Here is a 60948-nt window from a genome sequence, read left to right as displayed (position 1 = left end):
AATTAAAGGCGTGCGCCACCAATGCCCAGCTCAGAACAGGATTCTTAATGGGCATACAACCCCTCACCTCCAGGAGGGCAGGGTGGGGTCACATGGAGGCAGAGAGGTTCTGATGCAGGCCGAGTTTGGCTGCATGGGACCCAGGTGATCATGTTGCTGGGTGGCACTGGCTGCTGTTTTGTGGCCACGGTTTGAGTAGCAAAGCTACAGAAAGGGCCTCCTGTGTCCCGTTATCATCCCGGGCCTCAGGTACCTCACTTTGTGTGACTCGGGCTCTGTGTTCTGTCTCGGTAAAGTTGGAAGTGCAGATGCCACAGTTTAGCCAGATCTGTGGGCTAAACCTGCGTGTGGGGTTCAGCTTGTGTGGCAGAAGGATCTGGGGCTGTGGTTACAGAGGTCACTGTCAGCAAGCATGGGGAGCCCGAGTAACGGCTTTTATTTTACACAGATGTGGGGGGCAGGAAGGAGAGAAGGCCTGGCTTGGTTTCTCAGAGGGGCGACTTCGGCTGCCCAGGCTCCACTGCCCCCTGGTGGTCAGAAGTGGTCTGCCCCCTGGTGGTCAGAAGTGGTCTGCAAGAAAGGGTGAGCCCTGAGCGAGCGGCAGAGGATGCTGTGCCCAGCGACTTCCTCCCTCCAGCCTCCCAGTCAGTCCCCTTGGGGCCGCAGTACCAAAACACAGGACTCCAGACAGTAGGAACTGGGGATGGTCTGCGCTCCGATGGGATGCCGGGGCGCAGGACGCCAATGGGTGATGTGCCACAACCAACTCTGTCCCTGGGAGTTCTGGCTCCACCGGGGTTGATGGAGCCGCCAGGGGCCCTCGATGGCAGGCCCAAGAGGTCATCTGAGCCACTCACCACCTCCCAGTAGGTCCGGTTCCAGGCTGAAGGGCCCTGGGGGTAGATTCGAAGCCAGTTCCTCCAGCAGGCCCAGCAGACCGGTCACTTCTGCCTCCAGGTGCTCCACCGTCTTCTCCACCGTCTGGAGCAGGAGGGCAGGGCAAAGTCAAGCACAGGAAGTTGGGCCGGCTTTAGCTTAGTGATATCCTAAAGAAAATCCACTGCGTCCCAGGTCCCATCGTAACCGGGTGCTGTGGAACCCTGGCCCTCACACCGTCTCTGCTCGGTTTCCCCAGGTAACACCATCACAGGCTGCTCCCTGCAGCCGTTTAGGATCCTCCTGTCTGGCACTCAAAAGTGCCAAGCTTGGCACGGACCGCCCAAGCTAACCTTTTCTGTTTGGGACTTGGCAGTAATAGTGCACATTCCTTTTGTTGTGCCGCCCCCTGGTGGCACCTTTATTATACAACAAGTTTGGGATTTTTAAAGTTTTGTTCCTAGAGGATGGGTGTGTGCTGCTACAGATCCTGCTGGCAACCTAATAAAGTTCTTCTATTTTTTTTTCAAGATAGGGTTTCTTTGCGTAGCCTTGTGTGTCCTGGAACTCACTCTGTAGACCAGGCTGGCCTCGAACTCACAGAGCTGGGATTAAAGGCCAGCACCACCACCACCCAGCTGCAGAACAGTTCTTTAATGCGTGAAACATATCAACCATATTACAATAGCATTCAAATGTAAAAACTATATTATGGCGTGGTGGTGGTAGTGGTGGTGCATGCCTTTAATTGCAGCACTCAGGAGGCAGAGGTAGGTGGATCTCTGAGTTCAAGGCCAGCCTGGTCTACAAAGTGAGTTCCAGGACAGCCAGCACTATTACACAGAGAAACTCTGCCTGGAAAAACCAAATAATAATTTTTAAAAACCCTATATATTATTTTTGTTGTTGATGTCTGTAAGCTCAAAAGTCAGTAGACTGAGACAGGAGGATTACCACAAATTGCAGGCCACCTTGGAATGATTTTTCTTTCCCATAATTATTTTTCTGTTATAGGAGTGAGGGGGTGGAAAGGCCAATGTCAGTCTTAGGAGAGGTCTGTCTGTCTGTCTGCGTGCGTGCGTGCGTGCGTGCGTGCGTGTGTGTGTGTGTGTGTGTGTAGGAACACACTCATACCGTAGTAGTGTGTAAAGGTCAGTTTTTTTCCTTCCACTCTGTAAGTTCTGGGGATTAGGCCAGGCAGTGGTGGCAGGTAGATCTCTGAGTTCGAGGCCAATCTGTTCTGCAGATTGAGTTCCAGGAAAGCCAGGGCTACACAGAGAAACCAAAAAGGAGAAAAAAAGAAAGAAAAAGAAAGACCTAAGACTCAGGTCATCAGGCTCAATGGCTGCCACCTGGTGAGTCATCGCACAACCCTAGCCTCGCCTTTGAGGCAGGATCTCTTATTGGCAATGTTAGGTTAGGTTGACTGACTAGCAAGCCCCGGAGACCCTCCTGCCTCTTCCTCTCTGGTGCTGGCTGCCACTACACCTAGGGTTTTGTTTTGTTTTGTTTGTGGGTCCTGGGGATGGAACATGGGTCCTTGTGCTTGCATGACGAATGCTTTACAGACTGAGCTACTCCCCCATTAGCATTTTGTTGTACTAGTCCATGTACTTATCAACTCACTAAGTAGCATCATCTAACACCAGGCCCCGAGATTGCTGCCGTCCTGACAAAATAAGAGGACATGCTGAAGCGGGGTGTGTGGGTCCATGCCTGTTGTCCTAGCACTCAAGAGGCAGAGACAGGAGGATTGCCATGAGTTTCAGGCCAGACTGGTTTAGCAGTGAGTTCTAAACCAGCCATGGCTACATAGTAGACCCTGTGTCACCAAAAATAAAAATAAAAAATAATAGTAATAAATTAAAAAAACGAGGCTGGCAAGGTGATTCAGCAGGTTAAGGCGCCTGCCACAAACTCCTGACAACCCGAGTGAAATCCCTGGGACACACATGGCGCCTACCATAAACTCTGACTACCTGAGTTAAGTTCCTGGGACACACATGGCGCCTACCATAAACTCTGACTACCTGAGTTAAGTTCCTGGGACACACATGGCGCCTACCATAAACTCTGACTACCTGAGTTAAGTTCCTGGGACACACATGGCGCCTACCATAAACTCTGACTACCTGAGTTAAGTCCCTGGGACACACATGGCGCCTACCATAAACTCTGACTACCTGAGTTAAGTCCCTGGGACACACATGGCGCCTACCATAAACTCTGACTACCTGAGTTAAGTTCCTGGGACACACATGGCGCCTACCATAAACTCTGACTACCTGAGTGAAGTCCCTGGGACACACATGGCGCCTACCATAAACTCTGACTACCTGAGTTAAGTTCCTGGGACACACATGGCGCCTACCATAAACTCTGACTACCTGAGTTAAGTTCCTGGGACACACATGGCGCCTACCATAAACTCTGACTACCTGAGTTAAGTTCCTGGGACACACATGGCGCCTACCATAAACTCTGACTACCTGAGTTAAGTTCCTGGGACACACATGGCGCCTACCATAAACTCTGACTACCTGAGTTAAGTTCCTGGGACACACATGGCGCCTACCATAAACTCTGACTACCTGAGTTAAGTTCCTGGGACACACATGGCGCCTACCATAAACTCTGACTACCTGAGTTAAGTTCCTGGGACACACATGGCGCCTACCATAAACTCTGACTACCTGAGTTAAGTTCCTGGGACACACATGGCGCCTACCATAAACTCTGACTACCTGAGTGAAATCCCTGGGACACACATGGCGCCTACCATAAACTCTGACTACCTGAGTTAAGTTCCTGGGACACACATGGCGCCTACCATAAACTCTGACTACCTGAGTTAAGTTCCTGGGACACACATGGCGCCTACCATAAACTCTGACTACCTGAGTTAAGTTCCTGGGACACACATGGCGCCTACCATAAACTCTGACTACCTGAGTTAAGTTCCTGGGACACACATGGCGCCTACCATAAACTCTGACTACCTGAGTGAAATCCCTGGGACACACATGGTGCCTACCATAAACTCTGACTACCTGAGTGAAATCCCTGGGACACACATGGCGCCTACCATAAACTCTGACTACCTGAGTTAAGTTCCTGGGACACACATGGCGCCTACCATAAACTCTGACTACCTGAGTTAAGTTCCTGGGACACACATGGCGCCTACCATAAACTCTGACTACCTGAGTTAAGTTCCTGGGACACACATGGCGCCTACCATAAACTCTGACTACCTGAGTTAAGTTCCTGGGACACACATGGCGCCTACCATAAACTCTGACTACCTGAGTGAAGTCCCTGGGACACACATGGCGCCTACCATAAACTCTGACTACCTGAGTTAAGTTCCTGGGACACACATGGCGCCTACCATAAACTCTGACTACCTGAGTTAAGTTCCTGGGACACACATGGCGCCTACCATAAACTCTGACTACCTGAGTTAAGTTCCTGGGACACACATGGCGCCTACCATAAACTCTGACTACCTGAGTTAAGTTCCTGGGACACACATGGCGCCTACCATAAACTCTGACTACCTGAGTTAAGTTCCTGGGACACACATGGCGCCTACCATAAACTCTGACTACCTGAGTTAAGTTCCTGGGACACACATGGCACCTACCATAAACTCTGACTACCTGAGTTAAGTTCCTGGGACACACATGGCGCCTACCATAAACTCTGACTACCTGAGTTAAGTTCCTGGGACACACATGGCGCCTACCATAAACTCTGACTACCTGAGTGAAATCCCTGGGACACACATGGCGCCTACCATAAACTCTGACTACCTGAGTTAAGTTCCTGGGACACACATGGCGCCTACCATAAACTCTGACTACCTGAGTGAAATCCCTGGGACACACATGGCGCCTACCATAAACTCTGACTACCTGAGTGAAATCCCTGGGACACACATGGCGCCTACCATAAACTCTGACTACCTGAGTTAAGTTCCTGGGACACACATGGCGCCTACCATAAACTCTGACTACCTGAGTGAAATCCCTGGGACACACATGGTGCCTACCATAAACTCTGACTACCTGAGTGAAATCCCTGGGACACACATGGCGCCTACCATAAACTCTGACTACCTGAGTTAAGTTCCTGGGACACACATGGCGCCTACCATAAACTCTGACTACCTGAGTTAAGTTCCTGGGACACACATGGCGCCTACCATAAACTCTGACTACCTGAGTTAAGTTCCTGGGACACACATGGCGCCTACCATAAACTCTGACTACCTGAGTTAAGTTCCTGGGACACACATGGCGCCTACCATAAACTCTGACTACCTGAGTTAAGTTCCTGGGACACACATGGCGCCTACCATAAACTCTGACTACCTGAGTTAAGTTCCTGGGACACACATGGCGCCTACCATAAACTCTGACTACCTGAGTTAAGTTCCTGGGACACACATGGTACTTGCCACAAACTGATAACCAGAGTTAAAGCCCCATGACACACATGACAGGAGGAAAGAATTTAAAAGTATTCAGCAATCGCTGGGTGTTGGTGCATGCCTTTAATCCCAGCACTTGGGAGGCAGGGGCAAGTGGATCTCTCTGAGTTCGAGGCCAACCTGGTCTACAAAGAGAGTTCCAGGAGAGCCAAGACTGTTACACAAAGAAACTCTGTCTGGAAAAACCAACGAAACAAACAAACAAAAAATTATCCAGCAATGAAGGTAAAACGTTTCCCCAGCCTGGTGGTGGTGGCGGCAGTGGTGGCACACACTTTTAATCACAGCACTCGGGAGGCAGAGGCAGCTAGATCTCTGAGTTCAAAGCCAGCCTGATCTACAGATCAAGTTTCAGGAAAAGTTCCAAAGCAACACAGAGAAACCCTTGAAACAACAAAACAAAGCAAAAAAAAATGACTCCCACATAAATTTATGATTCATGGCTGTTTCACAAAATTTGATGATTGAATTTCCACCTTCCCCAACTTGGGAAAAATCTCGGGCTGGGTATTAGCAATGCCTCCTGGGAGGTAGGGTGTGTCAGACACCGCTCAGCTTGAATGCTCCAGTTAGAGCAGGCAGTATTTAACTTGGTGGCTGGGGAACACCATTGGACCAGGTTTGCTGACAATTGAACTCCGCAAAGCCTCCAACCTGGCAGAGGGCCATCGAGCTTTACGATCCCTCCCTCTCGTGCCCCCCAGTTACCTCTTCCATGATGTCTAAACGGCCTTGGACAGCCACATGTCTATCACAGCCTGGGCTCCAAGCTGTCTCTTCTCTGGAGGAGCTGGGGGACTCAGTAGCTGTAGGGAAAACAAGTCTCGTCACTGTGGGGCCATGGGTTTCCTTGTGGCTAGAGCATCCTGTACCAGCACCAGGCTTGAAGTGGACGATGAAATGGGACACAGGGGCGTAGAGGAAGATGAGCCACCGCCCTAGCCACGCCTGTCTCCAGACCCAGGAGGGCTTCATCTAGGAGGTGGTGTCTGTGCTGGGTAGGTTTGGCATGGAGAGAGGCACATGTCCTTGGGCAAACCACCCAGGGAGCTGGATGCCTGTAAAGAACCAGGTGGGTGGGAGATTTGACCAGAGAGGGGTCTTGGGATCAAAGCCAAGGGTAGCACTTTTTGATCCAAGGCCTCCGTGAAATCTCCATGAATATTTGGAGGGAGTGTTTTGAATTTCAGGTCTAGGTGTGGAGGGATGTGACTTGGGGGTCGGGGGACGGGGACGACAACAGTAATCCATGTTGAGACATGAGCAGGCAGAATCCAGGGAGGAAAGTGAGCAGTCTCAGCACTGGGAACCAGTTAGTCTGAGCTGCTGTGTGTGCACTGTGTAGCAAGCTGAGGACATCCTGTAGCAGCTCCAGGAAACTAAGGCCACGGGTGTGTGTGTGTGTGTGTGTGTGTGTGTGTGTGTGTGTGTGTGTGTGTGTGTGTGTGAGATGTCATGTCCAAAGCCACTGCTAGTGAGAGGAGCAGAGGGTTAACCAACTGTGATGGCTGTTCTTGGTTGTCTGGTAATCCTACCCGGTATAATAAGACCACTATCACAGTTTTTTGAGCCAAATTTGAAGCAAGCTTTTATGGACATTGGCCAGGTCCATACTAGGGATCCCTGGGTACGGCACCAAATTGTGTTAGGTGCTTATAAAGGCAGAACCCACAAGGCTACATACTCCAAGCCTTTGTAAAGTTGGGGGCAAGCATACATCCTGACATACTTCTGCCTGCACACCTCCTGCCTACGTGTGGTCAAGCGCAGCCTGTGTAGTCGGGGCAACCAGCCTTGTTTACAGAAGCAAAAACACGTGGCTTGTTATCTTACAGGAACGACCAGTCCCCAGAATTCCAGGAAGCTATCTGTCCTTGGGCAAGTGCGGCTCACAGTTAAGAGGCATTTTTGCTTTATTGCTCCCTGGACATCTTGGAACTCGCTCTGTAGACCAGGCTGACCTTAGACTCACGAAGATCCTCATGCCTCTGCCTCCTGAGTGCTGGGATTAAAGGCGTGCGCCACCATGCCAGGTTTTTATAGGTCTTTTAAGCATGGTAATTTAAACTTAAAACATAACTTTAGCCCTCACATTCCACTTGACCACATCTGAAATTATCTAACCCCCCCAAGCAGCTGGCCATACCTATGAGGGATTTTTCTTAACTGTTTGAATTAATTACTTTGGGGGGGGGGGTTGTGACAGGGCTTCTCTGTGTAGTTCTGGCTGTCCTGGCACTTGCTCTGCTGACCAGGCTGGCCTTGAACTGAGAGATCTGACTGCCTCTGGCACCCAGATGCTGGGATTAAAGGCATTCACTGCCAGCCACCACCACCCGGCTTAGTTTATTATTAATCAGAATCTTTTGGGGTGGGAAGATCCACCATCTGGGCCCCACCCACCTTCTGCTGGCAGCCTAGGACATGGGAGATGGATGCTTGCTGGTGTCTTTGCCTTCCTGCTCTTACTAGCAAGTCCATTCCTTCATTGGCATTAGAGATCAAGTCTTCAGGATTCCAGCCTATACTGAAGACCAGCCGAAATATTCAGCCTCACAGACCAAACTCCTTCTGTATTTCTGGACCTTCTGCTGTTAGTCAGCCATTGTTGAACTAGCTGGACTATAGCCTATAAGCCAGTTGAATAAATCCACTTCCTATATATCTGTAGATTGGTTTTTAGTCGGGGTCCTCTAGAGGGCCAGTCATTTGGTTAGTTCTGTCCCTCTAGAGACAGAACCCTGACTAATATACCTACTCAATCTATCTTGACTCATCACTCTCCCTAACTGAGGTTGCTCCTGGTGTCCCCAGCAAGACATCAGCGCCTGGTTCTGAGCTGGGGCTACAGTGGCTCTGAGGCACTCATTACACTTGGCTGAGCCTTTGGAAAATTCCTGTCCCCAGGAAGCGGGTGCCTTCCAGGAGTGTAGAGAGGGGATGAGCCTAAAGTGGCAGGAAGGGCAAGCAGGGCCTAAAAAGAGAGGCGGGAATGTCCCTGTCCTGTCATCCCATTCCTCCTGTGGGATGTGCATAGTGTTGAAACGTAATAGGAGGGGGAGGCAAGGTTAGAGATGGGGAATTTGGGTTCTGGGAAAATTTTTCAGGAAGACTGGCCTGAAAGGAAGGAAAGGAAAGAGGGAGGAAGGGAGGGAGGGAGGGAGGGAGGGAGGGAGGGAGGGAGGGAGGGAGGGAGGGAGGGAGGGAGGGAGGGAGGAAGACCAGCTGGCCATGGCCAGAGAATGGTGTACTATTGTCCTGGGTGTTTTCTTGGGCTTTGGAGAAACACAGCCCCGCTTAGAGGGACAGGAAGGGAACAGAACTGAAGACACAGGGAGCCCTAGAACCCAGGATCAGAGGACTCGGGAAGGAGAGAGAGATGCGGTGCGTGAGCCAGCAGTGATACCCATGGCTGCAATTCAGGACCTCCTACTGGCAGCCAGACACTGTTGGACTAGCAGGGCCTGTAAGCTAATCTCATGAATCCACTTTCTTCTTTTAGTCAGGGTTCTCTCGAGGGACATTGAATCAATCAGTTCTATCTTTAGACAGAACTCTGGGGACTTAAAGGCTTAGTACCTGGAGCAGGGCATGGGAGATCGGAGAGGGGGGGGGGTCTGTGACTAGAGATGATGTGGGCTGTTGGGAGGTGGGGCCTAGGGGGAGGTTTTTAAGTGGTTGGGGTGTGCCCTCTGAGGGCATTGTAGAACCCATTCTCTTACTCCTTGTTTGTTTGTTTCCTGTCTGATGAGGTGAGTGATTGCAGCCTAGAGCCATGGGGCCAGCTGAGCATGGACGGAAATTTCTGCCAGCAGCCAAAGCAAACCTTCTCTCTTTTAAGTAGATTGCTTCAGATATTTCCTCACAGCTGTGGCAAGCTAACTGATAAGAGAACCTTCTGAGGAGGACACCATGATTTCCCCGTACTGAACTTAGAAACCCCAATGCTGCCAATACAGATTTGGAGCAGGGAAAAAAAAGAAGGTTGTAGCGGTGTTGTGATTTGAATGTGAAGTGTCCCCTATGGGTTTATGAATTTGAATAGTTGGAGTTCCTGCTAGTGGTGCTATTTCAGAAGGTTATGGAGCCTTTAGGAGGTAGAAGTTTGCTGGAGAAAGTATGGCACTAGGGGAGTATGTATGTATATATATACATACATACACACACACACACACACACACACACACACACACACACACACATATATATATCCTGTTCCCCTCTCTGCTTCTGGGCTGCCCATGTGATAGGATGGGATGGCCTCATGCTCCCACCACCAACACGCCCTTTCCACCTTGGTGGACTGTAACCCTCTGGAATTGTGAGCCAAAGTAGACCTTTTCTCAAAAGTTGTTTTGTCAGAATATTTTTATCAAAGCAACAGGAAAGCAACCAGGACAAGTGGTGTGCTGGCTATGTTTGCTCAAGTGGGTCTAAAATGTCAGTCTTGGATTTACTTCAGAATCACCCAGGCCTGGTGGAGGGACAGCAAGAAGCATGAGTGGGCAAAGATCCTGGGAGTTTGTTTTGTTTTATTTTATGTTTTTTTTTTTCCAGACAGGGTTTATCTATGGCTTTGGAGCCTGTCCTGGAACTCGCTCTGTAGACCAGGCTGGTCTCGAACTCACAGAGATCCACCTGCCTCTGCCTCCCGAGTGCTGGGATTGAAGGCGCGTGCCACCACCGCCTGGCAGTATCCCCTCTACTTTTGTGTATATAGTTTTACCTGTTTATTTAATTCATTTTTATTTTATGCAAGTGTTTTTGCCTGCATGTATGTAAGTGCATGAGACAGGGCATCAAATCCTCTGGAACTGGAGTTACAGAAAAGGCAGTCGTGGGCTTCCTGGAGGGAGCTAGGAATTGCACCCAGGTCATCTATCTGTAAGAGCAGCCAGTGCTTTTAACTGCTGAACCATCTCTCAGACCCAGACACCTATTTTAAATTACGCGTCTGTGTGCTGGGTATGCGCATGTGAGTGCAAGTGCCTACAGAAGCCAGAAGAGGGCATCAGCTTCCCTGGAGCTGTGGCCGCAGACAGTAGTCAGCCACCTAATACGGGTGCTGGGCACTGAACTAAGGTCCTCCACGAGAGTGGTACACTCAGCTGCGAAGCCGTGTGCCCTGCCCCTTAAGTTTCTTGTTGTTGTTGTTGTTGTTTTTGTTTTGTTTTGTTTGTTTATTCAAGACAGGGTTCCTCTACGTTAACAGCCCTTGACTGCCCTGGAACTAGCTTTGTAGACCAGGCTGGCCACGAACTCACTAAGATCTGCCTGCCTCTGCCTCCCGAGTGCTGAAGTTTTGTTTTGTTTTTGTTTTTTATAATGTAACTCAGCTGCCTGGTGGGAATTGTTAGCTAGAAGCAGAAGCCATGATGGGCTGAACGGGCAGACACAAAACAGTGAGGACGAGGAAGAGATCTTCAGTCCGGACCTCCCTGCGGGAAGGCTTTGCTCCGTGATCTGAGCCGGCCTCTGAGAGACAGGAGAAGAGGTTCAGAGTAGCCTTAGCAAAGGGACTCCATGGAGCGGTGGTGGGGAGTGGGGTGGAGGGTTGAGGGGTTGGGGTTGGGGTTGGGGTGGGGCTCAGCCTGGAGAGGGTTAGGAAAGACAGGAAGTGGTGGGCTGTTCTGGGAAGGTGGGCCTGCCTGCATACACGCCCTGTCTGTATGCTCTCTCTGCCCAGGGGCCTTCCGCTAGCTTACTCTGGGCTCACTTGCTGGAAGGTGGCAGCCTTGGGTATCTTGAGCGGCAACGTATCTGCTCCTCCCCACTGGCCTCAGACCCTGTGCTCCAGAGTCTGTGATGAGGTCTGACTTGGCTCCAAGAGTCCCTCTGGGGAAGAGGCTGGGGTGAGGTCGATCCCTCAGTACTAATCCCTCACATCTGGATGGGGTTGTGCTCTGAGCTCATCCAGGCCTCCCGGGGACTCATCCGACAGAAAGCTTGGAGCACGGCCCTAACAACTGCGCAGCCTGATGTGCTCCCTCCCTGCAGAGAACCTCGGCGCAGCTCTTTGGAAACACGCTGAAGACCCTTCTCAGCCTACACCCTCAGCCGTTTAACTTTCTGGCCTCCACAGCCTCCTCTATCACGCTGGGTGGGGTTGGCCTGAGGCTCTGCGTCCCAGACATAGCTCTAGTGGGAGTTTGTCTGTCTTTCAGAATTTGCCGGAGTCCTCAGAGGACAGAGCTAGGCTGAGTAAGGGGGGGAATCTTCTTTGATTAAAAAAAAACAAAAACCCTTAGGCAAGTAAAAAACTGAGCTTTCCTCCTCTCCTCCCCTCCCCTCCCCCTCCTCCTCTCTTCTCTTCTCCCCTCCCCTTTCCTCTCCTCTCCTCCTCCTGCCTCCCTCTCTTCCTCTCTCTTCCCCCTCTCTCTCCTCTCCTCCCCCTCTCCCTCCCTCTCCCCCACTCCTCTCTCTCCTCATCCACTCTGGGTAGCAAAGCCAGAGGACTGCTGTGTTATCTCACTGGACCATGAGCCAAGGCCATGGACCCTCCTCCCTCTGCCTTCCCTATTCTGCCAGTTGGAAATGGATTTCCTAGGGTATGGGGTTGTTTCCTTTGGCCCGGCTCCTGCTTGGAGTCTTGTTTGTACCCTGGATGGTGGCCATGGGTGAAGCAGCATCCTGTGATGAGGGGAGCCCAGAGACCAGGAGAGGGGCTGGGCCGCCTGACCTAACTAAAGAGGCGGGGCCGCCAGTCTTGTCCACTGTACGGCCCCGCCCAGTCACAGCCCTTCCAAGGCAAACTGATGTGCCCAGGACTCACACAGTGAGAAAGTACCCACACTTGTCATCAAAACCATATGCTATTTTTACCAGCAACGCCAGCCACTTGGGGTTAATGATATTTGACCACATTCCGTACAATAGAATAATAAACTTTTACCACATCCAGTGCTTGTATAAATACTTGTGATGCATTCAAAACAGTCAGCCAATTTTGCTTCTTCTTAGAAGCAGGGTGGTATTTTTTAAAGGGTTGCACGAGGAGCTCTGCATGGAGCTGCTCTGACTGAAACGGCCAAGGATCCTGGAGCCCTTTGAGAGAGGGCTAGATTCCAAGAAACTTTGGTTTGGTTTGCTTTTGTTTAGGGAGAGGCAGGTGCCCTACCTCCCTCTTTTGTTCTGAATCTGCTTCTAGAAGATCCTGAGCCACTGGGGAACTTATCCATATCCTTCCCCGGCTTTCCCTCTGGGGCTGAGTTAGTGTTTTCCTTAGGATGCTAGGTAAGCTGCTGTCATTAAGAGCCCATTGCCCCCGCCTGTATCCATTCAAAGCTGACCATCAGGCATGAAGGCAGCTCCTCTCCTGAGGCTAGACACGATCCCAGACTCTGCCCTGCTACCCCTTATTTTTTTAACCCACTAATTATAATAAACTAACCCTCCCCAAACCCCAGCATGCCGAGGCCTCAACCCACCCGAGATAAACCTCTCCCATACTACGGGGAGTCAGAGGCACAGACAGACCTGGGGATGGGCTTTGTGTCTCACTCAACTTCCTCATGTTGTCTGTCTGTCCTGCCCTGTCTCCTTTGCCATACCCGAAGATGAGCCACAGGGCAGATGCCACAGATGGGCTAGTGGGGTTAGTCTTTGTCACCCTGATATGAACTGCAGTTACCCGGGGAGGAGGATCCTCAGTTGAGAAAGTGACCCTTTCAGATCAGCCTGTGGGCAAGTCTGATCGCCATTTTTTCTTGGTTGATAGCGACACGGGAGGGCTTGGTCCTCTGTGGGCAGTGCCATCCCCCCTCCCCCAGCAGGTAGGCGGTCATGGGTTGTGTAAGAAAGCAGGGGGAGCAAGCCACGGAGAGCAAGCCAGTAAGCAGCGCTCCTCCGTGGTCTCTGCTTCAGCTCCTGTCTCTGGGTTCCTGCCCTGGCTTCCCTTATCGGACTGTAAAATGAAACAAACCTTTGCCCTCCCCAAAATTGCTTTTCGGTCACAGCGTTTATCACAGCAACAGAAAGCAAACTAGGCTGGGGCATTGGCCAGACTAGCAAACACGGGCTCAGAACGATGGAGCAGGTATGTCAGGACGGAGCCCTGCTCTGCCTCTCACGAGGAGTTGAGAGCTCAATCTAGATCGTTTGGATCAGATCTCAGGATAGAGGCTGTCTCTCTAGGGATAAATCTATACAGGAAATCAGAGCGTACCGTGTTCCGTAGGGGCTTCTCCAGCAAGGATGCAGGGGCAGCCCTGACCTGACTGGATTATCTACTGCGAGCGGGTTCTAGTCACAGGATCCTGGCTTTTGCTACTTTTAGAACCGGCATAGCCATGCTCTGTCTTCTAGGTCCCTATCGCGTTGTGGTCGTCCTTTATCATGCCAGGTTTTTGCTGAATGTATATGTGGATCTGTATCAATCATTTAATTCTAGCTTTCTTTTTTTTTTTTTAGTTTTTGGATTATAATATAACATTTCTCCCTCCCCCTTCCTCCCTCCAGATCCTCTCAGATACCCCTCTTTGACCTCTTTCAAATTCATCGCCTTTTTTTCCCCATTCATTTTTATTATATGCACGCATGCATATACTTATGTATTCCTAAATATAACCTGCTCAATCTGTTTGACGTTACTTTTATGTATGTTGTCAGGGCTGACTATTTGGTATTAAATAAAGACACTCCTTATCATTTGTTTCTTAATCCTCTGGTACCTCACCCTTCCCTGTGCTGGATTATATACTCATCCACCTTTAAAAATGTTTTTTGTTTTGTTTTATTTTTCTACACAGAGTATGGGGGCATGCCTGTAATCCCAGCACCTGAGAGACAGGAGACTTGCAAGTGTGAGGCCAGCCTGAGCTACACAGCCGGAATTTGTATCAAAAAACAAAACAAAACCCCAAATTATTATTATTATTTTACAAAATCAAAAGTTTAAGTGACACATGAAAGATTACAACACAGCTCGAAAGAAGATGGTGGCAGCAGCATTAGAATCCAATCTCCTAGCCGGGCGTTGGTGGCACACATCTTTAATCCCAGCACGTGGGAGGCAGAGGCAGGCGGATCTCTGTGAGTTCGAGGCCAGCCTGGTCTACAAAGTGAGTTCCAGGACAGCCTCCAAAGCCACAGAGAAACCCTGTCTCGAAAAACCAAAAAAAAAAAAAAAAAAAAAAAAAATCCAACCTCCTGACATTGTCTGTCCCTGTTGGTGGTGTGACTATGTAAAGTAAGTTATTCTATTTTGGAGCTCCCCACCGTCTCCCCTTATAAGAAATAAATAATTATGTTTCATTTTCAGGGCTTTTAGAATTCATTCCCAGCACTCAGCACTCATGCGGATCTCTATGAGTTCAAGGCCAGCCTAGTCCACATAGTGGGTTCCGGACTAGCCAGGGCTACACAGTGAGTATCTCTCTCCCTGTCGCTGTCTCTCTCTTACATGTAGACAGCACGCAGGCACAGACGCAAGCACGCAGCAGACATGGATGCACAGGCCCCTGTCTTCCCTAGCTAGCAGCCGCTGCCTGCTTCCTGGGAGCTTTTTAGTTTATCTTGGACTTGAAAGGTTACAGAGAGTAGGCTACGTGACTTGAGCCCCCGTATCAGAAAAGGAGTGCATCTTGAACACCCCAGGTTCATCTGTGAACATCAGATAAGGCTTTGCATCCTGAACAGATAGACTGGGATCTGGAGAGGTGTCGAAGACACTAAACACCAAGAAGATTGTACTTCCCTAAAGAACTTAGCCGATGAGGAATCCATGGGGCAGTGAAATGTAATTAGGAGTATAAGAAACACAACTTTGCGCCAAATTGGCGTGCCAGCCAGTTTTGTTTTTTCCTGTAAACTGATACCTGATTTTTCAAGGTCAAAAACTAACCTGGGTAGACGTTGCTGCTCTGAGTCCCCGCTGCTCATTTATTTGTTTTTGTCTGTTTTTAATGTGTACGGGTGTTTGCTTGTGTGTTAGTCTGTGCATCACGTGCATGTCTGGTGCCCTTGGAGGTGAGAAGAAGGCATCAGATGCACCGGAGCTGGAGTTACAGGTGGTTGTCACCACTACATGGGTCATGGGGATTGGACCCGGGGCTTCATGAATGTCAGGCAAGCACTCTACCAACTGAGCTATAATGAGGATCATTTTTTTTCTTATACTATCTGTAAAACGTGTGTGTGGGGGAGGGGATGGGACTACAAAGGTATGAGACCCAGAAAACCTGTCTGCCTCTGTCCTCCCAGGTGGGTTTGGGTGAGGGCGGTGGTTATACTTGCTTACAAGAGGAGATACAGGGGGCTGGAGAGATGGCTCAGAAGTTAAGAGTGCTGGCTGCTCTTCCAGAGGTCCTGAGTTCAATTCCCAGCACCTACATGGCGGCTCACAACCATCTGTAACTCCAGTTCTAGAGTATCCTCTTTGGGCCTCTGTGAGTCCCAGGCATGTGTGTGCGCAGACACATGTTCAGGTAAAACACCCATATACATCAAAATAAAATAAAAAAGAGGAGACACAGGGCCGAAGAGAAGGGTCAGCAGTTTATTACTCTTCTGGAGGACTCAGCAATGGCCTGAAACTCCTGTGCTAGGACATGCTATGCCCTCTGGAGTCCGAGCCTGAACATGGTGCACATGAACTCACACAGGCATACATACATGCATGCATACATATACTTTTTTAATTATAAAAAGTAAAAGAGCTTGCTAGTGGTGGTGCACATCTTTGATCCCAGCACTCGGGAGGCAGAAGCAGGCAGATCTCTGTGAGTTCGATGTCAGCCTGGTCTCCAGAGTGAGTTCCAGGACAGCCAAGGCTACACAGAGAAACCCTGTCTTGAAAAACCCAAACAAACAAACAAATGAGAAGACACTGAGGATTCTTCTGACACTGCAAACTCAGCTGAGGTCGGCCTCTGAAAAGGTCTCCATATGGGAGCTGGTAAGATAACTCACTGGATAACAATTACACAACAGCACAATCCCAGAGACCTGAACTCTACCCCAGAACCCACATAAAGGTGGAAAGAGAGAACCAACTCCTCAAAGTTGTCTTCTGACATCCTCACTTGCACTGTGGCATGCAACCCCACATGTGCAATAATAAACAGATTACTTAATTAAATGTCTCTACGATAACACAAACCATTTTGTAAAGATATTTTATAGAATCATATGAGAAAATCCCAACACAACAATGGAGAAAGTCTTAAATAGTTATTAGAATCATAAATGACCACCATGAATTTGAAGAAGAAAAGTCTATCCTTAGCAGGAATCAAAAGACATTCAATTAAAATAATAAATATGGGCTAGGGATGTAGCTCAGTTGGTAGGATGCATGCCTTGCATCCTCAGCACAGTATAAAAAACGGAAGCAGCGGTATACATCTGGAGGCAGGAGCACCAGAAGTTCAAAGTCATCCTGTCTACACTGTAAGTTCAACACCAGCTTGAGCTACAAGAGACCCTGTCTCTTAAAAATATTTATTAAGACTGGAGAGATGGCTCAGAGATTAAGAGCACTGGCTGCTTTTCCCAGAGGTCCTGAGTTCAATGCCCAGCAACCACATGGTGGCTCATAGCCACCTATGATGAGGTCTGGTGCCCTCTTCTGGCCTGCATGCATACATGCAGGAAGAAAACTACAATAATAAATAAATCTTTAAAAAATAAATTAAAACTAGCTGGGCGCCAGGCGGTGGTAACGCATGCCATTAATCCCAGCACGTGGGAGGCAGAGGCAGGCGGATCTCTGTGAGTTCAAGGCCAGCCTGGTCTACAAGAGCGAGTTCCAGAACAGCCTCCAAAGCCACAGAGAAACCCTGTCTCAAAAAACCAATAAATAAATAAATAAATAAATAAAAATAAGCAAACAAATAAATAAAAATAGCTGGGTGTGGTGATGCTGATGCACACTTTTAGTGCTGGTATTTGGGAAGCAGAGAAAGGCAGATCTCTGTGAGTTCGAGGCCAGCCTGGTTTATAGAGCCAGTTCCTGGATAGCCAGGGTTACACAGAGAAACCCTGTCTCCATAAACATATATATTATGTAGAAAGTATTTTTTGCAAAGAAAAATCTAACTGGAATTAGATCAAGCTTCTATCTATAGCCATTAATCTTATAGTAGAGAAACACTGAGTCAGGGAATTCTATCAGCAAAATCTAAACAAGCCAAACATTTCTCAACAACTGATTTCAAGAAAAGAAAATGAATGGCAGGATGGAGAAAGAGAGAGACATTACACAGTTAAAGAGACAACAGACAAGTCAACCAAATTCAACCAGCCATGTAGCCCTTGGCTTGGATCAAACAAATTAAATGTAAAAACAAAACAAACAAAAAGCAAGTTACAGTCAAGACTCTTGAACTTGATGAATGTTTTGTAACACAGAATTATTATTATTATTTATTATAGCATTGCACTTCTGTTTATTGATAAAATGTAAGATGCTGGGCCCCACACTCTGATGACAGGGCGGAGAGATGCTTCAGAAGTGAAGAGTGCTGACTGTTCTTGCAGAGGACCCGAGTTCAGTTCCCAGCACCCACATGGTGGCTCACAGCCACCTGTAACTTGAGTTCCAGGGGACCCAACACGGGTTCCAGCATGAATGTGGTGCACATACATAATCTTAGAAATGCACACATAAAATAAGGTTAATGGGGGGGGGGGGGCTGGAGAGATGACTCAGCTGTTGGGAGGGCTGACTTCTCTTTCAGAGGACCTGAGTTCAATTCCCAGCACCCACATGGCAGCTCACAACTGTCTGTAACTCCAGGATCTGACACCCTTACACAAACATACATGCAGACGAAACACCGATGCACATTAAATAAAAATAAAATTAAACTTTAAAAAAGTAAACGTTTTACAAGTAGGAGCTACCTAAACTCATACAAAAAGAAAACATCCAAGTGGGGGAGGGGCTTGCTCAGAAGAAAGCTTCAGTGAGTATAGGGAGTAAGAGAGGGGGGTTGGGGGAGGGGTGTGAGAAGATGACAAATTTCATCATATGTATAAAATTGCAAAACAGTAAAAGCTTGAAAAATAAACACAGTGCTTGGAATTTCCTTTAAAACAAGCCAGAGATCCTGGTAACACACCTTTAATCCCGGCACTTAGGAGGCAGAGGCAGGTGGATCTCTGTGAGTTTGAGGCCAGCCTGGTCTACAAGAGCAAGTTACAGGTCAGGCTCCAGATCTACAGAGAAACCCTGTCTCGAAAAACCAAAATAAAATAAGATAACCCAGGGATGACAGCAGCGGTAAGATTATAAATGAAATGAGGTTACTTAATTAATAATTATAGTATAATTACATTATAGCAATCTATTTATTTATGATGTCATTCGGAATTCTATTTTTTTTGTATCAAGACATTTTCATAGTCAAAAGTCGTGGAAAAACTGTGCCCCACAGTATGTACAAGGCAGAAAGTTAAGTGATGGCGTTGTGTCTGAAGTCTGAAAGATGAGGAGTGAAAACTGGGGAAACTACATTGGTACATCTACGATATCCTCAAAACCTGCTGGAAAGAACACACATATCAGAAAGGAAAGCAATGTTTAAGACGGGTTGTGGCTCAAAGCGGCAGGGAAAGTGATTTCCTAGCAGGGGACAGTTCCTTCCTTTGGGAGGCACCAGCTGAGACCTGGTCCCCACCTCTGCCACCCAAGCAGAGCTGACAGGAAGGTGTAAGAGAAAAGCGATGTCGTGACTTGTGAGCTGACTTTGAGCTACACAGAATGCCAGTCACTCCTTAGCAGATGGGGAAACTGAGGCTAGAGGGGTTGATGGTCTGAGGAAACTAGTGTTGTGTGCTCACTGGAACTAATGTTGTATGCTCACTGGAGGGCACGCCCTTTCTTACACTCCCTGAAGCCAGCCCTGTGAGATGTAAAGCGGTTCCCCCCTAGAAACTCCCCTTTAACCATCCGAGTTAGTCTCCCTTCTCTCTGTGGGTCTCGGAAAAAAAACCCCAGAGTCACAGTCTTGGTGCCAGGCCTTTCTGCTTGGCTGGAGCAAGAACCCAGGGGCCTGGGGTTTGTTGCTAGGTCTGCCTTGGCGCTGTAAGGCTGGAGCTCACTGCTCAGCTAGACATGGAGGGTGTAGCCATAGCTCTTGGACCATACTGAGAAAGAAGACGCCTCCTCACCTCACTACAGACCCCTCCGGCATCCGGGCAGGTGAGACGGTACCTTTTTTCCGTCTGCCTCCTCAATGGTGGTGCTGGCCCTGCCCGGACCATTGACCCTTTCAGACTCTTCATCCGTCACCGTGCCCTTTGCCGTCCTCCCCTGGATGCTCTGGCCCCAGGGCGGCCACACCCTGCAACTGGGACCTCCGCCCAGGCCGCCCGCGCTCTCCTAGGCATCCGGTTGCCACATTCCTTTCCCCCAAATCTTTCTTTCCCTGTTTCTTCCTGCATTCCCATGTCTCTCCTTCTTGTTTGTGCTTTTCTCAAACTCCCTTCTCTAGCTCTCCTGGTCCACACGCGTTTATCTTCAAAGCCTCTTCCGCTCTCAACCTCCCCTCGTCTTATTCATCCCTTCCCTTTTCCATCCCGGTGTTTCTATTTTCTGTCACCATCACCTTTCCCACCCTCCACCTCTCCCGGTATCTCTGCCTCCGGTTCCTCTTTCATTCCTACCTCGCCGTTCCGGGGTGTCCCTGGGTCCCCGGCCCCACTCGCCCGCCCCGACGCCGCCGAGCAGGGCGAGCCCGGCAAGTGCGCAGAGCAGCGGCTGCATGGTTCGGAGCCACCAGGAGCGAGCGCAGCTGTCTGTCCGTAGCCGCCTCCCCGGGATCGCGCCCGCCCGGCCCGAGGAAATGCAGTCCGAGCCAAAATTCCTGGGCGTCTCCGGGCTTCTAGCTCCAGAGAACCCGCCCCCCTACAGAATCCCCACCATAGCCTGTGAGAAGGCGCAGCCCAGGATCCCATCCATCCCCAAGGCCACCGGGCATCCTGTCCAGCTCCCCGACCCCACCCCTGAACCTGGGACCCTGGCAGAGAAGTCGGGAACGCTGCTTCTGGGGTCACTACTCTTTTTGAGCCCACTTCACAGTCAGCCAGACTGAGCTCAAGAATGAGGACTTTCCTCTGTGTCCCTCCCAGGATGTTGCAGGGTCTAAAGCCAGGATTCCTAGGACCTGGAAGTGTTCACTGCCTACTTCTGAGTCAGACAGACATGAAGGCTCATGGCTTCAGACAGGGACTGAAGGCCTAGTGCTGCGGTCCGCAGAAACTCACTGGTAAAGACCATTTAACTCCTTACTAAGGAGTGAAGGCATGAGATGCTACAAGGCGTCCAAACGACTTTGCAGATCCCGGCTGGGTATTGGCCAGTCAGTCTGTGCCCTTGAGGGCGTCTGGCCTTTCACAGGGTGAGCAAAGAATCCAGCAGTAAGTGAGCTCATCACGGTCAGAATTCACAAGTCTAGAAAGGCGTTGTCTCACACCTTTATCAGTTACTTACAAGTTACAATCTGCGAAGTAGCTTAAAAAAAAAAAAAAAGCAAGGGATGTCCCAGAGGCACAATAGAATTGAAATCACAGCAGTTAGCAAATGTGTTAGCCCTGTACTAGGTAGGGGTTTAGTGCATGGAAAATATATAAATAAAAAAGGAAGGACATGACTGCTCCCGGGTGTGGTGGAGGAGAACGTTTATGGTAGATAAAAGGGAGAGCATAGCCAGAAACATCTGGGAGAGTCCAGAGTAGACATGAGCCTGGCCATATGAGGAGGTGGGGTGTGGGGTGTGGGGTACCAGGGGCAGTAGCCAGGAGGGCAAAAAGTGAAAGAGAGGCGGGTAATCAAAACGGCTGGCATGGTGACATATACATATCTGTAATCCAGAACTTAGAAGGCTTAGGCAGGGGGTAACAACAGGTCAAGGTCAGACTGAATTACATAGTGAGATCCTGACCCTAAATAAATAAATAAATGAGTAGCATATGAAATAGGTAATACATCACTGTTAAATCACAATGTATGGGCCCATGTAACAACTCAGTGGGTAAAGATGTCTGCTAACCTGGGTTCGAATCCTCATTGGGAAAGACCCTGACCTTCACAAACACCATGTGGTATTGCACACACACACACACACACACACACACACACACAGATACACATACATACATTCACACACAGAGAGGAATAAAAGTAATTAAAAAATAAATTAACTGGTGAGTGTGATGCACACACCCTTTAATGCCAGAGGCAGGTGGGATTTCTGTGAGTTTGATTCGACCCTAGTCTACATAACAAGTTCCAAGCCACAATGAAACCTAGTCCCCAAAAAACCTATTTAAAAAACAAAATAATAAAGTATAGGATGTAAAACATGAACACTCTGTTGCTAGCTGCTCCTACTCAATAGCCTTAGTCCAGTCCCCTCAGCTTGGTGGCTTCTTCCTCTTCGTCTACAAATTCTGTATCTTTTCAATATACATTAAGCTATGGGATGAATAAAAAACACCATAGAAATTAGTACAACCACACCCATTTAGTTTTTTCTAAGAGTGGCAAAAGGAGAGATGGATTGTTGGCTAAGCACTTGTGTTGCTCTTCCAGAGGCCATGAACTTCCAGCATACATGGTAGTTCACAACAGTCTGTAACTCCAGCTCTAGGGGATGCCCCCTTCTGGCTTCCAGGGGGTATTGTGCACACGGTGCACACGGTGCACACACACACACACACACACAGGCAAAACACCCATACACAGAAAATGACATTAGAGTAATTAAAAATTAATAAGTGAAACAAAAAAGAAGGCATCACAAAAGATCCCAGGAATGCATGTATAACTATGTATCTAGTATTTTTAACTAATAGACACGTAGTCATTGGTTTTCCACACTATAAAATACTATTTTTAAAAATGTAGCCAGGCGCTGATGGTGCAAGCCTTTAATTCTAGCACTTGGGAGGCAAAGGCAGGTGGATCCCTGTAAGTTCGAAGCCAGACTGGGCAGATAGGACCAAAGAAAGAAACCCTGTCTTGAGGACTGGAGAGATGGCTCAGAGGTTAAGAGCACTGACTGCTCTTCTGGGGGTCCTGAGTTCAATTCCCAGTAACCACATGGTGGCTCACAACCATCTGTAATGACATCTGTTGCCTTCTTCTGATATGCAGGCAGAACACTGAATATGCAATAAATAAAATAAATCTTTAAAAAACCCTGTCTTGAAAAAAAAAAAACACATGCTTGATTAATACCCAGTTTCTAGTGCCAGATGCTAAAGGGCAATTTATTGTTTATTTACCACTGTACCAGGCCAGCAACGAAGTTTTTCTGCCATCCACTAGAGGGCACTCTCTTTCCAGCTCTTTTATTTGTTTGTTCTTGTTTTTGTTTTTTGTTTCTCTGTAACTTTGGAGACTGCCCTGGGGCTTGCTCTGTAGACCAGGCTGGCCTCAAATTCTCAAAGATCCGCCTGCCTCTGCCTCCCTAGTGCTGGAATGAAAGGCGTGTGCCGCCACCGCAGGGCTCTTAAAATTATTTTTAATGATGTGTGGTGGGTACAGGTACCTGAGTGCAGGTTCCATGGGAGGCAGACCTGTCAGATCCCCCTGGAGCTGGAGTTACAGGTGATTGTGAGCCACCTGATATGGTGCAGGGAATGAAACCTGACTTCTCCAGACGAGAAGCTCTTAACTTCGGAGCCATCTCTCCAGCCCCTATTTAAAAAAAAAAAAGTATTTATGTGTGTCCGCAGTGACCATGGAGGCCAGAAGGTGGTAGACTTGCTTGTTCTCTTACAAAGTCCAGCAGCGCCAGAATGACACGGGTCCACACACACACTGGCAGCAGCGCAGTGTTTGGAGAGCCGCTTACTTCCTCACCCACAGAAGCCAACCTAAAGACGCAGAGGGGCCCTAACAAGACCGGACGTAGTACACACTACTAAGGCTCACCTTCAGCATTTTCCAGAAATAAGCCCTGACATTGAAAACGGAGGTGGGAGGTTGGGGGGGCTGGAGAAATTGCTCAGTGGTTTAAGAGCACTGACTGCTCTTCCAGGGAACCAGGGGTTCAAATCCCGGCACCCACACGGCGGCTCCCAACTGTCCGCAACTCCAGGATCCGACAGCCTCACACAGACATACATATAGGCAAAACACCAATGCAAATAATAAATTAAAAAAAGATGAAAAAATATACAACACGCCGGGCGTTGGTGGCGCACGCCTTTAATCCCAGCACTCGGGAGGCAGAGGCAGGCGGATCTCTGTGAGTTCGAGGCCAGCCTGGTCTACAAAGCGAGTTCCAGGACAGCTTCCAAGATAATACAGAGAAACCCTGTCTCGAAAAAGCAAAAAAAAAAAAAAAAAAAAAACCAAACAAACAAAAAATATATATATATATCACATCCGCTGTAGTTATTGGAAAACGGAGGTGGGCGTCAACGGATGGAACCAGTGGGACACACCAGGCAGCGGCTTGGGCGGCAAGGCAGAGCGCGTGGGCAAGCTGACTGGGTGGCTGTCGTTAAGTTCCTGGTTACTCTTGTTATTTTCTCACTGCCTTCTCTGAACGCCGTGCTCAGCGAAGGCTGCACAGCTCTTAGCACCACTTGAGGCAATCAGCAGTTACGGATTAAGTGGTCCCGTGTCCGGAGCGGGGCGCCTACCTGTGCCTACCTGCGCAGCTCGCTTCATTGTGTGAACTCTTGGGCCCTGGGAACATCACCAGTTCAGTGAGGGGATGAGTAGGGTTGGGACTAGCAAGTGGGGTTGCTTGGCGGCTGGCCGTGGTGGACCTGTGTGCAGTTTGGGTACTCATGGCCTGTCTCAGAGGGAAGTACTCTTTCTAGAAGAGCTACTCCCCCCCAATCCTGGAAAACGCCTATTTCCCTGCCAGGTAGCACAGAAATCCACCTATAGTGGCGTGCGGGGCTCAGAGAACCTAGGATGTGGCCATTCTAGGGACCCAAGCAGCCGGCTCCAATGTAGCCTCAGGCCACGGCATGCTGTAGCCTATTTTTGGAACTCCTAGGCCTGGGCTGCTGGGGGACACATGTTGGGAAATCTGGCAGGGGCTTCTTCTCCTTGCTCATGGCCAAAGGCAGGGAGCCAAGGGAAAGCAGGAAATAGAGGCTGGCTGGACTTCTGGGTACAGTGCTTGGGCGAGGGGGTCTGTCCAACCAGAAGAGCCTCAGTGGCTGGCTGGGGGGTTTGGAATGAACAAAGCCGTCTTGTCCTCTGCTTTTGGCACCAAACAAGGATTTCCAAAGCCACAGAGAGGCCTGGGCTAAGGAAACCCTCCTCGATGCAAGGAACAAGGCCAGCTTCTCTATGGAGGACAGTTGCTGGTCCAGGGCTCACCGAATTAACAGTCAGAGAAAAGGTGTTACTGGGTTGGCCCGGACATCTCTGGTGGGTTGAGGAGAGGAAGCAGAAGACTCGAGATATTGAAATTTGACACTTTTAAAAATAATAATAATTATTATTATTATTGAGACAGGGTCTCATGTAGCCCCAGGCTAGCCTTGAACTCACCATGTGGCCAGGAAGGACCTCAAACTTCTGATCCTCCTGCCTTCAGTTCTGGGATTACAGACGTGCTCTACCATGTCTATGAGGTGCTGGGGGTTGAATCCAGGACTTTGAAAATGCTAAGTGAGCGCTCTGCTTACTGTGCTACAGCCCCAGGTGTTCCTGGGTCCCAAACACTCCCAGGAGGGAGGAGGTATGGGAAGATGAGGCAATCTCTTCAGTGCAGGGAGATGAGAAACATAGAGGGTGAGGGGAAAGGTGATTGCTAACAGTGGTGTGGTACCTGCCAGCTCAGCTCTAGGGTGCTCACACTCGCAGCGCTGAATTCAGCTAATCATCGCAAACATGGCCTTTCCCAGAGGTTTTAGGATCCCCTGTAGAGATTGGAGGCAGCTGGCACCGCCCCAGGCCCAGCCCCTAGAGAATGTTCTCTGGAGCACTCTCCGGAGGGATGATCTCATTTATGTCACCATAAGGAAGCGTTAGTGTCTGCAGACAATGTGTGGGTGACCGCTCGAAGAATCTGAGTTAGTTTCTGTGAGTAATGGAGGCGACCTTCTTTTCTGGCTTTATAGCCTTAGGCGGCCCCACACCCATCTTCAGTGAACACACCTGAAAATGGAGTAATAAACGTCTCAAGGAAGAGTTGTGGGCACTTGCCCGTGTTCTCAGCCCTCTAGAGGAAGAGGAGGGAGAACCGACAGTTCAAGGCCAGCCTGGGCTACTCAGTAAGACCCTGTCAACACCAAGACACAGCAGAATTCCTCTGCCTGTCTGCGAGCGGCTTTTCCAGGCTTTTCTGAGCCTAGAGCTGTTCAGTCAGGGCCTTGCTAATTCCTGCTTTCCTTAGGGTACAGAGGCATAAGCAATGCCAGATCTCCAGGGCATTCAAAGGAAAGTGACGACCGTGGAGGCGTGGCAGGGCTTGACTGAGCCATTGACGCGGTCACAGCAAACCCTCCCATTCTTTTTCTTCTGGAGTCAAGAGTTTTCTGTGCTCCGCACACAAAGTCAGCACGCAATTGTACATGTTTACAGGGCATTAGCATGTGCACAGACCTTGTGTAATGCAAGCAAATGCTTACCATTTCTTTCCCAGGAGGGCTTTCTAAATCCTTTGGTTTTTGTTTGATTTTGTTTGGAGATAGGGTCTCTTACGACCCAGGGTAGCCTCGGACTTGCTCTGAAACCAGTGTGGCCTTGAGCTCCTGATCCTCCTGCCTCCACTGCCGCAGTCCTGGGACTACAGGAGTTTGCCGTTTATGTCCAGCGCAAACTCCTTTGTCTAAATTTTTATTTTGAGATAAGGACTCGTTTCATTCAATCTGGCCTTAAAATACTGGGCTCACTGGGTGTAGTGGCATAAGCCTCCTCTAATCTCTGCATTTTGGAAGTGTTGAAAGCTATCCTTGTCTATATATGGCATTTAAAACTATATATACACTGGGCGGTGGTGGTGCACACCTTTAATCCCAGCACTTTCAAGAAGGTAGGTTCTAGAGATAGGCTACCTGTGTTAGTTTAAGAGCCTAGGGAAGGGTCTGGTGTGGTCTCCAGCACACAGATAGAATAGAAGTCATTTGGGCTGTTATACTGATAATGTAAGGGTCATTCAGACTACTAGTCACCTCTGTGCTGTTGTAGGACCTTATCAAGGCCAGGCCCAACAGATGATGCCCATCACCAGGCTGTTAATCACCCTCAATTCCCAGCCTTCTGAACTGAAATATCCGGGCATTCCTTTTAGAGAACCCCCACCCCCACCCCGTGCTTAACATTCCTGGTTTCCCTGGTGACTTGTGAGTCCAAAGACCTTTGTGCTCCCAACAGGAACTGTTCCAGATCCCTCCTGAATCCAGGCCATTCACACTGGTTTTTAGTGTCTTGTGCCCTGGAACTCAGCCAAGAGGACAAACAAAATTTAAACCTCACCTTTGAGGTGTCCATGTCACAACTGCTGTGCCCCTTGGCTGTGGAAGAAGCCAGGTAGCTCAGTGGATTTTCTAAAAAGGGTTTTCATTACCTATAATTATGTGTACTTGTATTTCCGCCCCCTGCCACCATGTGTCTGCATGAGAGAGAGAGAGAGAGAGAGAGAGAGAGAGAGAGAGAGAGAGAGAGAGAGAGAGAGAGAGAGAGAGAGAGAGAGAGAGAGAGAGAGAGAGAGAGAGAGAGAGAGAGAGAGAGAGAGAGAGAGCACATGGACAGCAAGTATGTATAGTAAGTGCCCACAGAAGCCAGCAGCAATGGTTCTCCCTGGAGCTAAGGTGGTGGTTGTAAGTCACCTGATGGGGGTGCTGGGAAACAGGTTTGGGTCCTCATACTGCTGAGCCTGTCCCCTCCAGTCAGCCATTAACTCGTGTGTGTGTGTGTGTGTGTGTGTGTGTGTGTGTGTGTGTCCCACAGTGGACTCTTGACGTTGACCCCAAACGAGGATGGCTAGTCTTTGGTTGACAGTCTCTGGAGACCAGTGCACACTGACTGGTCTTTTCCTTCTAGTACGGATACTTTCACGGCAGCGGAAGGCACCTGGTGGCTAGTTACAACTGAATTGCTTGGGGTCATTCTGCTCACCGGTTCAGAATAGTGTGTGGACGTGCAGGTGGGAAGCCTGGCCATCCTCGCTCCACCCCAGGGGGCCCTCAGAGCTTCTAACATGAATTTGGACTGGTGCTGGGAGTCACATCAGCCTAGTCCGTCACCCTGCGTGCCCGACCTCTCTTCTTCGTTCCGAAGGTTTAACTCCTAAGGTGAAATTCAGGATCATCCTTGGAGTCTCTGTCTACAAGGACCCAGGCACACCGCACACTCACGTTGGTACTGTCCTACTGGGTCCCTTCAAAGAGGCATCTCAAGTGGTTCTTTGCTCAGAGAAACGAGACACTTTTCATTAAAGGATAGTGGAGTCTATTTCAGATGTGAATTTCACAGGAAAGCATATTTCACTACTGGGGGTGGATGACTATGCCACGGTTAGTTTTGCTCTGGTCAATCAGCCCGGAACATATTACAGGAGCCACAGGGATCTAGGGTTGATTCTGGATTTCCTCACTCGCTAGTCCTGACTATAAACAAGATACTCATTCACTCACTTCTCACTGTCTTCCTTGCTTTTGTTTTGATTTCTTGAGAAAGGGTGAACTACGTAGCCCAGGCTCATCAGAATTCCCCGTGTAGCCCAGACTGGCCCGATTTCATCAGCCTCTTGTTTCTAACTCCCAAATGCTGGAGTCGTCATCTAAGTTGGAAAAACTGGGAGAGCAGCAATGTTTCTTGGCTAATTGCAAAATATTCAACATTCCTCACAGGCAGCTTGGTGAATTATAAAGAGATCGGGGATCTGGGTGTGCCTAGGGGTTAAAGTAGTGCATGAAAGGCAAGCATGGTTGCTAGTGTAGCCACACAGCGAGTGTTCTCTTGATTTTGCTCTTATTCACATGAAGCCATGCTGTGGGATCCTGCTGACCCCAAGGACATGATGGGATTACATAAGGACCCTCCTCTGGGGGAGGGATGTCTCCCTACAGACCCGACAAGATGTCTGGGTAACAGTTGGGACGCATCAGTCACTGAAACTTCCGTGATGTATTTATTCCAGTTTCCTAAGAAATAGGCTGACACTCTAAGCAGAAGCCTGTGAACCCTGGCTGGGCAGACGTTAAACTTCCTAAATGCTGTAGACACCCGGGGCTGGTAAGAAACCCCAGGTCTGCTGAGGGCTTCTGTTATTGGTGCATTGCTATGGATACAGCACAAAGACAGGCATCAGTAACACGGACAGGATGCAGGGATTTAAGGCAGCCAATGACAGGGACCATTCTCTTTGAATGTATTATTCTTGGAAAACTTTTGCAAAATATTTGGGACATGAGGCACACACGATGCTGAGAACATGGACTTTGGGTGGTTCACGCCACACTCCTGACAGGCAGCCTGGGGAAGTTCTGAGAGGTGCCCTGCAATGGCGTGTGTGTGTGTATGTGTGTGTGTGTGTCTCCCTCGGTCTCTTTCTTCCTCTTCCCTTCCTTCTCTCTCTTCTGTGTAGGTCTGACTGTCCTGGAATTCACTTTGTAGACCAGGTGGCTTCTGACTCAGGGATTCACTTGTCTCTGCCTCCCAGGTGCTGGGATTAAAGGTGTGCACCACCATGCCATGCTTTGGGTGTAATGAACATTCTTCCCACCAGCCTGGTCCCAGAGTCACATCAGTCCCAAATGAACATGCAGGATGCTATATTAATTATGAAACTGTTGACTGTTTGCTATGGTTTCTTGTTGGCCAGCTCTGACTTAATTATTTACTCATAACTGCTAATCTGAGTATTTCCATGTGGTCTTCTCTTACCTAAGAAAGGGTCCGGACCCCCCTTTTTTTTTTTTTTTTTTTTTTTGGTTTCTCGAGACAGGGTTTCTCTGTGGCTTTGGAGGCTGTCCTGGAACTCACTCTGTAGACCAGGCTGGTCTCGAACTCAGAGATCTGCCTGCCTCTGCCTCCCGAGTGCTGGGATTGTGCCACCAACACCCGGCGGGTCCGGACCTCTTACTCCTCTTGCATCCTAAATGGTGACTGACTGTGCCTCCGTTTCCCAGAATCCTCCACCTCTCCTAGTCCCACCTATCTTGCTTCCCTATTGGTCAACCGTGCTTTATTCATCCACCAATAAGACAAGCACACACACAGAAGAGCATCCCCATCATATGGGCTTTTTGGTTTTTTAATTGCCCTTCACAAGAGGGTATCAGTTGGCTCTCGTCTTCAAGGCAGATTTGTCCACTCTCTAAGGGAGCAGCGTGGGATGTGAACAGCTTAGGTCTTCTTAGCAAATTTTCAAGAATGAAATGATAATCAGACAGACACTTAGAGACCTTCCTGAAGTGCCAATGTTAAACCACGGCTGACATATGACAACACAACAGGGCCTATCCATTACAAATACATTACTCTGTTTAAATTTCCTCTTTTTTCGAGACAGGGTTTCTCTGTGTAGCTTTGGAGCCTATCCTGGCACTCGCTCTGTAGACCAGGCTGGCCTTGAATTCTCAGAAGTCCGCCTGCCTCTGCCTCCCTAGTGGTGGGATTAAAGGCGTGCGCCACCAACACACATTAGGCCAGGCGGTGGCGGCCTTTAGTTCCAGCACTCAGGAGGCAGAGGCAGGTGGATTTCTATGAGTTCGAGATCATCCTGGTCTACAAGAGCCAGTTCTAGGACAACCTCCAAAGACACAGAGAAACCCTGTCTTGAAAAACCAAAACACAAAACAAAACAAAAACACACATTAATAATGTATGTCTGGGGGCTGGAGAGATGGCTCAGAGGTTAAGAGCACTGACTGCTCTTCCAGGGGTCCTGAGTTCAATTCCCAGCAACCACATGATGGCTCACAACCATCTACAATTCAATCTCATGCCCTCTTCTGGTGTGTAGGCAGAACACTGTATACGTAATAAATAAATAAATCTTTAAAAAATGTATGTCAACAGCACTGTCACTCAAAGGTGCAAAACCCTGCTCATTGCCTTTTGCTCAGAAGGGCAAACAGTACAGCAACAAAAGATTGAACAGGGCTTTGTTGTATAAACACACACACACAGACACACACACGTTAACATTCTTTGAATGTTAACTTGAAAATTGAATGAAAATGAGTGTCCTGTTGTCACTGACTCTCAGAGGGTCACTGTGCACCACCTGTTTCTTGGGAAGTACAGATTCATGCATATCTGTCTGTCCTTTTGGAGGGCTCTGCCTCTTCTTGATAGGCTCATTTTATTCCCAGTAGCATCAAAGGAAAAGGAAATGAATCATGACTGTCCTGGGTAAATAATCCCAGGTCAATGAACAAGCATTGGACTCTCAGGAATTGAAGCAGGAAGTTCTTGAAGACATGGTTCTTTTAAAATATTCTTAGAGCCCAGCGGCGGTGGTGCACGCCTTTGATCCCAGCACCTGGGAGGCAGAGGCAGGCGGATCTCTGTGAGTTCGAGACCAGCCTGGTCTACCGAGTGAGTTCCAGGATAGCCTCCAAAGCTACACAGAGAAACCCTGTCTCAAAACACCAAAAACAAACAAACAAACAAACAAACAAACAAACAAAAAAACCTGTACAAGCCCAAACAGACAGACTCTCAGCAGAGAAGGTGAGCACAAAATCCCACCACCTGCGGAAGAGCCGTTGGCATCTGATAGCTCCAGGGCGAGTTTTCTTTACTGATTTGACCCTTGGTTGGTAGAATGCACGTCAGGGCCAGGCCAAGACAAGCTGGGCAAAGCAAAATGGGTTTGATGGGGGTTGGAGGATTAGAAAATTCAAGGTTGAGTGGGAAGGATTGGGGGGGAGTGAAGAAGGTGGTTATGGGAGGAGTTGGGGGCGGGAACGTGTTCAAGAAGCATTGTGTGAAATTCTCAGAGAATCGGTAAGAGTGTTAAGACATTTGACCGTCTCACACAGGAACGTAATGGAGTTTGGTTGTGTTCAGCCACTGGCCTCCCTCCTCCTGTTTTCATATCTTTGTCTTGGCGGCGGCTACCCCACTGACCAGCGCCATACTTCCTCTCTAGCGTTCATTAGCTTCCCACAGTCCCTTCACGGGGAGCGTGGGGCATCATTTGCCCTCCCATGTGCGTGATGAAACAGGCGATGGGTTCCGATCTCGAGCATGTCACTGACTGCAGCTGCAATGAATTCACGGATGCAACGTCACGTCTGGAAGACCCTGCTCTTCTCCCCATCCTCTGGCTGCTCCGTTCTTGACAGCTTGTTTGGAGGTTCTAGCAGGGGGAATGTACCTTTGACTGAAGAATGTCTCAGTTTCATTTCTATTGCTGTTAAGAGACACCATGACAAAGGCAGCTTATAAAAGAAAATATTTAATTTGGGGACTCGCTGTCCCAGAAGGTTGAAATCCAAAATCATGAGGCAGAGAACATGGAGCAGTAGCTGAGAGCTTAGATGTTAAGATGACAACAATAGGCAGAGAAAGACAGAGAGAGAGGGAGGGAGGATGATAATTGATAATGGCATGTGTAGGAACCCATATTTGGGGGAGGGGCTTCAGTCAGATCTAGCCAATTAAGAGTAACCGTACTTTTAAACCCAATCTCTTGTTATCTAGGTAAGACACCCACACCTTAGACCAAGCATCCTTCAGTAGCCACGGCTTAGATCTTTAGGTCTTATGACCTTAACCTTGAAAGAGTAAGGATAGTTTTGAACTCTCTGACCTTAAGTCAATATGAAGCAGAGCTGTTTCTATGGGCCCTGACGGGCATGGGCTTTTTAAACTTCAAAGCCAACCCCCAGCAGCACACCTCCTTCAACAAGGCCAGACTTCCTAATCCTTCCCAAATAGTTCCACCAACCAGGAACCAAGCATCCAAATGTGTGAGCCTATGGGAGTCATTCTCATTCAAGCTACCACACTGACCTTCTTTTATTCCGGAAAGGTCTCCTTCTTCTGTCAAGAGTACAGCTTAGAGAGGGACACACGTGGGGCTACAAGGAAGGTTACACTGTCCTAACCAGCCAGATCAGTTGAATACAACCAATGGCAGACGTAAAAACCAGATGACCCTCACAACCACGGCTCTTCCATTCTGCCCCTTTTCCTTGAGCGTGTCGGAGAGGGTCATACAGACGTCCTGTTCAAGGCCAAGAGTTCCACTGCCTTTTATTCTCAGTACTTTGACCAGTTGTTTCCACTGAAAACGTTGTATGGGAGTCTATATCTTGGGGACGGGCACTCGTAACGCCACATGGGGCATTTTATTACAGAGCTCCTGTCCATAAAAGGTGACATTCCGTTTCCTCTCTTCCATCTCACTAGGGACTGCCTGTTTTGCATATTTAACCTCCCCCTTAACTATAGGGGGTGGGTGGGAAGGAGCTAAGAAGGTTAGGGAGGGAAGCTGGACTTCTCCAAGTGTACTTTCTGGTGTCGTTCTGCCTTTGGGACTTCATCAGCCTCGTGTGTATCAAGAATGCATTACAGAGAAAAGAAGGCCAGGGAAGAGAAAAACCTAAAAGGCAATTCCGATTACCAAACCAACTTGAAACCGGCTGAATATCAACAGTGTATGGGGCTGAATATCAACAGTGTATCGAGAAGAAACAAAAAGTGCTCCGATGTAAGTAAGCATCAGCACTGCAAAGGCAGCTGCTGTTTGCAGTAATACGGACTGAACGTAGTGCACTTCCCGAACTGTATGGAATGAGTCAGTGTAGTGATGTTGAAACCAGGGTTCTCCAGTTGAACTTGGGAGACACCCAGGGAAGAACCCTGTGGCCCTGCTCTGGAATGACAGGTCTCTATCAGTTCAGGAGTTGTAAAAAACCTTTTCCTGGCTGGGCATGGTGTTGTGCATCTTTAATCCCGGCACAAGGGAGGCAGAGACGTGAGGATCTCTGCAAATTCAAGGTCAGACTGGTCTACATGTGGAATTTCTGGACAGTCAGGGCTACATAGAGGCTGTCAAAAGATCAAAGAAACAAACAAATAAAAAACCTCTTTTCTCCTCACTTCTGTCTACTACATGATTCTGACAAGCAGTATATTAGATGCTACTGCTACTGTGTTAAGAGGGCCACCCTCACAACTATCATATTCTAAGTAGGGAATGAGACTAGAACGTACTTTATAGACATCACTGCTTGGGCTCTCCATGCATCAGTCTGCATTAATTCCTAGCATTCTGCCCCCAGTTCGAGATGTCTTCAGTGTAGGGAGGTGATGAGGAATTTGAATTACTGCCTTAGTTTAGGAACCCATGCATTTTTCTTGTGCCTGTTTCTTTTGTTTGTTTTGTTTTTTGAGCTCTGGCTGTCCTGGAACTCACTAAGTAGACCAGGCTGGTCTTGAACTCACAGAGATCCTCCAGCAAGTGCTAAGATTTGAGATGTGGCACTACCTTTACTTAAAGGCACTGTTTAAGGTTTATCATGGAGGATTGAGCCAACTGGCTGAGCTAGCCAGCAACCTTGATAGGAATGTTCTTAGTTGCCTCAGGGACAAGCAGGGACAATGGTTTCCTTGAGTTGTACAGCCGGATGTGGCGGTGCATGCCTGTAGGCCTGGCACTCTGGAGGCTGAGGCAGAAGACTGTTGTGAGTTCAAACCCAACCATAGTTACAGAGGCAGACCCTATCAAATCCCACCCCACCTCCTGCCGGGGGTGGAGGGAAAAAGGCTTTGTGTGGCCTCCATCCTCCTGATGGGATCCGTCCTCCCCATGCTGGGATGTAGCTGCCCAAGTACAGACCAAGTCCTGCTCTGCAGAAGAGTGGGTGCCTTTCTTGAAGGATGCAAAACTTTAGAATCCAAATTCCCGGACTGTGACTAGTGTTCTGGAACAAATTTTCTCTTCAGGAAGAGGAAGCAAAGCGAAGTGTTGACAGCAGCGTGCAACCAAAACCAACTGGGCTACAAATATCTGCTTCCTAAATGTGACCCTCGAATCACAAAATACGAGCAGGAAAGGCAGGAGACGCATTTGCAAAAAACTCATCTCCACTATCAACAGCTCCAGAGTCCACAACATTTTGGGATGAGTCTTCACTTGGGTGAGGTATTTCTCATAAACATTTGCCAACACATACAAGCGGCCTCACCATGCCACTGAAGGAAAAAGGGGAATTGCCCTGGGAACAGTTGGTCCTCCAGGGAAAGACCTGCAAAAACTCCTAGAGTTAACGGGCCATCCTGCTGTGGTTAGGGAGCAGAAGAGCAAGTGACCCCTCCCAACCGGTTAGCACTAATCAGGTATACACATTGAGTGGGGAGTCAGAAGCAGCGGGCTGGATAACCCTTGGGCGAGTGTCACCAGGACAGGGGTGGTGGCGTGACTAAGCCAGAGCTGGACAGAGAATGACTGAGCAGGGATGTGTGAGAGAGGCCAGGCTTCCCAGGGAGGACCCACAGGGCCGGGTGGCGCTCTTCTGTTGCTCAGTGTGCTGAACGGTCTCCTCGGTTTTCACATGGTCACACGTGGAGCACAGATGGGTTTGAGCTTCTGTTGGCACCCCTGATGGTGTAGGGCAGGGGCCTGAGTACCAGCAGGCAAGGAGAGCGAAGGGTGGCTCCAAGGGAAGGAGCAACCCAGCAGAGGCATTAGTTCCCTGAATACTCAGCCACAAGCTGGGCAGGGTCACCTCCTCTGGCTTTCAGTGTGGGGGGGAGGGCAATCCCTAATGCTCTAGTCATGGGCTCAGCAGGTACCTCTGGTACTTGTTTTTTAAGATTTATTTATTATGTATGCAATGTTCAGCCTGCAATATCCCTGCAGGTCAGAAGAGGGCACCAGACTTCATTAAGATGGTTGTGAGCCACCATGTGGTTGCTGGGAATTGAACTCAGGACCTCTGGAAGAACCGGCAGCTCTTAACTCCTGAGCCATCTCTCCAGCCCACGAAGAGAGTGCACTTGTTTTGTTTTCATCTTTTTCTGTAGCTGGAGAAATGGAAACGGGGGCTGTGAGAGGATGGATAAGATCCTGCCTCGTGATGCCTAATAAATGCTTGTGTAACCATTGTTATCTGGAAGTCTTACTTTATCTTGGTCCAGAATCATGGGGAAATGTGGGGGTGGAAAGCTATCAGAGGGGAGGCAGTGTTAATCAGAAGGGAGAGTAAAGGTGAAGCCACAAAAAAAATTTTAGTTTGTGCCTTAGCCAAAGGACACAAAAAGAAAAGTGCCTCAGCCAAGGACCTCAGGAAAGGGGCCCAAGGTAAAGCTTCTCCAAGCAGACAATCTGCAGAGCTGGGAGGCAGGGTCCTTATTTCTTTCTTAAGCAACAACTGGTCTACCAAGGTTGGTAAGTGTACCCAAATGAGTGTAAGTAGAAGTCTTAGACCAGTTTCTATGACGGACACTGCCTAGAACAGAGGGGTCATCATAGAAACCAGGACCCACAGAAAGGAGAGCTTGGAAAAGGGGAAACTTCCATACCTCCTTTAATTGTGTTTTTGGCGCTTTGGTCTGTAAGCAATCAGGATGGAAAGAGAAGCTAAGCCAAAGAGGAAAGTCTGTAGGAACCAGAGGAGCCGGGCCTTGCAGGCTGTGATTCCTTTATACCTGGGGGGGGAAAAGCCAAATTTAAACAATAGGATTTTAACGTTGGTGCCAGGGGATTATCGTATTCTACTTTTAGTTCTATTTAGAATTCTGAGGTGCAATGCATGAGCTTCTGGTTTGGGGGCTTTTAACTTGCATCGAACCACAGAGCCATCTGAGGAGCTTTAGGAGAGAACTATATATCTGTGTCTGAAGCAAGGGCCTAGCAGATCACAGTCTCTGGAAACCAGGTGTGTATATTTCAAAACAACTCCTCGTGATTCTGTTTTGAAACTGGATTGAAAACTGCCACCCCAGACCAATAACTCTGTTCTTTTGCAAACTAGAGGAGAGGAGACTCCTAGCCATTTGTCCTAGTCAGTCAGACACAAAAGTCTCTCAACCAAATAATTAATTAGCCAACACAAGCAAACTACATTCACTCATCAAACATTTACCGAATACTTCTGCTGCAGGCTCAGTATTTGGTATAGGGATTCAGGCTGCACTTGAGCCTGTTCTCAGCCTCCAAGGATACGAATTATTTAGACATGGCAGCTCATGACTTAGATAAGCTACCAAGATAAAAGTGAGACTTTCCTACTACTACACAGTTCCTGTTACAAAGACTTACTTGCATAACACCAAGGCATATAAGGACTCTCCCACATGAATCAGCCAAGCAAGCCAATACCTGAAACAACAACAACAAAAAAATTTTTTTTTAGTTTAAGGTTATAGTCATTTGCTAATTAACTCTAACACAGCAACTTTAAAAAGAAAGGCATCTCAATGTAACTAGCATTTCTGTTAGCTACCAAGGTAACTGCAGGCCTTCCAGGTACCCAGAGAGACTGGAGCTGCAGTGTCATGACGTCCCATTCCTTACCCATTCCTTAGGAGGGTGTGATGGTGGTCCACCAAGTACTTTGTAAAGGGACCCAGGGGCCCAAGGCTCTGGTAAGGGATGCTCTGAGGCCAGAAGACCACCCACTGAAAAAAAAAAAAAGAGACACAGAATTGGTCCAGTAATGGTTCTGTTTGAAAGCAGCTGTGGAACAATAGTGGGTCGACAGAAACAACTACAGACCAAAGGAACGGAACAAATCATCCAGTCCTCTGGTCCCCACCTTGACCCCCAAGTAACGCCTTAGCTGTGAGATTGATGCAGAGGAAATAAGCTGATCAGTGTCCAGGGTGACGTGTAATTCTTAATGAGGTCAGTAAAAATGTTTTATAGTAGTGATTAGCTATTTGTTTTAAAGAATTTGCATGCCTTGGCTAGGCTGCAGAAGTTACGGATGGAGCTTATCTCCCAATTAATCTAGAATGGCTTCTTTTACCAAAAAACCAAGAAATAGATAAAATAGATAGGAGACTCTTCTTGAGAATTATTACACACCAACACCTGCAAATTTTATAGCCCTGTACATTTTTATCAAGGACACCAGTACCTCTTTCTTGGTGTTACTTTACGTTGTAACTGCATCTTTCCAAACCACGGAAACTAAAGGGTTGTAGCTGCCATCTCCATAACATTTTTGAACGAGCAAAAGCATCATCCCATGGTAACTCACACAGGCAGAGGACTTTAGAACAACAATGTATCCTTGAAACATTTTAATTCATGCCTCTGCATGTGACGAAATTAGGACAGAGGTGAACACACTTGACACCAGCAACACTGGCAGGCACGACAATCCTAGGGTCTCCTGGAGTATTTAAATGGCATTTCTTCATAACCACACCAACTGGGTCCCATGTATTCCCCAGCATCCTTCTCGTTATTCTTTAAACAAACTCCTTCTCAGGTGGACGAAAGTTACCCTTCCTCTCTGAAGCTGTCTTCCCCCCACACCCAGTTAGTTATATGCTCTCCTTCTCACTAGTTAAATCCTATTCGTGCATTAGGTTTATTCTCATTTTCCAAGCAACTCAAAGTTATTCACTCCGAGTCTTATCCTAAGTTGTTAGATCTGCGGCAATATACTAGCTTCACTCCTCCCTCCCCCAAACGACAAAACTCGGTTAAACCTCAGTGACCGTGGAGGCAGAGGACGCCGGCACCGGAGCATCATCGACTAGAAAACCCCCCCGGAGCCCACAGAACTTCCGCGTACAACAGTAACCTAGGCAACCGCTGCGCGTGTGCGCAGAAGCCTCCCCCACCCCAACCCACCCCCGTGCAGCGCGCACTTCGCCCTCCTCACCGTGAAGTAGCCCAGCCCCAGGGCGGTGACCAGCGAGGGCCAGGGTCTGGCTGCACGGAAGTATGCAGTGGCGTCCCTACGGGCCTCCGACTTCGCCGCCACCATCACGAGAGCCCTAAGCACTGAGTTGCGGGACGAGACCCGCTCCCCGCTCCCCGCCCAGGCGGGGAGAGCCGGGCGAGCCGGTTTCCCAGGCTCAGCTCCGGCAGGCCGGTGCGCCTGCGCGGCCCGTGTCCGCGCGCTCGCCCGGGCCTTACCGTGTAGTAGCTTAAGGAGACGGTGACGACTGTCAGCCACAGCAGGTTGCCCCTCCGGAAGTAGTCTGCCCCTGTGGCCGTCCCCATCGCTGCAACGACTCCGCTGGACGGTGTCTCTCGCACCGGGTTGAACGGGGCGAGCGGATTCCTGTGCACCGGACCCAGGAGGTTTCGGGTACGGTGATCCCGGGAGCCCGGTGCAGGAGGCACTTCCTGATTTCAGCTAGAGGAGCTGCTGTTTGGCTGCCCTGATAATGGCGAGCCTAGTTTCTGAGCCATTTCGGTGACTTGTGCACGTGAGGGGGGGCGGCCCCGCGCCGCCTCCTCCTTTGTTCAGCGAGGAGGAGGCACACACAATGGGTGGAGCCCTACACAGCGGCGGCCTATGGCGTCAGGCTATCCCCATGTCTGCCCCCCTTTTTTTCTCTGTAAGCTCAACATGAGTTTCTTAGACCACGCGTGTTTTCAGTCTACCGGTAAGACGGCCGTGTGTTAGCCCGGCTCGAGGTTTTGGGTTTATTGAAAAAGAAAGCATTACATTTCTGACCTGCACTGCTTGCCAAATACCAGTGATTAATACTGTTAATTCTGTCTACTTCCTGACCAAAGTTATTAGACTTTGGCGTAGGCATCGACCCTCAGGCTTAGTTGCCTCTTGAGACGGTGGGGTACACAACTGTTTGGACTGTGCGTCTTCAGAGAAAGACAAGTTTTGCTTGAGTCTAAGAAATGAATGAAAACAACTTGGTGGTGGCTCCTGTTTGTATCCCAGAACTTGGAAGGCAGAAGAGGAGATGGATTGCTATGAGGTCGAGGCCTCAGTGGGCAGCTTTATAGTGAGATCCAGGCCAGTCAAAAAAAATAAATAAATAATGTCCCCCAAGGAGCTGTGGCTGTGGCTCAGACAGTAAATAGAGTATTTGCTGGAAAAAATTCAGAAAACCCTAGGTTCTGCCTTCAGCACCACAGAGGAGGTGCAGGTGTGGCCCAAGCCTCTAACCCCAACATTCAAGATCATCTTCAAATACACAATGAGTTTTGATCAGGCTGGGCTGCTTGAGACCAACAGCCAACTGCAAAACGAACCAAGCAATGCATGGCAGCGCATACCTGCATTTCAAGGAATGGGGAGGTGGGGGTAACTCCTGCCTCAAGGCCCTGTCCCAAAAATGCAGTAATAGCTGGCATTGAGAGTTCACAAGCTATAGTACAAGGTCTAGTTTGTTTAACCCTCAACACATCTTTAGGAAGTACACAGGTTTTTGTTTGTTTGGTTTTTGAGACAGGGTTTCTCTGTGTAGTTTTGAAGCCTGTCCCGGAATTTGCTCTGTAGATCAGGCTGGCTTTGAACTCACAGAGATCCGCCTGCTTTTGCCTCCCACCGAGTGCTGGGACTAAAGGTGTGCGCCACCACCATGACCACCATCACCGCCACCGCCACAGCCACCGCCACCCAGCCACAGTTTTTATACCAACAGTAGCAGGCACACAGAGAGGTGCCCAGTGTCCTGTAATGGATATGGAGTAGGGAATATAAAAGCCAAGTGGTCTAGGCCGTGTGAGATGGATACTCTCACCCCAGGTTGATTTCCTCATGGTTTTCAACATGTCTTGGGCAGCAGTGTTCTGAAGAAGGAATTCTAGGGGATGTGTTGCAGTCCATTGCCCCAGATAAACCATAGTGCACAGTAACATCAAACTTATCAGTTACAAAAGTGGGTGTGGTGGTTTAATCTCAGCAAGTGTTGTAGAGGCAAGTGATTCAAGAGTTCAAGTCCAGCCTGGGTTACCCTACACCAGGTTCAGAAAAACCCAAGCCACGTGCGGGGTGCCTGTTTGTGACCCTAGCTCTTGGGAGGTGGAAAACGGAGTTTCAAAGTGGAAGGGTCAGCTTCAAGTATGCAGGGAGTTGGAGGGAAACTTAAACTACAATAAACAAATCACTTCCTCCAGGCACTGTGATAGTGTTTGTTTTTATTTTTCAAGCTGTCCTGGAAATCTGCAGATCGGAATGGCCTCAGTCTTACCAGATTCACCTGCCTCTGCCTCTAGAAGGCTGGGATTAAAGGCCAACCCCACCACTCCAGGCTGATAGTGAGTTTTTAGTGCTTATCTTGCTCAAACCACTCTTTTGGTCCTGAGTGTTCCCCCAGCCTGCTGTTTACTTCTTATCTCCTAGGTTTTTATCTTATCTTTTTGTTGATTCAATGATTTTGAGATTCGGTTTTCACCTCCTTCATCTGGATCTCTCGAAGATGATCTCTGGAGTCTTGATGCTCATTTCCTCAGTTAACTGCGGGTCATCTTTATCAAACACCCCCACACACCTCAAGACATCCACTGTCGTTTTGCAGAGTCAGTCCTCATCAAGACCTCTTTGTGATGTTTATCCAGTGAGCTCAAGAACTACTGGTGACCTCTTCCCCCGCTCAGAATTTTTTGTGACCCCATTTTTTATATGAATGTATATAAAATAGATATTCAAAACATTACTGATAATAAGTCACAAAGAGTAATAGGTTTTCTGTAGCCCAGTAAGAGTTTTCTCTGTCTATACAGTAAGCCAGATTGAGTCAAATTGAAAAAAAAAAATAAACAGGTTTATTTGAGCTAAGCAGCTCCCGGGTGAGCCCTCCAGTCCCAGAGCTTGAAGCCTGAGAAGTTAGGTGTCCAAACTAAAGTGAGGAGTTTATACAGTGTGTAGGGAAGGGAGTGATGACACATCTGCCATGAACTGAGTTATGGCCAGGTATGGTGAAAAGCTGACTGATTGAAGGAGGGGACTTGGGTGGCTGGCAACTTCAGGGGAGGAGCTGCCCTGGCCACCAGAAATGCCAAACTGGGCTTTTTGGTGCCTTTGTTGGAGATTCTCTGAGAGGGTGGGCTTTAGAGACACACAGAAAGTGAGAGAGAGAGACAGAGATAGAGACAGGAGGAGGAATGGAGCCTTCTGTATCATGCAGGGCGAGCAACACAACAAAGAGTTTTAACTATTTTTCATAAATGTGTAATGTTAAGGTTGTACCGAGGACATTTCCAACTTTATGTACCAATGAAATTTTACATACCAAGGAAATGAATGTGCGTGTTCATTTACATAAAGAGATTTGGGGCTATCAAGATGGCTCCACAGAGTAAGTTACTTTCTGTCAAATATTTTTTTTCTTTTTCTTTATTTCTCTTTTTAGTTTACAAGACAGGGTTTCCCTGTGGCTTTGGAGGCTGTCCTGGAACTCACTCTGGAGTCCAGGGTGGCCTCAAACTCACCGAGATCCGCCTGCCTCTGCCTCCCGAGAGCTGTGATTAAAGGTGTGTGCCATCACCACCTAGTCTGCCAAATGTTATAAGCTGAGTTTCCTCCTCAGAACCCACATGGTGGATATGCATCATGGCATGTACCCACGCACAGAATAAATCATCAGTTAGTTAGAACTGACTTAAATCTTGCCTGAATACTTCCTACTGCAGGACATAGACTGTTGTCAATGTTTTTCAGAGTAGATCCATATCTACTCTTAATTTTATAACAGCCAGTGCTGAGAATGCTGTTTTGCATAAATCTGAGATATGAAATGGCAGAAGCATGTTTAGAGCCACTTCAGAAATTGTAAGAAATTTTGTCCTAATCTCAAGCCCAAAAGCCATTCAACAATTTTTAGAATGGAAGTCAACTCAGCAACTTGAACAGCAATTTTAAAATGAAATATCCTAGCCGGGCGGTGGTGGCTCACACTTTTCATCCCAACATTTGGGAAGCAGAGGCAGGCAAATTTCTGAGTTCAAGGCCAGACTTGTTTACAGAAGGAGTTTTGAGGACAGTCAGGGCTACACAGAGAAACCCTGTCACAAAAAAACCAAACCAAACTACTTCTTCTAAGGGGTGGTGGAGAGATGGTTCAGTGGTTAAGACTGCTTGCTGTGCAATCATGAGCCTGGAGTTCAGATGTGAGTAATTCCCTGATCCAAATTATCTGGCACCCTTCCCCGGTCTCATGTGCACAGACTTGTGCACACTTGGATGCACACGTGCACACACACACACACACAAATATTTGGGGCTTTTAAGATGTCTTAGTAAAACTTGACAACCTGAATTTTTAAAATAAACAGGTATTTTCTTCTTTAAAAAATACTTTATGTATTCTTATTTTATGTGCATTGGCATTTTGATCGCATGCGTCTGTGTGAGTGTCAGATCTTGGAGTTGCAGGCAGTTGTTGGCTGCCCTGTGGGTGCTGGGAATTGAATGGAGATCCTCTGAACAGACAGTTAGTGCTCTTAACCACTGAGCCATCTCTTCAGCCCCCTACATATGTATTTTCTATTTCCTCCATCTCATTTCACTGAAAACTTCTGTTCATTGTCAGAGAGAATGAGCGTTAGCACACTGAGTTTTTGTTATGCCCCAAACTCAAGACCCCCTTCTCCCAAACACGACCCTGTGTTTGAACTTCAAGCATCTCTCGCCAAGCTCTGGACCTGGTCAACTGCTTGGTGTTTCCCAACCCCATACCCATTACCATGGCATAGCCCACAGCCCAAGAACCTGACTGTTAAGTGTGCTGGCTAGTTTTATGTCAACAAGGTAAGGTCATCCCAGAAGAAGAAATCTTAAGTAAATGCCTCTATAGGGCTGGCATGTCTGTAGGGCATTTTCTTGAATGACAGTTGATGTGGGAGGGCCCAGTCAATTGTGGTCAGTGTCATCCCTGGTCAGGTGGTCCTGGGATTTGTGAGAAAACAAATGGAGCAAATTCAGAAAGAATCTGTAAAACCAATAAGCACTCTCCGTGGCCCATGCATCCATCCCTGCCCTGACTTCCCTCAGTGATGGACAGTGACCTGAGAGTTGTAAGCTGAAACACCTGTGCCCCCTCCCCGCCCCCCAGGTGATTTTGGTCTTTATTGAAGCAGCACAAGTCAGAACTGACACAGCCTTCACACGTAGGACATCCTGAACTGTGTACCCAGAGAACCCAGTTGATGAGAGGGCTTCCCTCTCGGAACCTGAGGCAGCCCAGGCGACTTCCCATCCTCAAGGCACCCTGTCTGCTGTTACTGTGAGTTGGTAGAGGGTGTCACACTTGCAGACTTTCCCTCTTTTGGCTGTCAATGACCGGCATATGGAAAACAACCAGGGAAATAGGGGTGAGTAATTCCACAATCTGTGGGATGGAAGGAGGAAAACTCTTAGGAAATATTAAAAAGCAACGTAGATGAAAACGAAGGTAGCAGAGTTTAAAACTTTGTACTTAGTGTCAAGCCTCAGATGCAAGCTGAGGCCACTCCATACCTGTGGCTCCTCCCTTAACCCTCTCCAGGCCAGGGGCTGGACTGGGCTTCCCTTCCCTTCCCACAACTTCTCATTCCTGTATCAACCTGCCATTTCAGCCATGCATTCTCTTGGTCCTTGACTCCTTTCTTGGTCCACCTGCCCCCACCACTCAAGGCCTGATTGGGTTCAGTCTGGACTCTTTCAGATGCCTCGGACTGAACTCTCATATCTACAATAAAATCCTCCTCCTCAGTCTTATCTTGGAGCAGTCATGTCCTCGTTTTCATTCACTTAGTTAGGTGCAGTGGCACACTGTAATTGCTGGCCTTGGGAACTAGAAGTGTGAGGATCAGGAGTTCAAGGTCTTTCTTGGCTCCGCAGCAAATTTGAGGTCAGCATGGGTTACAAGACCCTTGTTTCAAAAAACCTGGGGGAAGATCTGGACAGGGACACACCTTTAATCCCAGCACTTGGGAGTTCAAGGCCAGCCTGGTCTACTGAGTGAGTTCCAGGACAGCCAGGACTATCTTCAAAGATCTGATTGCCTCTGCCTCTTGAGTGCTGGGATTATTCCACCATCAGGAATATATGTATATATATACACACACATATATGTGTGTGTGTATGTATTAGTTAAAAAGATCTCCCCACACCCCCACACCCAAACAATAAAACAATCCTCTTATGAAAGGCACCATAAAGTTGAAAGACAAGGATAAATTCAGTATTCACAGTGGGTAAAAGAGCAAAGGTCACATGGCACTGAGCATCCTCAGACAACTTGACTGGGATAGAAGAGCTAAAAGATACCCAAGCAAAAACACACTACAGGTAGCTGGGCATGATAGCACATGCCTGTAATTCTAGAATTCTGGGGGTGAATTGGAAAGACAAAGTGAAGTCAGTGGACCTTATCTCACAAAACAAATATAATACCAAAGGATTCCTTTGGTGTTTGACATGCAGAAAGATAAATGGAAAACTAATTCCAGACAGATCTCATAGATATCTATGCATCGATTTTATGACGAAAGTGACACTTCAGATTAAAGAGTGTGAGCCATCAGATGATTCTGGAACAATTAGTTACCTATTGGGGTGGGGAAGGAACAAACGAGTGTGGAACTCTCTCCTCTCAACCCCAAATACTCAAGTGGGGCTGCACCAAATAGGACACAGAGATGAATTGCTCCTCTCTACCACCCCTGAGGAGTTTGATGCAGGGTAGGGGAGTGGAGTCGGCCCAGCGTAGGGGCAGCTGGGGAGGTCAGATGTAGCTCAATCTTCCATTCTGCAGCCTGAGAAACAGAATGCAGACACATCCCCCCCCCCCCCGTGATAGCCTGAAAAATCAAGTTGTCCCCCATCCCCTCCAGCACCCCAAATCCCCAAATAATTTCTTTTTAAAGATGTAGCTCCTTAAACAGCATTCATAACTAATGTTCTCCATGCTACCCCTAAGGAGTTTGCAACCCATGGCATGACTGAGAGGTGAACTTCATTATAATACCAAAATCATCCAGGAGAGAGCAGAAGCCTTCTATAACGTGGCAAGTATGAGGGCCGGCAGTCAGGTCGACTGTGCAGGGTGGTCCCCGCCCACTCAAGCGAGGACGCCTTCTCCCCTCCTGAACAGCTTTTCCACCCAGGTAATCTACTCCTTGACCTGACTTTGGGAGTCTCTTCCAGACGTGATTTCCAGCGCTCTTCCCATTTGTTCCTGGTAAGCGCATGGAAACAAGCCCCTCGTTCTGTAATAAGTTTAAGGGATGGTCAATGAGAAGCAATTTTAAACAGGTTTTTTGCCTTTAATCCCAGCACTCTAGAGGCAGAGGCAGGTGGATCTCTGTGAGTTGGAGACCAGCCTGGTCTACAAGAGCTAGTTCCAGGACAGCCTTCATAGCCACAGAGAAACCCTGTCTCAAAAAGCAAACAAACAAATAAAAAACCCCAAACAACAATAAAAACCAGACTATTTTGCTGAGAGGGACACTAACACAGAGATCAGGAAAAACTGGCCAGCATGCTGATTCGGCTAAAGACAACAGTTTTTAAAGTCTCTGCAGGGACAAGAGAGATGGCTCAGTAATTAAGAGGACCTGGGTTCAATTCTCAGCATTATGTGATGGTGCATAAGAGGATTCGAAACCCTCTTCTGGCCATGGGCATCAGGTGTGTGATTTGGTGTATAAATTTACATGTTGGTTAGAAGCACCCAAACATGCAAAAACAAGTACATGAATAAAGTTCTTGGTTTCAAGAAATCCAAATTGTCCTCTTTCCCCATAGACCGGTATACCAGAGAGGAACTATCCTATTGATTCAGGACAATTGCTCTTTGTGTGTGTGTGTTTTGAGACAGGGTTTCTTTGTGTAGCCCTGGCTGTAGACCATGTTGCCCTGAACTCACAGGGAGAGGTGCAATTTTATCGTCATAGAACCAAAGGAGCTCAAAAATCCATGTGTAGCCGGGCGGTGGTGGCACACGCCTTTAATCCCAGCACTTGGGAGGCAGAGGCAGGCGGATCTCTGTGAGTTCGAGACCAGCCTAGTCTTCAAGAGCTAGTTCCTGGGATTTCTCCACAGAGAGACAGGGTTTCTCTGTGGCTTTGGAGGCTGTCCTGGAACTCGCTCTTGTAGACCAGGCTGGTCTTGAACTCACAGAGTCCGCCTGCCTCTGCCTCCCGAGTGCTGGGATTAAAGGCATGAGCCACCAATGCCCGGCGACTACACTGTTTCATACACACACCAAACAAGTCCTAAAGACTGGGGCTGGGACTCAGTGTCTAGGGCTTCTTGATGCAAGGGCTCTGTGACTTCTGCCATTGACTTGCTCAGTTAAAAACATTTCCAGTCGGAGCTGGGCAGTGGTGGTGCACTGCTTGGTTAGGCCTTAAGGTAAAGATGGTAGGCGTCAACAGGAACATCAGGAGTTTAAGGTCATCTTCAGCTACATAGAGAGTTGAGCCTGATCTCCGCTGCAAGAGCTCCTCAAAAAACGTCCCTTTCAGTGTCTCTGTGGGCACTCCGTCGCCTATATTCTCAATATTCACTAGCCATTCATTGAATGTTGTGGACACTTCTGTTCTCATACAGCTGCCACCTGTACTGTGTCAGTGGCTGGGACATACTTGAGGTTCAAGGTCCTCAGTTCACCCTGTGGACTAGGCATCCACCCTGACCGCCTTCCGGTCTAGGTGGGGATAAAACAATGCAACATTAGAAAGATGACACAGAGGCCAAGATGAAGATTCCTTTCCGTGCGTGTTTAATGAAGGCAAGATGCGTTTGAAAAGACAGATTCAGTTTTTTGTTTTTTTGTTTTTTTTTGCCAGAGGTGGTCCTGGGTGGAGAATAGGGCGGGGCAGAGGGTGGAACCTTTCTTTGACTGAAGACTGGTGAGTTCTTTAGGGAGTTTCTGAGGAGGGGGCAGCCTCTGCTTCTTATATAATTAGCAATAACTAGGGAAAAAAATCCTTTACTTCTGCAGAGAGCCTATGTCTGGAAATGGAGGATTCCCAAATGACTTCCAAAGGTAAGATGCTTGGCTAGGGACCAAACTCTGGCTTTTATTTATAGCTGGCTATTTATCTGATGCTCTACACAGGTATGTCTATTCTAACCTCTTTGATATTTGGGTGTATTCATCTACGGATGTGTTGGGCTGCATTCATCCTGTGACTCGTTCTGCCTACATGTTGGGCATGGCTGTGTCTGGGTTTTGTTTGTCTGTAAGGATGTGAGTTATCATTTCTCTTTTGTACCTCTAGTAGGATGGGGGCACCTCTCCTGGCTGCTTGCTGCATGGCGAAGTGATTGGTGGTGGGACTTAACCCAAGACTCAAGTAAAAAAACAAACATAGACACTTAAGGGGGTTTCCCCCTTTTTTTTTGGTTTTTCGAGACAGGGTTTCTCTGTGGCTTTGGATGCTGTCCTGGAACTCACTTTGTAGACCAGGCTGGCCTGGAACTCACAAGAGATCCGCCTGCCTCTGCCTCCCGAGTGCTGGGATTAAAGGCGTGCGCCACCACCGCCCAGCTGGTTTCCCCTATTTTAGAGGTCTTTGTGGAACTATTTGCAGGTGAAGAGATATTATGCTGGGGATTCCATCTGCAGTGATTGGTCAAGGTGTGGGAGCAGAGATAAGCAGGGTGTGTGAGTGAGTAAATGGCACTGGTCAAAGGCAGGTACCACCAAACCCAGCCTCCTTCATGCTTTAAGGAAAAAAAAAAGTGAATGAGACAGGGCTGGTCATAGGACTTGGTGGCACAAAGCCTTCCTAGCTAGCAAGGCTCTAGGCTTGATCCTCACTACTGTAAAACAAGAATGAATAAAAAATAAAGCTGGGTGTGGTGGTACACACCTTTAATTTCATTACTGTGAGGCAGAGGCGGGCAGATCTCTGACGTCCAGGCCAGCCTGGTCTACATAGTGTGTTCCTGGTTAGCCGGAGCTACATGGTGAGGCTGTGCCTGAACGAAAATAAGTCAATAAAAATGAAAATATGGAGAGGGAAGAGAAAAGGACAATAGTGTAAAAAAAAAAAGTAAACATCCAAATGCTAAGCTAAAGACATGTAGTGCTTGAACCACAGCTTCTTCTCAATCCCAGAGAAGTGGATGCCCCTGTTGTTGGGAAAGAGGATCTTGCAGAGTCAGGGGTTTGGAGAAGAACTCAAGTCAACAATAAATCTGCAACTCAAAGCACCAGAAAAAGAAGCTCCATGACATTGGCTTGGGCCATGATTTCTTTCATTTTTGGGGGGGTGGGTGGGGAGGGTTTCGAGACAGGGTTTCTCTGTGGCTTTGGAGGCTGTCCTGGAGCTAGCTCTTGTAGACTAGGCTGGTCTCGAACTCACCGAAATCCGCCTGCCTCAGCCTCCTGAGTGCTGGGGTGAAAGGCATGCGCCACCACAGCCCAGGTTGGGTCATGATTTCTTGGATTACTACTAGAAGCATAAGTGACAGAAACAAAACATACAAGTAAGGTAACTTCAAATTTTCTAACTCGGGCCCGAGGAAGGGTATCTGTAGTAAGGTGTGAACTTAGCATGTGCAAGACCCTGAGTTCAATCTCCAGTCTCCAGCGTGGAGGAATACACAAACACGTAATTAAAATTCATGACCCTCAGCACAGTGAAAAGCAAGTTCTGGAATGGGAAAAGGGTTTTTTGCAAATCATATCTTATAAGAGGCTAATGTAGAGAATATAATTTCTTTTTTTTAAAGATCGATTGATTTATATAGTGTTCTGTCTTCATGAAATTATTTGTTATAGTTCTGGAAGCTGTAATGCCTGAAGGTGAGTCACTGGTGTTCAGTGCAGGATGCAGGACCTTCTCGCTGTGTGGTGCTGTGACAGGGCAAGATTGTGAGCGTGCTCTTTATTTTCAGATTGTGGTGAAAAGCAAAATTTGCTGACCGGACTTAAGAGTTTAATGGCGTTCCACTTTGTTGATAAACAGCAGTCTGGTTAGCGGTCTGTTTATATATTACTTGAGCTAAGGGAACACCAGAAGCCAGAAGACAACTTGTAGGGAGCCAGTTCTGTCCTGGTGTGGTCCCAGGAGTAAGAGTCTGTCAAGCTTGGTGGCAAGAAACCTCACTGAGCCATCTTGCTGGCCTTACATGCATGACAAATTCATTGTTTTAATCCATTATGCAATTAAATGTCTGAAATGTACACTTCGTGGGTATTGCAGTCATGGTGGATGATCTTTTTTGTATCGCAAGTATTTTACTGAGTGTTTTTGCAGTTTATGTCCATGAGGGAGATCGGTCTGTAATTCTCTTTCTGTGTTGAGTCTTTGTGGCTTGGGTATCTGAGTAACCACAGCCTCATAAAATGAATGGGGCAATGCTTCTTCTGTTTCCATTTTGTGGAATAATCTGAGGAGTATTGGTAATAGGTAGTAACTTTTTTTTTCCCTTCGAGACAAGGTTTCTCTGAGAAACCTTTGACTGTCTTGGAACACATTTCGTAGACCATGCTGGCCTTGACATCACTGAGATCCACCTGCCTCCCAGAGTGCTGTGATTAAAGGTGTGTGCTGCCACCACCTGGTGGTAGTAGCCATTCTTAAGTGGTAAGAGGCAGTATTTTTTTTTTTTTTGAGGCAGTATTTCCACAGATTTGATTTTTGGTTTCCCTAATAACTAGAGGTTTTGAGTGTTTTCTTAGTGGTGTCATCTGTAGAGAAATATTTACTGGAGTATTTTGCATTTCAAGCTGTTCATTGTGCTCTTTGATGCACAGTTCTAAGTTTTGCTGTGTGTACCCTTGGTGGGCTCAGTCCGGCCACATTGTGAGAGTGGAGGTCAGAGGATAACTTTCAGGAGTCAGTTCTCTTCGTGTTCTGGGGATTGAACTCAGGTTATCAGGCTTGGTAGTAGGAGACTTTACCTACCGAGCCATCTTGCCAGTTACTTATTTAAATTTCTTTCTTTATAAATTTGTTTTTAGCCAGGTGTTGGTGGCCCACACCTTTAATCCCAGTACTTAGGAGGCAGAGGCAGGTGGATCTCATAGTTTGAGGCCAGCCTGGTCTACAGAGTGAGTGCCAGGATAGGCTCCAAAGCAATACAGAGAAACTATGTCTGGTTTAGTTATTTCTAGAGGGACTGGAGACATGGCTCAGCAGTTAAGAGTCCTGGTTGCTCTTCCAAAGGTCCTGGGTTCAATACCTAGTAACCACATGGTGGCTCACGACCATCTGTAATGAGACCTGGTGCCTGCTTTTGGCCTGGAGGCAGCCATACAGACAGAACACTGTATACATAATAAATCGTAATTTTTTTTTGGATACAGGGTTTCTTTATTTAACCTCAGCAGTTGTGCAATTCGCTGTAGACAGGGATGGCCTTGAATTCAGATATTCATCTCCCAAATGCTGGGATTAAAGCCCTACACCATTATACCTGACCCTAAAATGTTTTTTTTTCCTCTTTAAGATTTATTTGTGTGGCCGGGCGTTGGTGGCGCACGCCTTTAATCCCAGCACTCAGGAGGCAGAGGCAGGCGGATCACTGTGAGTTCGAGACCAGCCTGGTCTACCGAGCGAGTTCCAGGACAGCCTCCAAAGCCACAGGGAAACCCTGTCTCGAAAAACCAAAAAAAAAAAAAAAAAAAACCAAAAAAAGATTTATTTGTGTGTGTTTGACACGCTTGTGTGCAGGTGACTGGATCTGAGTATGGCACAGTCACTTGGAACTGGACTTGCAGGTGTTTGCCTGGTGCCCGGCTGGTTATGTGGATTCTGGGAACTTAACTCCCGTCCCTGTGACTATGCAGCGAATGCTCTTAGCCACTGAGCTGTCTGTCAAGGCCAGTTCTGGTGTACTTCTAACTTCCCTTGTGTTTCCTGTGGTCCGGCTATATGGAATTGCCATCAAATGAATGTCATCCAAGTTTTCCTTCGTGCTTTCTTGTAGTTCTTGTTTGGCCTTGAAGATTAACTGTATAATGTGAGGGTCTCACTAGACTCTGACGTGTGCACCCACTGCTCCGTTGTGTTGGCCTCCATCTCTTGCACTGTGTCCCAGGCCTCACTGTCCTCCTCTCTTTGTTTCTTAACTCAGATTTTGCATATGAGGGAGGACATGTGATCTATGTCTGTCTTCCAGATTTTTGCTTATTTCATGGACTGTAATGATCTCCACTTCCAGTTTTAAAAAACTGGCTGAATAATTTGTGTTAAATTTTGTACGTGAGCCAGGCATTGGTGGCTCAGGCCTTTAATCCCAGCACTCAGGAGGCAGAGGCAGGTGGATCTCTGTGAGTTCGAGGCCAGCCTGGTCTACAGAGCGAGTTCCAGGACAACCTCCAAAACAATACAGAGAAACTCTGTCTCGAAAAAACCAAACAAACAAACAAAAAAACATTTTGTACATGATATAAGGAAAGGGTTCAACTTGCTTCTTTTTGGTGTAGATGGGATCTTGTCTGAGAATCCTGGGTCATGAGCTGGACATGGAGTGGCACATTTTGAAACCAAAGCACAAGTCTTCTAACTTTGCCTTATTAGTATTCTCTGAAATCCGGTAAATTTTAGAACCAAGTTTTCCATATTCTGTGGGTGCCACTGATATTCATTGCATTTCTGTGGGTGCCACTGATGCTCACTGCATCCCTGCAGGTGCCACTAATATTCATTGCATTCCTGAGGGTACCACTGATGCTCACTGCATTCCTGAGGGTACCACTGATGCTCACTGCATTTCTGCGGGTATCACTAATATTCACTACATATCTGTTTCCACCTCTTTTTGGCTTCCCAGACAAAGACAAGAACTGCAGCAAAGCAAGAGCAGGGTGGGGAAGAGGAAAGTCAAAACCAAGGCATAAATTTGCCCAAGATCACCTGAAGATTCTTCAACAATTATTTGAAAAGGATCCTTATCCAAATTATTTAACCAAGGATAAACTGGCAGCGCAGTTCGGGTGCCAAGTGTGCGTGATCGAGGTAAATCTGATCTCTGAAGCTTTCTGTGAAGATGCCCTCACACGTGTCATGGCATGGGGCAGTATTTTCCTAATTTCAGTTTGACCCAGCTTATACAGAAATATAACCCACTGTGAGGGAAATTTGGAAGCAGCTTAAGGACTTAAGGGAGAGGAGATGCGTTAGATTCCTGATACCCATTTGTCCGCTCATGCCTCTGTCACTCTAGTTCTAGGCTTTGACGCCCACATCTGGCCTTCACAGGCCCTTCACACGCACAGTACATGAATATACATGCAGGCAAAACACCCATGCAACATACGGTAAGACATTTATTTAGGCCGAGCATGGTGGTGCATGCTTTTAATCCCCACACTGACTTGGATGCTATGAGAGGCAGGCGGATCTCTGAATTGAGGCCAGCCTGGTCTACAGAGTAAGTTCCAGGACAACCAGGGCTACTAGGAGAAACCCTGTCTCCAAAAAAACAACAACAAATAAAAAGTTATTGTCATTACCCAGGACGGGGACTATGCTGGTGTTTGCTGTGACAAGGACAAAGTAGTAAGACTTCTGAGTAATGGTTTTTAAGTGTATTGAAAATAGTGACCATTTTAAAGGGGGAGCAGATGGTCAGCTGAGAGATCAGGTATGTAATGGGGGAAGGGGAGAAAGGATTGCCTTAAATGAAATAAGCGGAAGACTGGAGTTCTCCTCATACAGAGGCCCCACGCCGTACAGTACAGTACAGGATCTCACTGTGTAGCCCTGCCCATCCTGGAAGTCACTATGTAGGCCAGGTTGACCTGGAACTCACAGAGAGAGCCGCCTGCCTCTGCTTCCCAAGTGCTGGGATTAAAACGTGAGTGCCCTCATGCCTGGCCCCCATCTTTAAAAACATTTCATCATTACCCCCCCAAAATAAAGGCGCTTTGGACCATGATTTTCATGTATAGACTATTATAAGGAGGCTAAAAGTGCTTAGGGTCACATACCTACCAAAGCATGGTTTTGTGTCACACATAAAAATTATAGCTTGGGGCTGGGTGGTCGGTGCACGCCTTTAATCCCAGTACTCGGGAGGCAGAGGCAGGCAGATCTCTGAATTCGAGACCAGCCTGGTCTACAAGGGCTAGTTCCAGGACAGCCTCCAAATCCACAGAGAAACCCTGTCTCGAAAAACCAAAAAAAAAAAAAAGAAAAAAGAAAAAAGAAAAAAAAGAATATAGCTTGTAACATGCTGTATCTTGTTTGGGGACAGCTTGGTGAAGTGTATAGGAAGTGTTACGGGATACTGCTGGTTTGTTTTGTCTACATACAGAGGCCACAACAGGGTTGGCTGGAGCAGGCTTCCATATTTAAACATGGAAGTGGGGGCGGGGGTTTACACAGTTCACAGCCTCCACAGTAGAGGCACAGGCCTAGGAAAGGCTGTCTTCCTCCTTTTCCCCTGTCTTTTAAAGGTCAGGAAGCAAGGTAGTGAGGCTGAGTCTTACAGATCTGTGGCAGTGCCTGTGAGAACGACTGTGGTACTTGGCATGTTGGTACACATTGCTCCCAGTTCTGTAGGTGGATCTGAGTTTGAGGCCTGCAAAGTGAGTTCAAGGACAGCCAGAGCTACAAAATAGAGGGACCCCAGTCTCAAAACAAAGAAAGAAAAGTTACTATGTATGGGACACAGATCTGGCTAACACTTTCCTTTTTTCTCTTTAAGAACTGGTTTCAAAATAGAAGATCCAGGCTACCCTCAAAACTGAGAGGCAAAAACTACGACGGTAGGACGACACCGGAGAGCCAAGACAGCGGGCTCCCAGGCCACCAGGGTACCCAGTCTCTGTCTGCCTGTGACACCGCTGGGCAAGTCTGTTCTGTGGAGACCCAGGAAGCTTCTGGAGAACAGGTTGATTCACCGGACTCCATGGTCCAAAGCGTTAGAATGAGATCGAGTGCCTGCCCTGTGTGCTACCAAGGTGCCGGTGGGAGCGGATCTTCTTTCAGCCTCGGAACAACAAACTTTACTCCTCCCCCGATGTGTGAGCAGTCTGCTATGGGCAACTGGATCAAGACATGGTACAGCCAGAGTTCCACATCCTCTGTCTTTGGCTATGTTCCTAGGAGTGGGCAGGGGCAGATGGATAGTAAGTATTCCTGGCTATTTCCGAAACAGCAGCAGAATAACTGGGGACATCAGCAGCAACAGCAGCAGCCTCAGAGCGACCAGGAGACGTCCTTTGCCGACCGGCTTATGGTGCACCAGAGTCAACAAGACTTAGGGCAGCAGGCGCCCTTCTTCCTGTCAGAGCATCAGGAGCATTTCAGACTCAGTGGCGATGCAGCAGGCTCTCAGATGCAGCCTGCACATCTAGCGGGGCAGCAAGGGGCTGCCAACAGCTATGCATGTGCCTCAGCAGGAGAGGGGTCCTCTCAACACATACCCGAAGGTTCCCCAAGGCTGTGCTGGGACCAGCCTGCAAGGCAGGAATGTTGGGAGCACCGTCAGGTCTAAGGTGGAATTCAGGAGTCTTAAGAGCTTCTGGGAAATCCTTAGTACTTAAGATCCAGCATCCCCATGAACGGGTCTCTACAATTTCCAGGAGGAAAGTTTGTGAATGTGAATTGTGGCCTAGCTCTAGCTCTAAGGTTGCGGCCCCCACCCCATAGACCGGCAGGCATATCAATACTTTTAATTTCTATGGACCAGATTTTAATTTCTAGGTCCTGGCAGGTGGCATGCTGCCCCAGGTAAAAGGGAAAGCACTGGCCAGCCTGTCAAGGGAGGGAGAGCATCAGGACCTCACTAGCCATCAACAGCCCAGGTGACTTTCTAATGAGGGTACTTGGCTTTGATCCTCCTAGGGGTTCCACAGTAGCAAGGCTTGTCATGTTGCCCAGAGTGTTGCAGCCTCTGGGTCCCTCAAGCTTTTGCACAACTGGACAGAGCCTAGGTATATGTTTAGATGGCTGCTTACCCCATATTGGCCTGATCAGATTTTATTTATTTATTTATTCCTTTTTGGTCATTTGAGACAGGGTTTCTCTGGCTTTGGAGGCTGTCCTGGCACTAGCTTTTGTAGACCAGGCTGGCCTCGAACTCTGAGATCTGCCTGCCTCTGCCTCCCGAGTGCTGGGATTAAAGGCATGCACCACCAATGCCCGTTGTAAATAGTTTTCATATATCCTCCCAGATACTCCCCTGGAATTTATTTTTTAATTTATTTTATTTTCAAATTAACACAAACTTAGGCATATCTGGGAAAACGGGATCTTTTGTTTTGTTTTGTTGTTTATCTGTTTGGTTGTTTGGTTTGTTGGTTGTTTAAGACATGATTTCTCTTAGTAGCCCTGGCTGTTCTGGAACTCACTCTGTAGACAGGCTAGCCTCGAACTCAGAGATCCACCTGCCTCTGCCTCCCGAGTGCTGGGATTAAAGGCGTGCGCCACCACTGCCCTAATTTATCTTATTTTCAAGGCAGAGTTTCACCACAAAGCTCTGCCTGTCCTGGAACTCACTCTGTAGGCCAGGCTAACCTTGAATTCAGAGATTTACCTGCTGTTACCTCCTGAGTGCTAGGATTCATGGCATGTGCCACCCCCCACCCTCCCCACCCTTTCACACACACCCCCTCTCCCCCCAACCCCCCAGACTTCACTTTTTCCTAATCTTAGGATTCTGTTTAGATGATTAGATTTTGTTTCTGTAGAATGTAAACAACAGTTAGCTGGGAAAAGATGGGAGAGGTATGTGCTGCGCTGAGGGAGCACCAAGACACATTGTATAGAAGTGTTAAATTGTCAAGAATAAATAAAAAATATCCTGAATAGATAAAAAAATAAACCTCCAAAAAAAACTCACCTGTATGTAGATTTTGTTCTTTAGGTAAATAAAGATTCAACCTCCTGGACAGTGGGTGTCATTGCCTGGCTTTAACGGTATCTGTCAACTCACAATGCAGCATCTGGGTTGCGTTCAGATTTTCTTTCCCTTTACTCACTTAATAGAGGTGGGCACTGTTGATTTTCTCTGGGAGAAGCCAACCAGATTCCTGGAGCTCAGCCACAGGGAAGTCTGCTCGTTTGCACACAGCATCGCTAGCGCCTAATGGTACACAGACAACTCTGCAGAACACAGTCCAAGCTTTTGAACAAGCAAAAGGCCTGCTTGCAAAGGCCTAACTGAGTTCAGTTCTCCTGAGCTCTTTAGTGGCCAGAGCTGTTAAGATGGTCCTACACTCTACAGTTCCTGGAACTGCAAGCATGCCTTTATAACTTGTAAGGTGCTGACCTCCCTCAAAACAGCTCATGGTATTTTTTTTTTGTTGTTGTTGTTTTTTATTTGTTTTTGTTTTTGGTTTTTTTTTTTTTTTTTTTGGAGACAGGGTTTCTCTGTATTGTTTTGGAGGCTGTCCTGGAACTGGCTCAGTAGACCAGGCTGGCCTCGAACTCAGAGATTCCTCTGCTTCTGCCTCCCAAGTTCTGGGATTAAAGGTGTGGGCCACCAACTCCCAGCCAGCTCATGGTATTTATTTATTATTATTATTATTATTTTTGGTTTTTACGAGACAGGGCTTCTCTGTGTTGTTTCAGAGGCTATCGGTCCAGCCCGGCCTCGAACTCACAGAGATCCACCTGCCTCTGCCTCCCGAGTGCTGGGATTAAAGGCGTGCGCCACCACCGCCCGGCTCAGCTCATGGTATTTAAATAGGGTTATTTTTATGTCTCTCATGTCCCTCTTTGGCAGTTGGTACAACTTGGGGGAGGTTATTAAAACTAGTACCTGGACATGGGGGTATAAAAAAATGTCTATTGGACTAACTGCTTTCAGTCCTTTTGGGCATATATTTAGAACAGGAATTGTAGATCATATAAATTAAGTATTTTTTTTAAACAAACAGGTTAAAAAAGTGTCTTTACATTTATTATGGAGGGAGCAGGCAGGGCTGTGTGCATGCAATCATAGAGGTCAAAGGACAAGTTGTGGGAGCACCTTCTTGTACTGTGTGGGTTTTGAAGATCAAACCTTGGGTCTTTAAGGCAAGTGGCTATACCAGCTGAGACATCTTTCTGGCCCAAACTGAGGATGCTGGGGTTGCAAGTACACACCACTGCATCTGACCTCTGTGATGCTGAGATATGAGCCCATACCCTTATGCATGCATTCACAGATATTTTTTTTCTCATTAGAGATTTAACAAGAGGGTTGGACTATGGCTCAGCAGTTAAGAACACTTGTTGCTTTTGAAAAGGACCAAGATTCACTTCCCAGCACCCTTATGGTGGCTCACAACTTCCTGTGATTACAGGGCATTGTGGTGCATACATACTTGCAGGCAGAACACAAAATACATAAAATTTTTTTTTTCTGAGGCCGTGTTTCTCTGTGGCTTTGGAGGCTGTCCTGGAACTAGCTCTTGTAGATCAGGCTGGCCTCGAACTCACAGAGATCGGCCTGCCCCTGCCTCCCGAGTTCTGGGATTAAAGGGGTGTACCACCACCGCCCAGCTGAGAATTTAGTTTTAAAAAGTGTTAGTAAACATGGTAGGCATTCAAAACAACACCCATGTTTGTGTGCCTGCAAATGTGGCCTTTCATTTTCAGGGACAGTTGTAGATCTACCTGAGCTAGGCCAGAGGCATTTTTGCACCATTACTATAATCTTTTACACATGTGCTCCATGACCTGGAACTAAACATGCCCAAATATGTCTATTCTGGGTAGTTCTCAAATTGTAAGGTTAAACTGAGCATGCTCAGGAATGCACCAACCCCTGGGAGAGCCTGTGTAGGCTCCCTGAATAAAACCTCCAAGCTGCCTTTGTTCCAGGAGGTCATTGCTTTGGAAATCACTCCTGTGTTGTCTTTGCTTGGTGCAGGTAATATGACTTCCTCCACTCTTTTTTAAAAAATATTTTATTTATTTATTGTGTATACAGTCTTCTGCCTGTGTGCTAGCAGAAGGCACCAGATCTCATTCAAGGTGATTGTGAGCCACCATGTGGTTGCTGGGAATTGAACTCAGGACCTCTGGAAGAACAGTCAGTGCTCCTAACCGCCCCGCTGAGCCATCTCTCCAGCCTCTTCCCCCACTCTTAACTCTTGGCTATGCTCGTTTTTGTCTTGCACCCGCTAATGCCTGGTGACAAGAACAATTGTTATGTATAATTAACACACACCGATAAAAGTCTTAAGTTAATAAAGATAACAGTAATAACAAAATAATGTAAGTAAGGATGGGGGTGAAGAAAATGGAAAGGAGGTGAAACGAGATTAAGAGTTGAACCAGCCGGGCGTTGGTGGCGCACGCCTTTAATCCCAGCACTCAGGAGGCAGAGGCAGGAGGATCTCTGTGAGTCCGAGGCTGGGCTGGACCGACAGCCTCCAAAACAACACAGAGAAACCCTGTCTAGTAAAGAGAGAGAGAGAGAGAGAGAGAGAGAGAGAGATGAACCAGGCGGTGGGGGCACACACCTTTAATCCCAGGTGGATCTCTGTGAGCTCGAGGCCAGCCTGGTCTACAGAACAGTTCCAGGACAACCTCCAAAGCAATACAGAGAAACCCTGTCAAAAAGAGAAAAAGGAATGTAAGGAAAATGACAAGGATATAAATATGAATTGAAAATCGAGGCCGGGCATTGGTGGTGCACGCCTTTAATCCCAGCACTTGGGAGGCAGAGGCAGGCGGATCTCTGTGAGTTCGAGGCCAGCCTGGTCTACAAGAGCTAGTTCCAGGACAGCCTCCAAAGCCACAGAGAAACCCTGTCTCGAAAAAACCAAAAAAAAAAAAAAAAAAAAAAAAAAAAAGAAAAAGAAAAAGAAAAAGAAAATCGAAAGTATGGAAGTAAAGAGGAAAGATTAGCAAAAAATTAAATATCAATAAAATAAAGTAGAAACATAATATAGTAAAAAGAAAAAGTCTGGGGGAGAGAAACCAGAACTTGCTTCTTTTAGTACTAGAATCTACCAGTTGTGTGTGTAAGAGAGTCAGTGCTGAAAACTGTTGAAAAGCCTCCTGCTTATGCGGAGGGGGTCTGCCTTAGTCAAGGAAGGGTAAGCTGTGAGGTCAGAGAGACATTCACTCTATTTGCTTCCCTTCCCTGACAGCTGCTACTGGCCACAGTAAACTTTGTGGCTTGTTGGCCAGGCAGCTTCCCAATCCATAGCTGCTCACCCCTTAAATTTGTACATCCATAAGTGGCAAATGTCTAAGCCTGGGCTAGAGACAGGGCTCAGTGGTTAGGAGCACTGCCTGCTCTTCCAAAGGTCCTGAGTTAATTCCCAGCAACCGCATGATGGCTCACAACCATCTTTAATGAGATCTGGTGCCCTCTTCTGGCCCGCAGACAGAGCACTGTATACACAATAAATAAAAGGTGTCAACGGAGTAAGGAATGGGGGGGGGGGGGGGGTCAAGGAATGCTGATTTCTGCACCGGGTCGGGAGTGGCAAGCTGTCTGCAGGGTTCTGGCACGCAGCCCCGGCGCAGCAGCAACCCTCGTTGTTGGAAACAGAGCCATCTGCCAGCTCAGGGCTCTTGGCGCTTTGTTTCCTTTTATGAAACAGACTGGAGGCAACTCCAGAAGGCGGAGGAATCCGCCAGCCAGGAATTGGATCTCTCTGTCTTTGCTGGGATCCGCGGGTTGTGGGGCCTGCTCCCTGGGAGAGGCGCCCCCTCCCCCCGAGCTCCCGCCCCCTAAAACTCCCCAGACCTCCCATATCCCACCCTCCTCCCCTCTTCGCCTCTGCGCCTGGCCGCGGGCAGCCACTCTGGCTCTCGGACAGACTGACCCCATGCTCGCACGCTCGCTGTGACTTGTGACTGACTGCTCCTTGTTTTCGGAGTCTCAGGGTAGCCTAGTCTCAAACAAGAGGTCCTTTCTCGACCAGGCTTCTGCTGTAGCACTGCACTCCCGAAACACCGGGTTGAGTAGGGGTTTGGATGGAGGGACTTGGATGCAGGATTTCTTCTCCGCAGCTAGCGGGGCCCCTCCGGAGGAGGCATGGTCTCCCCTCCCCCCCAGCTGGATTAAGGCTTGTGAGAACTGTGGGTTTATCCTGCAGCTGGGGCTGCCAGTCTTTTGTCACCAGGACTGGCAGGCTTACGCGTGGTGGGGGCTCCTGATTGGGGATTTCAGATTTGCTTCCGCCCGTCCTTGCCAGGGTCTTTCTATTTTCCTATCCTCTTTCATCTGTCTTGCCACCTCTCTCTGATGCTTCGCCTTTCTTTCTGTCCTGGGAATATGGTCTGTCTTTTGTTACCCTGACTCTTCTATCCCGGAGTTGCATGGAGGAAGCGTCCAACCCGCCATCTTACCCCCAGAAAGCAAACATTTTCCCCTTCTGATAGAGTGGGGAAAGGGGGTTTGTGGAGAGGGGAGAGGAGGACACTACGAAGAGGACGAGGTAGTATCAGTGAGACATCCAAGTTGCTGCTGGAGAGGTGTTTTCCACATCCTTCAGTTTTCAGATGCGACTCCCCTAATTAGGTAATTTCTGCTGCTTGACTAAAACACCCAGGCTAGAGCCCCATCTCTCCTTAATTTGCAAAAAAAAAAAAAAAAAAAAAAGAAAAAAGAAAAGGGAGGGATCAGGGGCTACTGGGTTTTCCCTTACTTTACCATATGCGTTGGATCCTATGCATCTAGATAGTATTTTTTTCCACACACACATATTTTTTCATTAGTTTGGTCACATGGCTTTTTTGGAACTAACACTGGTATCATAAACAGATATCTGTAACACACTCCATAAAGGTTAATTAACTCAACTGATTTCACTTAGCTCTAGCGGCTCCCAATTTATTGTCTGTCTTTTTTTTCCCCCTTTGTTATTGTAAATATTTTTTAAGTGAAAACAACAGTGTATTTTATTCCAAGCCACAAGAATATATCTT

The 60948-nt window shown here is 47.9% G+C and overlaps 4 protein-coding genes across 9 annotated transcripts in view; 2 read left to right on the top strand and 2 right to left on the bottom strand.

Annotated features, from left to right (window-relative positions):
- Positions 1–419: 419 nt before the first annotated feature.
- On the bottom strand, positions 420–20157 carry Plac9 (placenta associated 9). Its single transcript, XM_040747858.1, has 4 exons — positions 19979–20157; positions 6080–6177; positions 858–981; positions 420–570 (listed from the first exon to the last, which is right to left on the bottom strand). Exons 1-4 carry the CDS (start codon positions 20076–20078, stop codon positions 560–562), a joined length of 333 nt encoding a protein of 110 aa, XP_040603792.1. The 5' UTR covers positions 20079–20157; the 3' UTR covers positions 420–559.
- A 10166-nt stretch (positions 20158–30323) lies between these two features.
- Positions 30324–38679, bottom strand: Tmem254 (transmembrane protein 254). Of its 4 annotated transcripts, none has more exons than XM_040747857.1 (5): positions 38347–38679; positions 36769–36872; positions 36514–36573; positions 35775–35900; positions 30324–31656 (listed from the first exon to the last, which is right to left on the bottom strand). In XM_040747857.1, exons 1-4 carry the CDS (start codon positions 38431–38433, stop codon positions 35780–35782), a joined length of 372 nt encoding a protein of 123 aa, XP_040603791.1. In that variant the 5' UTR covers positions 38434–38679; the 3' UTR covers positions 30324–31656; positions 35775–35779. The 4 variants fall into 4 exon arrangements, with proteins under 4 accessions (XP_040603791.1, XP_040603789.1, XP_040603790.1 ...); XM_040747855.1 differs by lacking the exon at positions 38347–38679 and adding an exon at positions 38090–38306; XM_040747856.1 differs by lacking the exons at positions 30324–31656; positions 38347–38679 and adding exons at positions 35217–35276; positions 38090–38301.
- Positions 38680–43290: 4611 nt separating this feature from the next.
- Cphxl (cytoplasmic polyadenylated homeobox like) lies at positions 43291–55425 on the top strand. 2 transcript variants are annotated; one of them, XM_040747854.1, is made up of 5 exons: positions 43291–43494; positions 45084–45270; positions 47112–47156; positions 51899–52083; positions 53777–55425. In XM_040747854.1, the coding sequence occupies exons 3-5, from the start codon at positions 47129–47131 to the stop codon at positions 54566–54568; spliced, it is 1005 nt and encodes a 334-aa protein (XP_040603788.1). In that variant the 5' UTR covers positions 43291–43494; positions 45084–45270; positions 47112–47128; the 3' UTR covers positions 54569–55425. The 2 variants fall into 2 exon arrangements, with proteins under 2 accessions (XP_040603788.1, XP_021091704.2); XM_021236045.2 differs by lacking the exons at positions 43291–43494; positions 45084–45270 and having other exon boundaries at positions 46519–47156.
- Positions 55426–59939: 4514 nt separating this feature from the next.
- The window catches only part of LOC101828681 (double homeobox protein B-like), a 10356-nt gene continuing 9347 nt past the window's right edge, over positions 59940–60948 (top strand). For both annotated transcript variants that reach the window (XM_040747851.1, XM_040747853.1), the window contains exon 1: positions 59940–60541. The gene's annotated coding sequence lies outside the window, so the exon portion shown is untranslated. The remainder of the gene's footprint in view (positions 60542–60948) is intronic.

This window comes from Mesocricetus auratus, unplaced genomic scaffold, assembly GCF_017639785.1.
Source record: "Mesocricetus auratus isolate SY011 unplaced genomic scaffold, BCM_Maur_2.0 Super-Scaffold_100006, whole genome shotgun sequence".
NCBI classification, from domain to species: domain Eukaryota; kingdom Metazoa; phylum Chordata; class Mammalia; order Rodentia; family Cricetidae; genus Mesocricetus; species Mesocricetus auratus.
The sequence above is the reverse complement of the archived record's forward strand: the minus strand, read 5'-3'. Positions and strand labels throughout refer to the sequence as shown.

What these genes read in the sequence shown, in the direction of transcription:
- Plac9 (XM_040747858.1), bottom strand. Translation starts at nt 20,078, where the DNA reads ATGCAGCCGCTGCTCTGCGCACTTGCCGGGCTCGCCCTGCTCGGCGGC. An exon ending in GGACACCCCGGAACGGCGAG is followed by an intron (nt 6,178 to 19,978) that starts GTAGGAATGAAA and finishes TTTTCCCTACAG; the next exon opens with CTACTGAGTCCCCCAGCTCC. An exon ending in GTTTAGACATCATGGAAGAG is followed by an intron (nt 982 to 6,079) that starts GTAACTGGGGGG and finishes CTCCTGCTCCAG; the next exon opens with ACGGTGGAGAAGACGGTGGA.
- Tmem254 (XM_040747855.1), bottom strand. Translation starts at nt 38,194, where the DNA reads ATGGTGGCGGCGAAGTCGGAGGCCCGTAGGGACGCCACTGCATACTTC. An exon ending in TGGGGCTGGGCTACTTCACG is followed by an intron (nt 36,873 to 38,089) that starts GTGAGGAGGGCG and finishes TTTTTTTTTCAG; the next exon opens with TGGGTGGTCTTCTGGCCTCA. An exon ending in CACACCCTCCTAAGGAATGG is followed by an intron (nt 36,574 to 36,768) that starts GTAAGGAATGGG and finishes TTGTTGTTTCAG; the next exon opens with GTATTGGCTTGCTTGGCTGA.
- Cphxl (XM_040747854.1), top strand. Translation starts at nt 47,129, where the DNA reads ATGGAGGATTCCCAAATGACTTCCAAAG. An exon ending in TTCCCAAATGACTTCCAAAG is followed by an intron (nt 47,157 to 51,898) that starts GTAAGATGCTTG and finishes TTGGCTTCCCAG; the next exon opens with ACAAAGACAAGAACTGCAGC. An exon ending in GCCAAGTGTGCGTGATCGAG is followed by an intron (nt 52,084 to 53,776) that starts GTAAATCTGATC and finishes TTTCTCTTTAAG; the next exon opens with AACTGGTTTCAAAATAGAAG.